The 72,089-nt window shown below is 43.4% G+C and overlaps 1 protein-coding gene across 1 annotated transcript; it reads right to left on the bottom strand.

Moving 5' to 3' along the window:
• Positions 1 to 12,085: 12,085 nt before the first annotated feature.
• On the bottom strand, positions 12,086 to 57,487 carry TARBP1 (TAR (HIV-1) RNA binding protein 1). Its single transcript, XM_039247184.1, has 19 exons — positions 56,539 to 57,487; positions 50,426 to 50,523; positions 48,549 to 48,618; positions 46,075 to 46,223; positions 45,170 to 45,222; positions 43,380 to 43,477; positions 40,123 to 40,258; positions 39,439 to 39,535; positions 38,200 to 38,289; positions 33,230 to 33,371; positions 27,993 to 28,092; positions 26,861 to 27,033; positions 21,088 to 21,185; positions 17,640 to 17,801; positions 15,256 to 15,446; positions 14,566 to 14,827; positions 14,278 to 14,466; positions 12,360 to 12,550; positions 12,086 to 12,128 (listed from the first exon to the last, which is right to left on the bottom strand). Exons 1-19 carry the CDS (start codon positions 57,464 to 57,466, stop codon positions 12,086 to 12,088), a joined length of 3,270 nt encoding a protein of 1,089 aa, XP_039103115.1. The 5' UTR covers positions 57,467 to 57,487.
• Positions 57,488 to 72,089: the final 14,602 nt, after the last annotated feature.

Genomic DNA, 72,089 nt, shown 5'->3' with positions numbered 1-72,089 from the left:
ACCAGGTGGTTTAGAAGAAGAGAGAGAAGAGAGTACAGAAGACAGACTGAAAACAGAAGGTTCCTGAGAAGTCTGGGGATGGGGGGGCCAGAGAACAAGCAGAAGAATGATCGTCAACCAAAGATCCGGGTCCTTTATGCTACAAGGAGGGAAGGCGGAGTCTCGGATGGATACGTACGCAGGTGGGCACGCGCTGCTGTGGAGAAGGTAAAGGTATTCCTATGGGGTGACTTCGGTTTTCTCTACAAGATAAAAGGGGTCATCTGCTTCCAATAAAGGAAGAAAAGGGCGTTGTGGATACCTGCCCTCCTTTGGGTATCTATCCTGAATCCCCTTCTGAGTTTAGGGAACTCTCCCACCTTAGGGAACTCTCCCACCATATGGGTCTTGTGGGAAGCTGAAAATGCCGCATATATTCCTCTTCCCGGCCTCCTGGCCGCTGAAGAGACGGTACCTGAGACCTGGATCGAGGATCCAGAGGCACCTGCCCTGAGCCCGACTCGAGAACTGTTAACTACAGGGGCAAAGCTCACAGAGGCAACGGGTGTACGACAGGTCACGGGGACGGCACGCTGTCTCCGGTGGGGTAAGGCGACAGCCCCCAGTGCACCGGCTCCGTGGCATGGCTGTCGTGCAGCCCTGGGCCATTCCACCTCCTTTATTCTTATTTTCCAAGCCGGATTCTGCAGCTTTCTGGGCATCCTCCTGATTCCCTGCTCCGCCACTGCTGAAGTCCTCGCCTCTTTTTTGAAAGAGATAGAAAGAGAGCACACAAGACAGTGGGGGAGTGGCATGGAGAGAGGGAGAGCGAGAATCCCAAGAAGGCTCCAAGCCCAGCACGGATCCTGATACGGGGCTTAATCTCATGACCCGTGCATGAGATCATGACCCGAACCGAATTCAAGAGCCAGATGCTTAACCAACTGAGCCACCCAGGTGCCCAAAGCCCGTTTCTGATTCAATCAAACAAGGCCTGAAAGATCTTTATGAAAAGAGAGGACTGAACTAAGTGGAAAAATGTCACAGAACCATTGTTATTACAGGAGAGACAGGACTTAGCAGAAGGACACCAGAGCCAACCTGCCCTTCTGGAGACTTTCCAAGGTGGAGCCTCCCCACTGGAGAGCAGACAAAGCCGACGACACTAATTAAGCAGCAGACAGAAGTAATTCAAGGAAAAATGATGGAGTAGTTTTCTTGGTTCCACATACATCAAGAGGGGAAGGAGGAGCCAGATAAGGAATCTCAGAGTAGCAAAAAAGAATGCAGCTTCGGAAATTAAACAGAGTTTGAATTAAAGCTATGTCATCTCTTACTGATGTGAAAGTCAATCTCTCTGAACTTCAGTGTCTTCATAAGTAAATTGTTAAAGAAAAAAAAGCCCTATCGATCTTTCAGGATGACTGTGAGAATGAAGGTGCCCCTGGGTTTATGGACATGTGGGTTTCAAGTAAGGAGACTGGGGAGAAAGAACAAGAGAAAGGAGATCGACATCAGGGAAAGGTACTATCATCATGTCAGGTTTACGCGCGGATCAGAAGTGACCGTGTGAGAGAGCCTGGCCAGGGGCTGGGGGGTGCAGGGAGCCGCACACATGGGTTTACAGAGCAGAGTGCAGAAAGAGAAGCACCTGGGGCTGAATAAGGATTCTTCTTATTCTCCTACTGTTAGAGATTTGAGTTTCTTACAAACAACATGGACGGGGCATTCTTGCAGAGATCTCTTCTCTTCTTTATTAATAAATGTTTGTATTTGTGTACAGCTGACACGTTATGTTCATGTTAGGGATTACAGTTCACAGTGACTCAACACGTTTGCACGTTATGCTTTGCTCACCGCAAGCCTAAGGAGGCTTAAGATAAAACCAGTGTATGGGTTGAGGGAAGGAAAGGGAACAGATCAAACTAACAGAGAAGCATTCCATCAAGCCACCAGGGAAAAGCCACATAGTTCACCGCAGTGGATGTCCGCTGCAGAGAAAGCAGGTGCCAGCCCGGAACGTAAGGAAGACGGAGACAGAGAAAGGCGGTCTGCAGCTGCATATGAAATCCTCAGTATAGGACTCCTGAAAATGTAGTCGACTACAGTGGCTTAAGTAAAGGAAGAGCGGAAGGCAAAGATCGCTGATCCCACAGTATAACTCAGGCACACCTCGGAAACACTGCAGGCTTGGTTCTGGACCAGCCCAGCAAAGTATCACAATAACATGAGTCAAATGACTTGGTTTCCTGGTGCATATAAAGGTGACATTTCCTAGACTCTATGTACACCAGACTACAGCAGAGAATGAGGTGTTTGGTAGCAATTATACCTAAAAATGCAATGTGCATACTTTAAAAAATACTTTAATTAGGAAAAAAATACTTCATTCCTGAAAACTCTGACCATCATCTGGGCGTTGGGTGAACCCTAATCACTAGTCATAGATCACCATGATAAATGTTATAATGAAAAAGTCTGACATACTGTGAGATTACCAAAATGCAGTGACCAAATGCTGTTGGAAAAATGGCACCAGGAGGCATGCGTGATGCAGGGCTACCACAGACCTTGCATTTGTCTGGATGGCAGTGTGTGTGCAATGTAACCAAGCCAATCACAACAAGATGAGGTGTGGCTGTAGTAAAGGGAAGATGGCGCTAAGACAATGGCTGGATAGAAGAAAAGTCAACAGAAGAATGAAGAATAAAGTCCCCCCAAAATACTAATAAGGACATGGGGACAAGATGTGACAAAGACAGTTTCTTCCCCTAAAACAGAAAGGAAGAAACAGGAAAATATACATTGAGGATGGAAGGCATCTCCATTTTCACACAAAGCAGAAGGCAAGGTCACTTATATTAAAAAAGGAAGGTGCTTTGGGGAACCAATGAAAAACACTCAGGACAAGGACTTAGAACAGATGTTTAGAAAGAGTTCATTATTTGCAGGAGGCTGCAATTAAACTCTACCACTTATCTGTTCCTTATAAATGATTTTCAAGACATACAAGAAATGTCAGGCAGAGGGGCATGGAAGGGGGGAGGTGAAGGTAGAGGTCAAGTAAGAATGGAAATCAATCAGTATTTGTTCTCAGCTGGTGAGAGGGCTCCCTCCCAGTCTCTCTACTTGGCTTGTGTGGAATTTCCTTACTAAAAACTCCTTAAAATGTAAAGACTGCATTTAATTCCTCACTGTTCTTATTTCTAAAAACACAGACATTGCTTGGTGAACAGGGATAGAGAAGGCACCCATTTCTCTTACTTCTTAGTAACACATGCCTTTTCCGTCTTTACTTTGTTGGAACAGAAAACTGATAAATCAGGATGGATGCCAGAAATTTCTGTCTCTTAATTCAGATTTTGCAAAACAGAACATAGGAAGTCAATGTATCAGGAACAGGACAACCAGCAGTCAAAAAAAAAAAACAACTATTAAGATGAAACAAATCTCCCAGCATAGCCAAAATCTTTGAATTTCAAAAATTATGAAAAATCTCTTTTTACTTACATAAGAAAAACAATCCCAGAACTTCGGAAGAAACTGAGGATATTTATGAAGAATCAATATAATAATCCATTCTACAAAATACTTTATGGATGCTTGATTATTGATGAAACCAGCCTGGAAAATCTTGTCAATAATTCTATTCAAGAAATTCTGAGAAAAATAAAGTTCATACATTAAATGGGTAGGTTATGGTTAATAACTTTTGTTTTATTGAGATATGATTGACATACAACACACTCTGTAAGTTTAAGGTGTACTCATGTTGATTTGATACATTCATAAATTGCAATATGATTACCACCAGGGTATGACTATGGTGGGAACAATTAAGATATAGTCTTGTAGCAATTTTCAAAAGGGCTATTGGGGCGCGCCTGGGTGGCTCAGTTGGTTAAGCATCCGACTTTGACTCAGGTCATGATCTCACAGCTTGTGAGTTCAAGTCCTGCGTTGGGCTCTGTGCTGACAGCTCAGAGCCTGGAGTCTGCTTTGGAGTCTGTTTCTCCCTCTCTCTGCCCCTCCCCTAGTTCGAGCTCTGTCTCTCTCTCTCCTTCAAAAATAAACATTAAAAAAAAAAAATTAAAAAAAAAAGGCTATTAATTTTAACTTAAATAGTCACCATTAAAGAGAACTAACTTCACATTTTGTTTTGTTTTGTTTTTTAAATTAAGCTCTACAACCTACGTGGGGCTTGAACTCACAACCCTGAGATCAAGAGTTGCATGGTTGGGCACTTGGCTTAGTAGTTTAAGCATCAGACTTCAGCTCAGGTCACAATCTCATAGTTCGTGGGTTTAAGCCCTGCATCAGGCTCTGTGCTGACAGCTCAGAGCCTGGAGCCTGCTTTGGATTCTGTCTCTCTCTCTCTCTCTTTCTCTCCCTCCAAAATCAGTAACTAAACATTTAAAAAGGGTCACATGTTGGGGCACCTGGGTGGCTCAGTCAGTTAAACATCTGACTCTTGATCTTGGCTGAGGTCAGGATCTCACAGTCTGTTGAGTCTGAGCCACACATTGGGCTCTGTTGTGATGTCACAGAGCCTGCTTGGGATTCTGTCTCTTCTCTCTGCCCCTCCCTCACCTCTGCATGCATGTTCTCTCTCAAAATAAGTAAACTTAAAAAATAAATAAAAAATAAAAATAAAAAGAGAGCTGCATGCTTTACAGACTGGAGGCCTGAAACAGCTTAAAATGTTAATGTAAGTAATTATCAGATCTACAACTATCTAAACAGCAAACCTAAAAACTGTTTACTGAATCATAATGATAAGGTACTTTACTGGGTACTTTACAATTTACATGGACATAAAATTGTGTTAAAAAGAGTCTGCTATGTTTTTAAAATTCTCCAAAACATTTAAAAGACTTTAGGAGGGAAGAACAGGAAGAAACTCTGAGGTCAGAAGAAAACTTTTTGCACTCAGAAATGCTTTTTAAAATTGTGTGAGAGATACCTAACTTTCCCACAACGATCTATTTTCTTAACAGGAATATTCGGCAAAGATGATCAGAGAAATCAGACAGATTCCATTCGTTCTTCCTCAGGGAAGAGAAAAGTAACTGGACAAAGACTGTTGTAATAGATTAAGATCTTGGCCTTGGCTTTGTTGGTTTATATAATTGCAGAATTCATGGAAGGGGGGAAAAATCAGCCATGGCAAATGACTGTCTCATACAAAACAACAGCACTCCAAAGGAACTCAGCTGTGGGACATTAGAAGTGAATGTGCCTATACTTTCTAATCAAATGGCACACCAGACATTAAACAGTTAAAATGTTATTGACATTAAGGGAAGAAAAAAAATTAAGTAGTGCCAATATATTAAACTAGTTTCCAATTTACTTCTACAAGACCTAATTGCCTTAGGATTTTTCTACTAAAAGACAACAAAAACCAAAAAAAACAAATGACTTCAATTTTAAGAATTAAAGAATATATTTTAAGATTACTTTCTCAGTATTAAAACAACACATGACAGTTTTTACTGTTTGTTTTTTTTTTTCGTATCAAAACATTGTGCTTCACGGAACCAACAGAATAAAAATCCTACCTGATCAAACCTGGGGAAAAGCACCAATAGCGTCTGCCATATTCGGTTCTTCACTCTGTGCTGTTGAGAATTCACATAGTATCGGGTTCTGGACTTGGACACCAACTCATCCTGGGGCGGGGAAGAATCAGTATCGAGTTACCCACTGAATGTGTGATCTGTGAGAACCAAATCAATGACAACTTCAAATTTAAAAGTGTAGAGAAGCTTATGACCCTCCTGAAGGCGGAAAGGAAGATGCGAAAGACTCTTCTAAATTGGTTTCCCTTCAAAACCATGAATTTAGTTGCTTTTGTTAATTTATCTGCTTTTAAAATTAGAAAAAGCATCCTAAAACTGTAGTTGGCACAAAAAGTATTTGGAAGTATCCGTCTGTGCCTTTGTGGCCACTCTAATGTGGTGACACTGGGTCACGGGGGTGAGGAGAGACTGAGACATTTGACATATCTTATGATGAACCGATATAGGAGCCTCTCAGTTGCTGCCTCTCTGTCCTGGGCAAGTTTGCAGTCATGATATCTGCAAATTGATGGAAACACCATGAAGGGATGAGCACATTAATGGACAGTGCGGTCAATGCCTTCACCTGACACCAGAGAATGGCAGCGGGGAGACTTCTTCAGCTCTTGCTTGTGATGGTCTGTGCCGTCTAAATTCAGCCAACTGCCAGGCTGACTTCTGTTCTGTAACTGCTAGTGCTTAGCTGCTAGGTTATGATTGCAATACAGAGTGTGCTAACATTCTCAAATGTCCTAGCGGTGAAAAAAGTAGGTCATCTACTCTCTCCAATACCAGTCATTGAATGTAGACAATCCTCATCTACTTGGTAAATTCTGTGATCTTCCTTCACTGATCCCAGCCTATGCATTTCGGTAGGTATACAATTTTATGACAATAGCTAAGTTAACATATTTTGATGATGCCTAATGATGAAAATCTCACAGCCTCCTCTCGTGCCATGATTTCTTTGGGGACATTTTCTTTTGAAAGAGGGGTTTCAGGTTGGATGTCCTACTCAGCCCTGATGCAGCTCAGAACGGAACCATCACTAGCGCGATCACACAAGCAGGCTGGGGTATTGCTGGCCCAGTGCACCTGCCACCGGGGCCTCACTGGCCTCACCTGGAAGTACTAAGCTTCCCTCTTCGGCTCAAAATCTGTCCTTTTACTTGTTCCACTCAATGTGCTCTTTTATTCAGAAACAGCTTTCTTTTCTCTGTCAGTCCGTCAACCTCTCTAGTTTCATGCGCTTCCTGACCCAACCTGGGACCTACCTGGGACCTAAGAACAATCTCTACGGTATCTTCAAGGGCACATTTGATTTCCTTCACTATACCCTCAAAACCATGTGTAAATTCCCTACGTTTGAAACAACCCAGTGGTCTAACATAATCTGACCCTACTTTCAAGCTGCCAGGCACTGCTGAAGAAAAGGAAAATCACCTGCCCCAACCGACTTCATCAAAAGTATGTATTCTAGCTTTAGCTGGGCCCTGAGTGCTGCTAGACCAGTGGTCCCCAAGTCTGTGGTGCTTCAGGATCACCTTGAGGGCTCCTTCAAACAGACTGCTGGCCCCACCCCCAGAGCTTTTGATTCAGCAGAAGGGGGACGCGGCCCTGGAGTCTGCATTTCTAACATGCTCCCTGGTGGTGTTGAAGCTGCCATTCCAGAGAATACAGTATAAGAGTTTGATTCCACTCATAAATGGAATCTAAAAAAAACCAAACCCAAACCAAACCGAGCAAACAAGAAACAGAATGAGAACTACAAATACAGAGGACAAACTGGTCGCTGCCAGAGGGAAGGGGGGCCAGCGGGCTCGGTGAAATGGGTGAAGGGGAGAGGGAGACACAGGCTTCCAGTAATGCCATGAGTAAGTCGCGGGAATAAGCAGCAGAGCACGAGGAACAGTCAGGGACGTGGTAACAGCGATACAAAAGGGCAGGTCACAGCTACACTTGCAGTGACAGCATAAGGTACAAGCCTGTCCAGTCACTAAGTTGTACACCTGACGCGAATCTAGCATTGTGTGTCAACTACACTCAAATTAAGAAAGAAAGAATTACTATGCTAAACAATCATCTCACCTTTCTCAAGTCTCTTCCCATCCCCATTTCCACAAACACAATGAAAAATCTTTCCTAGTTTCCCAAAGCCTTTAGCTCAGTCCAGGTTTCTACTCTGGCCATATGATCTTTCACACTTCAACAATCTTCCTTCAACCTTCCCCATTCACCTTTCTGTCTTCAACCTTTATCTTCTCGTATCGGAGGAAGAAAGGTCCTTATTCCCTTTAGAGGTTCATCAAATCAGTTTTTAAAAAGTACAATTCTTGCCTTTATGTGCGTGTCGCTGCCCCTTCACTCTACTTCAAACTGGCCCTACCCAACGGGCTTCTGAAATCTCAGAAATGCCCCCCAGCTTCTCTCCTCGGCGCCCGGCCTGCTCTCAGCTACAGTGCACACCACCGGTAACAGCCCCCAGACACACCCTGTGGTGGAAAAGAAGAGGCTCTGAGTTTGAATTGCTGCTCTGAGGCTAAAGGTTATAATCATGGGCAAATTCATAGAAGTCTATGCCAAATTTTCTACAGACAAGATTTTTCTTTTCTTTTCTTTTTTTTTTTTTAAGAGAGATGTTTAATGTTTATTTTTCAGAGAGAGAGAGAGAGATAAAGTGTGAAGAGGAGGGGCAGTGAGAGAGGGGGACAGAGGATCTGGATGGGCTCTGTGCTGCTAACAACAGCGGGCTGAGCCCGATGAAGGGCTCGAACTCACGAACCATGAGATCATGACCTGAGCTGAAGTCAGATGTTTAATGGACTGAGCCACCCAGGCACCCCCTACAGACAAGAGTTTTCCGTAAGTTAAGAACACTAGCAACACCAGGCCAACACCATCTAATTCTGCTTCTAGTCTCTCTCCTCAGTCCTCTTTTTAATGATCTTTGGTTCTTTTTCCTACCAATATACTTCCAATGCCGGTGTTTTCTAAATTCCCATTTTCAGCCTCTTCCTATAGAGTCTTGTCCTCATTCAAAGTCTCAGCCATCACCAGGTATGGTGGCTTCTATTCCTTTCCTAAATATATTCCTAACTGTCTATTACTGGGTAACTTCACATGGAGGCCCAAAAGCAACTCAAATGTAACACCCCCCACACTAAATTATGTTCTCAGATTTTCTCCTTCACCTGACCAAAATTGGGACAATTTGAACAATAACAACTACAATGGACTGAAACATCAATATGTTTTAGTTAAAAAAATGAAAAACCTCACTGGTCACCTTTAGAAGAAACTAGTGGATACTAGGAAGCTAATTCATTATTTTGAAAACTGAGGAGTAAGAGGAAAAAAACCAAGCACTTATCCTGCCTCTCCTATGGGAAACATAGCTCAGGAGGTCTAAATACTTCATATCTGGATACAGAGGAACTTCAGTCGGTAAATGAAAAAGGAATAAAATAATTAGGGTATCACCATTTTGAGAGAATTAATGGAATGAGACAATTCATCAATGACTCACATCCCTAAAGGGGAGAGAGCCAAATACTCTAGGCTTCCTGATGGACATATACTCTTGCCCCACCTCTACCCCCAAAAGGAAAATCAAACCTAAACCTGATCAAGACTCTAAATCTCAATATCATCTTATATGAAGGGGTCAGAGAAAAATCAAAAACAGTACCACGTAAACAACAAGATCCAGTCTGTGGAAGGCTCTACAATGAAAACAATCCTCTTTCTCCAGAAAGTACATTCAAGTTTAACAAGGATGAGGAGGGGAATCTGTAGATTAAGGCACATTAGAGACACCTCAACCAACCGACGGGATGGACCTTGTTTGGGTCACATTTTCGGCAAAGAAACTGACAAAAACGTAAAGCAGTCAGGTAGATTTAAACACTGACTGGAGATTTGATAATACTAGGGAATTATGAATTCAGGGGTGAAAATGGTATTGTGGGTGTGGCTAAAAAAAAAGAACTCTCATCTTTCTGAGATCCATACATACTGAAATATTTACCACTGAAACTGATGTCTGGGGTTGGCTTCAAAATGAAATGCATTGGGGGGAGTGTCGGGCCAACAAGACTGTCCATCGCTGATGACAGGGCCAGGAACTGGTCACTTTTAAAGCTACTTTTACAAGACATTTGCACGTTTCCAGTAAAAAGTAAGCAGAAAGCTGCCCACACAGGCCTCAGCAGCCTTCACCTCGGTTTTCAAATGCCAACTGTGTCTGTGTCTTCCCTCTAGAAAGGACCCTGCCTCCTGGCTCAGGACACAGGTGTCTCAGGCGTTCCCTCCTTTCACACAGACTCAGTGCTGTTCCCCTACCCCCTCCCCCGGCTCAAAGGACTAGGCACCCCTCCGGACTACAGCTACCCAGCCCACTCTGCTTTGAGTGCTCTGAGCAAAGTTTAGATACTACAGGGAAAATACTCTTCTCTAAAACCAAACAATTGGACAATCACTAATATTTAACTAAAAATACGTTTTTTTCTTGATAAAAAAATATTTAGAATACATACTGTGTCACATAGTTATCCATCAAAAGCAAAGATTTAAAGTAAAATAAGGCATATTTACTTTATCTAATAGCTTGATTGCAAGATCCTCCATAAACAACTTATGAGACATATTTGAGCCATCTAATAAACACAGGAATTTGACAGCACAAATTCTCACATAATGGTCTTCTCTTTTAGTACTAAAAAAACGTAAAATGACAAACTCTGTTAATACATTTTCAAAGCAGAAAAATATGTCACGTACTTATTTCAAAACATCAGAACCTTCTAAATCGAGGAGCTCCGTACTTAATGACAATGCTTTTTGTATTCAGGATAAACGCAAGATGGCAAACGGATATATGAGACAGAGAACCTGTACAGAAAGTCTGGAGGAGCACAGATATACCCAGGCCTCCAGTAAAACAGTGCACACGCGACCCATCCTGTGTCAGGAAGGTCTCTGTGGGCAGAACAGATCACAGCTCAGGAACAGTTCCTTCCAGAGCATCATGGACACCTGTTTGCTCGGGGGCATGAATACACATCAAACAGCTGACGGCTCGTCTTCGCCGTGCACGGTACACGCATGAGCTCCAGGCGCTGGGCAAACACTTGAGCAGTGCGTGCTCTGAGCACCCCATCCGTTCAGTCCCCACATGCGGGAAGGTCGGTTATGTGACACTGTTAATACGTATTTCCAAACTTCATTAGAGCTGTTATAATGTCAAGAAGTGTCACTTTAACAAAACATTTGTCTAGTAGAGATCAAAGTATTTTGGAATCATCGGATAAAAAATTTCACTTTTATTGCTACTTTAAACCAGCCGAGAAAACAAAAACTCAAACAGTTAACAATGAAAAACGTATTAAAGAGAAGCGTGGCAAATGATTTAAAAAACAGTTCTAACTTTCGGAATAACTAACACTCTGTGATACCTATATGTAATTATTGTTTGTGCATTTTTTATGAACATCTAAACATACGTATTTTTGAAAATTATGTGAAAAAATAAAATTTTAAGAAAGCTACTTGACAAGCTCCAAAAAAATTAATTCAGAGGTTAGATAAGAAGAGTCTCATCCCAAAAATCAATACTTAAGGGCCTATTACAGAGGTAATTTTATTTTTTATGTGTAGAATGTTGACTTGTTAAATGGTGAATTGTGACCGACACTGAGAGAGAACTATGTATATGCTGATCACCACGGCCCCCCAACCCGCCACCCTGCACAGGGATAGGGGTTTTATGATCCCCTAGTCATTTTCTTATTTATACTGGACTCTGCACTAAAATTTGTTTTTCCCCAAGAAAATTCTTATTCCATCAAGAATTTGATAACATCAGGGTGCCTGGGTGGCTCAGTTGGTTAAGCATCCAACTTTGGCTCAGGTCATGATCTCATGATTCGTGAGTTTGAGCCCCGTGTCAGGCTCTCTGCTGACAGCTCAGAGCCTGGAGCCTGCTTCAGATCCTGTCTCTCTCTCTCTGCCCCACCCCCGCTCATGCTGTCTCTGTCTCTCTCAAAAATAAACATTAAAAAAAAAAAAAAAAAGAATGTGATAACATTGTAAAATGTCTTTCAGTGCCATGTTACAATTTCTTCTCCCTTTTTCTTCATCTTTAAAACATTTTTTGAAGTTATCAAATTTTAGTAAAAAGTTTTACATCTAAAGAAAATATATTAGCAAGGGAATGTGATTTCTAACTTCCTTTTGAAGGCTCTTTCAGTATCTTATAGATATCACTAGGAAACATTTATTTAACAAACACAAGAGGTCTCTCAGCTGATGTTAAATTTGGAATATTCTATTTACATCAAGACAACGGAAAAGCCACCATACTTACTTTTCAATAACAATGTTGGCTGCACAATCGTGGCCGAGATTTTCTACGTAGGTCTGCACATCCTGAATAAGTCTTCCCATAAGAAATAGTTGACAAAGAACAGGTTTTAGAGAGGAAAATATTGAAATTCAAAGTTCAAAGTTAATTAATGCTTTTAATTAATTTTATTTAATTTAATTAATTAAATTAAATTTTCTACGTAGGTCTGCACATCCTGAATAAGTCTTCCCATAAGAAATAGTTGACAAAGAACAGGTTTTAGAGAGGAAAATATTGAAATTCAAAGTTCAAAGTTAATTAATGCTTTTAATTAATTTTATTTAATTTAATTAATTAAATTAAATTTAATTAATGCTTTATATTCTTCTAATTGAAAGCCTCAAAATAAAGGCATAATTTTCTCAAGTAGGTACTTAACAGAAATCAAGACAGGTTGAAATAACGTTATCTTTTACCTTTGATCACGCCTAAACACGGTTCCAAATATACATGCCTCGAAGACAAGTTCGCTGTAATTTTTAGCACTTGATAAAGACACTTGGTACACATCTGAAGCAGAAAATACCCAAGATTTGCAGCAATAACTTATCAGTGTATTGAAGACTCCAGTTTTTATAGCAGACATTTCAATTATCTTGTACATAATCTGGAATGAAATACAATAGTCATTTTATTCTTTGGCCCATTTTGTTTAAAAAAACTGTTGCTAAAAAAACTTGTTTGAAGGCTTCCACTGACAGTTTCAACATAACCACAGAGTATAAAAACCTAAGAATTCTTTATCGTTAGTCTTTCAAGATGATCAATAATCCCAGAATGCTAATTTTTCATTTCTTAATAATAAGAGTAAATACAATTTCACTGATAGTGACATTCTCCCAGGATTCTCCAAGGGTAAAAAAAAAAACTGCCCAAAGTAATGGAATGAAAGAGAGAAAAATGTCTCACCCTTTACATTTTCAGTTTCCTTTGCATTCTGCCACAGCCCCTTCTCTGGGGCAGCAGAAGCCCGGTCCCCAGGTGTGTGCTGTGGGGCAGGCATGGACAGAGAGGCAGACACGAGGTCTACACGAGTTCCCAAACACGCCATCCTTCCACCACCTTACGTCCGCTGGTGCGTACCAGTGGTGGCAAGCGCAAGTGCCTTCAGGAACCAAAGAGCCCCCCCTTTTTAATTAATTAATTAATTAATTTTTTATTTATTTCTAGGGGGGAGAGAGAGAGAGAGAGACAGTGTGAGCAGGGGAGGGTCAGAGAGAGAGGGAGATACAGACTCTGAAGTAGGCTCCAGGCTCTGAGCTGGCAGTCAGCACAGAGCCCGACGCGGGGCTCGAACCCACGAATTGCGAGATCATGACCTAAGCGAAAGTCGGACACTTAACCGACTAAGCCACCCAGGCGCCCCATAAAGAGCCCTTTTGATACGGTATGTTCAGAGAAACACTTCTCTGTACAAGAAAAGCAACAGCATGAATGTGGTAACAGATTGGCCCCTGCCGTCTGCCTCTGGTCCCCAGGATGGTCAAGGACTGGTTGTGGGGGGAAGAAACGCAAGGGGCGTGCCCTATGTGGACGGGCGGCTCCTAGGAATGGCCAGTGTGGCCACGTCATCCGATTTTCCAGCATTCCAAGAGAAGGGAAATACAGATTTGCATGTAAATTTCCTAATTCTTAAAAGTTGGCAATTTATTAAAAATATTTTAAGCACTATAGGAATCAAAGTGAGTTTCTATGGCACGTGTGGTTCACAGGCTACCCTTCTGCTCATACTCTTACATCTAACAGAGCTTGGTCTTACTTGTGACAGGAGGGTTCAAAATACACACTGCCGGAATGGATACCTAAGAGCAAATCTAGTATGTGATTACTAATAACAACTCTTTCTTTCCTCCTGTGCTGCAGGGCACACAAATTAAGAAGCAAAGAAAAAGTTACTTCCTTTCAATCTAAAATAGTCAAATTCATAGAAACAGAAAGTAGAATGGTGGTTACCAGGGGCCGGGGAGGGAGAGAAGGGCAGCTGTTTAATGGGTACAGAGTTTCAGTTCAAGTTCAACAAGTTCTGGAGACCTGTTACAACAGCCTAAACATACTTTACTGAACTTAAAAAATGATTAAGATGGTACATTTTAGGGGCGCCTGGGTTGGCCACTTGGTTAAGTGTCTGACTTAGGCCACAATCTCACTGTTTGTGGGTTTGAGCCCCGCATCGGGCTGACAGCTCAGAGTCTGGAGCCTGCTTCAGATTCATGTCTTTCTCTCTCTGCCCCTCCCCTACTTGTGCTCTGTCTCTCTCAAAAATAGAAATGTTAAAAATTTTTTAAATGGTACATTTTACATTATGTATTTTTACCCCAGTGTAAAAAAAGTTACCTCTTTTATTTTGAAGTACGCCTGGCCCTTGATTTTTGCAGCAATGGTAAGAACTTTGGTATTAAAAACAAATTGAACAAAAGCTTTTAAATTAGACCAGAATATCAGCTGAGTGTTGCTTAACGCAGATATAACTTTCCAAGCCATGTCAAAAGACTCTACGCAGAGGGATTCAGAGGAGGTCAAAAGCTGATAGGAAAAAAAAGAAATACGGAATTATCACTTAGTTTCAGAAACCGCTCTCTGTTCCTGTAGCCGTTCTTCATTCGCGGTCTCAGCCCCTCTCACCTTGGGAACCAGAATGTTCATGCAGCGGAACACGGGCAAGACCTGGTCCGAAGGCAGGACCGTCAGGGCTTCGAGAGCGGACTGCAGGGTCCGCGCTGGCATGTGGACCGCAGGCAGGATGGGTTCCGGAATTTCGCCCTCTGCGGTTGGTATCAGGGTGTGATACTTTTTCAGCAAGAAAGACAGGCAGACCCACTGATCATGGATATATCGTGCAACGATTTTCCCCCAACCTTGGGAAGATGAGGATTCTTCACGAAGACTGAAATGAAAGATCGCGTCACTACCCCAGGCCTCGGCCAGTCCGGGTTGGCTGCTTCTGCATGCAGGGCACTATCCTCGCGAGGAGAGAAATTCAACAGTCATGGATCAAGCAGCCTGTCTACCTTTGAAAAGCAAGGGAACCACATAAACCTCAGTTTTCTAACTACTCTGAAGGCAGGAATTTTCATTCACCTTAAGGGGATTCACTGAAAACATGCAGTCAAGTCTGTGGGTTTCCAGGAATAGAGACGCATCGTGGGATAACAGGGGCCCGTCCTGACCGCGGCCTCATGTCCAAACTTCCAGCCCCTGTCAGTAAGGCCAGGAGATCCCTCATTATCTCAATGACTAGCAACAAAAATGAACTCACAAAGATGAGCAGAAAGATGTCTTTCCCATAGCAGCTGTCCCCCAGGGTGAACGCACCTGCTCTCCACCTCTGTGTGGGGCTTCCGCAGCGTGTGGTTGAGCGGGAGAGCGAAGACGAAGCTCTCCATAGGCCCGGCCTCCTCCAGAGGGTTGGGCTGCAGTTCCGGAGTCCGATCGCTGGCCTCACACACCAGGGCCAGGGCAGCCATACTCACGGCTCTCTGAACCTGCGTGCCCAGCGTGGGCTCCTGAGGGGGAAACGGAGCAGTCTTACTTCACGGAAGCCAGTCTCCCCCGGTCTGGCTGGGAGCCCCGCCTGAGGACGCCTGGCACCCCCCGGTCCCCCTCCCGGCTCCTGCACGTCGCTGAGGCAACGAGGAGACCCGCCACCATGCATCAGTCAGCTTCGCCGCTTCCTTACAGATGGGCGGCGAGCAAATGTAAGGTGGCAATAAAAATTCAGCAGTTCCGACTAAGGAGACGGCTTGATCTCTTCGGTTTGGGGGTGGGTTCCTGAAAGCAGGCCCATGGCAGAGGAGCCGCACACAGAGCCCGCGAGTGTACGTGGAGCAGGACTTCTCGGTCTTTGCCCTACTCACAGAAGCGTCTGGATGTGTCTCTAGTGAGTTCTACTTTAACTGTCTGGCTGGAGCGTGTGCAGGAAACACGGCCCCAGGCACACACGTAAGTAATTCCTGCGCTCCGCTGTAAGCTGCCTCGGGACGGGGGACACAGCACGGCAGTTAAGAGCTACTCATGAACCACGGGGACGAGGTCTGAATCCCGGCTCTGAACTCAGTGCCGGTTTGGCCGTGGACATGCTGCACCTTAGTTTTCTCACCTGTAACATGGGGATGATAACAGAGTGCACCCCACAGCGTTACGGTGAAGGTTAAATAGAGGATTTCATGGGAAGCACTTGAAACTACACAGGAAGCAGGAGCACAAAGGAAGGAAACCAGGACAGCCCGGCGTCACACTTAGGAAATCCATAGCCTCTACCACAGAGGCCAGGAGCGCAGGCCAGAACCTAACGCACTGAAGCAGCTGCACCGAGTCTGAAAGGGTGCTCCCAAGTACCGCCACCGCGGGAGGACCCCTCATGCCATGCCTTCCCTTCCCAACCCCCCGTAAAATAAATCCAGTGTCTCTATGGATAAATGTTACACAGCAACACTGTCCACGCAAGAGGTAAAGTTCAGTGTTACTTTTAGCCAATATGGCCTTATTACCCTTAACATAATTGAGTTACTAAAACAAGCCGTCTTTAAGAACCGCTGCGATATGGTTCAGGATTTCGGTGTATGTTCTAGGCTCATGAAGTCCTTTCACAGCGCTGATATGTTAATACATACTAGACAGGATGCTGACGTAGTGACCAGGCCTCCTTATCATTTTCTTGTGGGACAGTTCTTAAAAACGATCTTTAATAACTAGATTATTACAGCAAGCATGTACATTCTGTTTTATTTAACAGCCTGGGCTTTCTGCGTGCCAGGCACTGTTCTGAAGTGTTAATGTGTATGAGCTCACTGTACTTCTCATTATCAACCCTGTAACCCTCATTTTGTGGGGGTGGTAAATGAGGCACAGAGAGGTTAGGTAACTTCCTCCAGGTCACACAAGGTTAAAAGCAGGATCCACATCCAGGAAGTCTTAACTCCTGTGCTCATAACCACTATGCCTTTTATGCCATGTTTAAGAAAAGCTTCTAGGTACTAAAACCTAGAGGAAAAGACACATACGCATAAGTTATTCCAAAAATAAGACAGAGATAAACACTACAATGGAGGCATAAAGAACAACAGACAAATGAATGAGACACTGACCCAAGTTGGGCCCTAAAGGATTGCGTGGATTACTGACAAGCACACACTGGAGGGGAAGGCACTGTCAGTGGAAGGAGCAGACAGAAGGAAAGCCTAGATGGGGAAGGATGCGGCGTGTGCTTGTCATCCATGAAGCTCTATGAAATGGCCTAGCGTGACTGCAGCAAAATGGCACTGGTTGGGGGAGGTAAGAGGGAGGCAGTGTAAGACCGGGGCAGAAAACAAAGAGCCAAGGATGGGGGCTGCTGCATGTGTAAGTACACATTATATGTTATATGCCACATATCAGCTATTATGTATGTTATATGTCACATGTTACATTACATATATTTAGACACATTAAAGTGTCCTTTATTGGTATGTGGGCAAAGATTCAGTGCAAATCCACAATCTGTATCTAAATGGTTTTAAGACTGAAGTCACCACGCCTTTGTTATATACCTAAGATTAGGGCAGGAGTCTCCATCTTCATCACATATTATGAACAAAGGATACTATTTTAAAATTAAATTTCAGCCAGTGGTTTTCATGTCAGAATATTGTGCGATAATCAAATATGTATTCTACACATGCCTCATTCAATCGAACTAGACATTTTGAATCGAAGATTACCTGTCCACGGTCCATCTCCTGAAGGTGCCGAATGGATGCATTTTTCAAAGGAGACATGATTCTCCAAATGGGGTTGCCTCTTTTCCACCCAACTCTCAAATGGAGATTTATAAGCTCAGTTAATACCATCAGGTATAAATGGCAACGATCCAGGTCTGAAACCTAAGACAAACAATAAACCACATTAACACGCAGGGCCCGTTATTTTCACACAACTATGAGACTTCAGACAGGAAATCAGTGACCTTATTCAAATGCAGTAACACAAAGTATTAATGACAGATAAAGTCACCTCCTCCAAGAAGCCCTCCATAGTCTCCCCACGCAGAGCTGAGGACTGACTTCCCCGCACTGACACGGCAACTACACTTGACTTGACCGGAGCACATGTCACTGTGTACACCTCTGGCTTGCACCCTGGTCGTGAAACCCTGGAAGGCAGTGACTGTGTCCCACCAACTCATGAATCCCAGGGCCAGCATAAATACTAGCAGTTAGAACAACGAAGCGGCCTTTGTTTCGGGCAGATTACAACGCTCCGTTCTTACTAGGAAGGCCGCAGTCCCCCTTTCCTAAGTCGGTGACTGAGTCTCAGAGAGGACACACAGCTCACCCGGCATCTCGGGACTGGTGTATAGCAGAGGCGGAGCTGAACGCAGGCCTTTGGGACTTGCAGACATGGTTCAGTCCAGCTCCACCACCCACCGGCTTTGTGACCTAACCTCTGTGGATTCCTCATCCGACAGATGTGGAGGGTAAGGTCCATCTGTCACAGGGGTTTTGGAAGAGTGGAGAGAAAGCAGGCAAGTGGACTAGCTCTGGATGGGGGCCCCGATTATTATTAGCATGCTAAGTACTAACAATATCCTCGGAGGTCTTCCAGGACACCAGGAAGCACAGAATTCATCCATTTAATCAGTGGTTACTGAGCAACCGCACGTGAGGCACCCCGCCAAGCGCCAGGACGCCGGGCAGACAGCAAGTAACGGCTGCAGGACCCGGTGGGGGCTGGACACTGGCGGGGAGACTGAGGGCAGGGTGCTGGGGAGGGTTCCCTGAGTGTGAGGCTGGAGAAACTGGCTAGATGGTGGTACATTCACCGGGAAGGGAACTGTGAGGGGCTCGGCTCTGAGTGGCTCAAGTGCGAGAGATGCAACTCGAGCCGTTAAAGAGCACGAGGCTGACAGGGAGGAAGGCTGGGAAGAGCAGCTCACAGTGGAGACGGAGCTGTAGGGTCTCTGGCTTGGCTGAAGCCGGGGGCACAGCTAAGAGCACCTCCCTCAAACAGAGCGTGAGAAAAGGGCCTGGGCCTCCCTTATAGAAGCGCCAACGTTCAAGTCTATCTAGCAGAGAGCGGACGCTCCAACAGAAGTGGGGGCGATGGCAGAGATGCGGCCACACCAGGACGGGAAGGGGTCACCGACGCTAAGGACAGCTGGTGTTCCCACAGGGGAGTGGCTGATGTGTCCGGTGGGGCTGAGGACTCAACAAAACTATGATATGAAAAGCTCCCGTTTGGTTTATGACAACTTTACAGACGGCTGTTCCTGTGTCACGACAGAGGCAGAAACCAGAGAAATGGAGCTGCAGGGCAGGTTTACAGACAAGCTGACAAAGAGAAGAAGGCCGGAGGGGCCGTGGGATTGAGAGGGTCTTTAAGATGTGGGGCTCCTAAAGCTGTCTCAATGCTCATGAAAAAAATCCAGGAGACAAGGAGAGGCTGAAAATGGGGGAGTTGGGGGAGAAGAGAGGAGAGCTGGGTCAGCAGTAAGGTCCTTGAGTAGATTGGAAAGGGCCCACCGCTGTGCTCTGCAGGAACCAGAGAAGGCGGGAGATGGGTTCAGGTGTGGTGGCTGCTGCTGGTCCCCAATGTTGGGGGTGGGAGAGTGTGCTGGGGGGGGGGGTCCTCCCTCGCTCCGATTCTGTGGCCTCGTGGAGGCAGCTTGAAGTAGCCATGGAAACTGATACGACACTAAAGATCAGGCCTTTTTTTCCTGAGAGCTGGTCATTAAATAAGATCACATTAATCCTTCCCCCTTTTTCTTTTAAAAGATTATTTATTCTGAGAGAGAGAGACATAGTGCGAGTGGGGGAGGGGCAGAGAGAGAGCAAGAGACAGAGAAAGAATGAGAGAGAGAGAGAGAGAGAGAGAGAGAGAGAGAGAGAGAATCCCAAGCAGGCTCTGTGCTGACAGCGCAGAGCCCAACTCAGGGCTTGAACTCATGGAACCATGAGATCATGACCTGAGCGGAACCAAGAGTCAGATGCATAACCGACTGAGCCACCCAGGCGCCCCTAATCCTTCCCCTTTAAATTTAGCTTTAAATTCCAAACAGACCAAAACAGTTATGTTCTCTACTGGATACATGGAGGCTCATTATACTTCTTTCGTGTATGTCTGAAAATCTCCCTAACAGGAAGATAATGTAATACTGATGGTAACAAAATGATATTGACACAAAACCAATCCAAAGAGTTGCTTCTTTATGAAACGCCTTCTTGGAAAGTAGGTGTAGCAAGGCCACTATGAAGAAGTGCTTACTACGAACAAAGCTAACCGCCCCCCACACCAACGGACTTCTCCATATATCCTCGCCTTCCTGTCGTAACAGCTCAGGTCTTTCCATCTAAAACTTGCCTTTCTGTATTTTCACACTTGCTCACAAGGCTTTCAAATGTACCTAACTGAGTATTCTAATAAAAGTTAAAAATAAGCATACTTTCACACTTTATTCACAATCTAGTGATTCTAAAGCTTCGACATTTGTCCCTAGAGATTTCAACCAAAAAAAAAAAAATTAAGAATAAGCATTTATGTATGAATTGGTATTTTCAAAATATTCTTGAAGAAAAAGGAAAACTTTATTTTCTTTCTTTTTTTAAATTCTAGTATAGTTAACATTTAGTGTTGTATTCGTTTCAGGTGTTATTTTACTCAGCTGTTCTAGAAGGAACAAAGTCTGTGGAGAATAGAGACAGAGAAGATAAGGACATTTACCTCAGACCGACTGTTATCTACTCTGTGTTTCAGAATCACTTACGGAGCTTTAGAAACATCCATGTACTATATTACCTGGTCCTGCCCCAAACGTCCCAAATCAGAATCTCTGAACACCAGGACCAAAGACATATTGAATATGCTAAATATTTCAGATACGTTATGCCATGCAAAACTCTCTAGCCCCTGGGAAGTAGATGTATTATCTCCATTTTGCAGATGAGGAAACTGAGGCTCAGAAAAGCTATGTAACTTTTCCAAGGCCTCGTTTATGACACAGATGGAATGTAAGGAGGAGACTCCCAAGCTTATGTTTTTTTCTGCTTCCTAAGGGGTCTTCCCTGGAAACTATCATATTAATTTTCTCCTCAATTTAATACAGTGCCTGCCAGTAAGTAATCACTCAAAAATTGATGAAAAGAATGAAAAGTTACTCCCGGAAATACTCACAGTACTTAGTTCATTCATAGTAAGCCGTCGGAGAATAAATTCGGAAATGCTCTCCGTTGTGGACAAGACAAAGTTCTGAAGAAGAGTAAACACCTCATCTGTACTGGGAAAAAAGCATGCAACGTAAGTCCCTTGGTGCAAAATACGCCAGATTTTCTAGTAAAAGTACATCTATGTTAAGCATATGAGCGAATCACTTACCAAAACTGAATTCCAAGAGTACAAGAGTCATTAGTATTATGGGGAATTCTGTAATTCACCTTAAAAGTCATTTAGGAGTTTTAGTTCTGGGTGAGGTGGAAAAGGGACTCACCACCCTCTCTCACAATAAAACCCAGACTGAATACCTGAGTGACTATGTGGAGACTCTAAAAGGCAAAAAGTAGTGGGCGGATTCAGGAAGCAGTAACACCCAATAGCATTGACCTTGGTCTTCCTGCAGACTGGAACAGCATGCAGGAACAGTCAAAGCAGGCAGCAGGATGGGCCCCAACTTTCTCACTGGGAGAACGACAAAGGGAGAACCCCTGAGAAGCAGACAATGAGTCCCTAGGAGATTCCAGAGAGAGAGAGGTGCTCAGGAAAATGGCCCCAGAAAGTGATCTGTTATCTGCTGGGCTCTCCCGCAGCTGCCATGCATGGACCTGCTACTAAGCAGCATCCCAGAGACTTTTGGAACTCAACTAACAGAGATACAGCTGCCCACGTCCCCGACTGGCCACTGGGTAGATCACATGTCAAGGTCAAGACCACACTATGAAGGATTGGAAAACAAAAAGGACAGCAGAACCAACACGCACAGAAGTTGAAACATCAGGAATTGGGGCCGAACCCGAAGCCCACTGAGGTCTACACAAGAATATCAATGTTCTCCACAGGATGTAAGCAAGACCCAGAGTCTCATAACACAATATTCAAAATATCTAGGATCCAATCCAAAATAACAGGGCCCATGAAGCATCAGAAAACTTCTACCTCTCGGAGGAAAAGACAATCTACAAAAGCCAATGAGATGGTGAGACTCTAGAATAATCTGACAAAGACTCCCAAGCAGCTAATGATAAAATGCCTCAACGATCAATCAATACGCTCTCTGGAAACATGTGAAAATAGAAAGTCTCAGCAAAGAAACAGAAGATACACAAAAACCAAGTAGGAATTTTGTAACTGGAAAGTACAAATACTGAAAATTTAAAAACTCACTGGATAGGAACAATAACAGAAAGGAGAGGCAAGAAAGAGGAATTTGTGAACTTGAAAATAGATCAATAAAATAAAATAAATCATATAAGAGTATAACCAAACTGCTGAAAACTAATGACAAAGAAACAACCTTCAAAGCAGAGAAAAACAGTGTTATTACCTAGGCAAAGAACACTTTGAATTACCACAGAATTCTAATGGTAGCCAGAAGCAAATGGAGTATTTTTTTTTTTTTAATGTTTTATTTATTTCTAGGAGAGAGAGAGACAGCGTGAGCAGGGGAGGGTCAGAGAGAGAGAGGGAGTGACAGACTGAAACAGGCTCCAGGCTCTGAGCTGGCAGTCAGCACAGAGCCCGACGCGGGGCTCGAACCCACGAACCGCGAGATCATGACCTAAGCGAAAGTCGGACGCTTAACCGACTAAGCCACCCAGGCGCCCCAAGCAAATGGAGTATTTTTAAATTGCTGAAAGAAAAGACCCATCAAACCAGAATTTTATATCCAGCAAAATATTTCTCAAGAGGCGAAATAAAGACATTCTCAGATGAAGGAAAACTAAGAATTCACTGCCAGAAAAACTGTTCCAAAAGAAATGCTAAAAGCTGTTTTTTTAAACACAAAGTATACGATGCCCCAGGAAAACATGGGGCATCAGGGATGAAAGAAAAGCAAAAGAAACCACAAACATCTAGGTAAATACAATAGGTACTTCTCTTGACATTTTAAAAATCTCTTTGATGGGTGAAAGCAAAAAATTCAAACATTGTCTGGTAGTTTTCAGTAAATGCAGACATAAGACAACCATAATACATGGGGGGAGGGCAAAGGAGTCCATAGGTGGCAAAGTTTCTATATTAATTTCAAGTGGTAGAACATTAATTCTCAACAGACTGTTAGGTATGTACACTGTAATCCCTAGAGCAATCACACACAAACACACACACAATGCTTTAGACATTTAGTAAAAAACACAATGAATAAATTAAAATGGAATATGAAGTAATGTTCAAACTGCCCAAAACAAGCCAAAGAAGGACAGAAATGAAAAACAGGAAATAAACAGAATGCAAAAAATAAAATGACAGACCTAAACCCAAACATATATGTAATCCTATTAAATGTGAATAATCTATGCCAATTAAAAGACAGTGTCAGAATGGATAAAAAATCATGACATATTCTGTCTGTAAGAAATTCACTTCAAATAAATGATCCAAATAGAATAAAGGTAAAAGAGCCAGGGAATAATAATATGCAAATTCTAATCAGAAGAGGAAGTAGGAATGGTTATATTACTACCAGGCAAACTAGATTTGAGAGTAGAGGAAATAACCAGGGATAAAAAGGGACAATACATACTGAGAAAAGAGTCAACTTACCAGGAAAACACTACCCTACACATAAACACATACGCACCTAACAACAGAACTGCAAAATACAGGAAGCTAAACCAACAGAACTAGAAAAGAGACAAATTCAAATTCAGACCTGGAGACTCCAGCACTCTCCTCTCAGTAACAGAGGAAACAGATACATCAAGTATATCAACCTGAAATGCACCACAAAAGTCTTGGATCTGACATTTATAGGACACTCCACCCAACAACAGCAGGATACATATTCTTTCCAGGTGCATATGGAACAGTAGCCAAGACAGACCATATTCTAGATCATAAAACAAACCTTAATGAAGTCGTTAAAACTGAAAGCATACAAAGTATTCTCTCTGACTAGAGTAAAAACAACAGAAAGATAATAAGAAAATCTCCGAACACATTTCTCAGTGATTCACAAATAAAAGAGAGTTTCAAGAAAAGTTAGAAAATACTTTGCACTGAAATACAACACACCGAAAGTTTTGGGAATGTAGTTAAAGCAAAACTTAAAAAAAAGATTATAGCATTAGAGGTCATTTTCAAAAAGATCTAAAATCAATAACCTAAATGTCCATCTTAACTTTGTTAAATAGGTGAAACAAACCAAAAACAAGCACACAGAAGCAAACAAACAAAAAAACAGAAAAGAAATTGGAAAAAAAAAAATCAATAAGGGTGCCTGGGTGGCTCAGCTGGTTAAGTATCCAACTCTTGGATTTCGGCTCAGGTCATGATCTCAGGTTTTTGAGTTGGAGCCCCATGTCAGGCTCTGTGCTGATAGCATGGAGCCTGCTTGGGATTGTCTCCTTCTTTCTCTGCCCCTCTTCCACCTGCTCCCACTTGATACTTAACTGAATGAGCCACCCATGGGCCCCAAATTTAAATAATTTTAAACAAAGGGTGCTTCAGTGCTCAGTCAGTTGAGTCAGATTCTTGATTATGGCTCAGGTCATGATCCCAGGATTGTGGGATCAAGTCCACATCGGGCTCTCCACTGACATCGAGGAGCCTACTTGGGATTCTCTCTCCCTCTCTGCTCTCTTCCATTGCACTACCCTCTCTTTCTCTCTCAAAAATAAGTAAACTTTAAGTAAATAATTTTAAACACAGTAAGTCAAAGTTGCCCCAAACAGCATACTGCCAAGCCTCAATCTCACCTGCCCACAGTAAGTCTACCTAGGTATCTGACTTTACCCTTATTTCTTCACTGCCCCTAGTACTGGTAATTAATTCCCAGACTGTCTCCTCATTTATAAAATGGAAATAACTATTTTCTATTTTCCTCTTCCTTCATAAAAGAAATCTTTCAGGATTAAGATCTATTTACAGTTAATTAAGCTTGATATGGTTTGCCAATCACATGGAAGCCAACAGCTATCAAAATTAGATAGGTATTTCCTGGGCTTCTACTGGGTGACATAAAGAGATGCCTGGGGTATAACAGAACACTGACATTCTGCGGGAAAGAATATGAAGCAGGTACACATTTCGGGATACAAAATTGAAAGAAAGGCACTTCCCGTGATCTTATAAAGCTGAGTGTGCATGTACCCTAGGAACCAGTACACACGCTGGAGGGACTCACACACAGGCCCAGACGACATGCAGACACGTGTTGGTGGCAGCACACACGTGACTGTAATTAACTACCCTCCAACGTCTAGCACTAAGAAAATGCATAAATAGCAGTGTCATCGGATGACAGATGACACAAAAGGGAAAATAATGAAGTCTAACAAAGGACGTGGCTGAAGCTTAGAAACACATGAAGTGGGAAAAGTTACAGAAGCCTTCCAACAGTGAAGCGACATTTCCTGTAGAGCTCAAAAGCAGGGAAACTGGACAGTACATTGCTGAGGAGTATCTATAGACAAAGTCAAACCATTTTTTAAAGCACTTGGAAGTGATAAAGACAAAGATAAAGTCAAAATAAGGAGGCAAAGGAGGGGACTGGGGAGTAACAAGTAAACTCATTCTCAGGTTGGGTAATAAGTTCACGGATGTCTGATTATTGGGCTTCGTAACTTACATATAATGTCACACACTCGTGCGTGTGTCAAATATCACAATTTTCCAAATGGCGCCTTGACCCAGCCCTGCACTTGAAAGCACTAAGCTTAGTAAAAACAGTCGAGACGTGTCAAATGAACCCAAATTTATGCCCTTCCCGAGCTGAAAATCTTGTAAAAAGTTCCTGTGAGATGTGTACAGCATTTGGTTCTGCTGCCGGTATCAAAAATATCAGAATTTGGAAACTGGCTTTAAAAGTTCACAAGTATGCATTAAAATTGAATCCTGTCACTGTTATCCTCAGGCTTAGACTCACACCAATGCTTCTTTCAGATTTTCACACAGCAATTCCTAAAATGCCAAGTGAAACTGGCGAGAACAGATTGGGAATCAAGGCACATCCATAAATATTCTTGTCTCTAGTGTCCGTGGGTTTTCAGATACTGTTTTACATGTATCTTTGTTTAAGGAGAGAAGAACTCGATGCTTCCACTACCACTATACTTTCTGTATGAAGTATTTTCTACTTAAAAGGTACTTTAGAGGGACGCCTAGGTGGCTCAGTCAGTTAAGCATCGGACTTTAGCTCAGGTCATGATCTCATGGTTCCTGGATTCAAGCCCCACGTGGGGCTCTGTGCTGACAGCCCAGAGCCTGGAGCCTGCTTCAGATTCTGTGTCTCCCTCTCTCTCTGCCCCTCCCGTTCATGCTTTCTCTCTTTCAAAAATAAATAAAGATTTAAAAAAAAAGGTACTTAGAGACCAATGCATTTAAAAACAAGTCATTATAAAATGACTGCCATTCTTGTGCTTTAATTTCTGCAACATCTAGCATAGTGGCCGTTAGAAAGGGATCTTGCTGAAACGTGTATGGAATAGGGATCATTTTCACGGTCTGGAAATCAATGAGTGAGCATAAATGGGGAAAAAAAAAAAGACAAGCAAAGAAGATGACCTTGTAACAGCAACAGTAACCAGCACGCGTAAAGGCTCTGTCGTCAGCTCCATGAGCGCAGGGGCCCTGCCTCTTCACTGCTGGATACCGGCATCACCGGGAAATACTCAGTCGATATCTGCTATATGCATGAAGCAACCCTTTTATTTCAAAGGGCCAGGAATGTCCTCTCATTCCAAACACCAACAATATACCAAGCAAGACACCAACAGAAACTATTTGTCCTCACCATCTTGGGAACTGGAACCTTTCAACATGCAAGTGTGCAATAACTTCACCAGCAACTGCAGGCATCTGTCAGTTTTCAGCAAGGGCATGTAGGCATTTGTACCAAACTTCATAAGGGATTCCAGAAGAGGATCTAAGAATATCCTTAATACATTCTGTGTTCTCCGCTTTTCACTAGATATTAAAAGACATGCCCAAATCAAGCATTTCAAAACCATGAAGAAATTCATTTCCATCTACAACTTGTGGAACTGGCTAGCTAATAGATTCAGTTAGACAGAATTAGTCTAATGGATGACTCAGACACCTAGTACCTGTTAGGACTGACCTTTCCCTCTGGCCTCTTCGCTGACCTCTCCAGTCTGTGCTTTCTCAGAGTACGATGTTGCACTCGCAAAGAAAGCACAGGGAAGAATGTACTGCACTCAACTTTCGGCACAAGTATGAAGGAAATGCTATACCAATTTATCTGTAAATTAAAATGCTGAGACCCTGCTACAATAATTTAAAAACAAAACAAACATATGCTAGTCAAGGAAATGAGACGTTAACAAAAAAAATACAAAAAATTAAGAAACTATTAAAAAAAAACCCATCGTAACCAACTTTAGTATTAAAGCTTTGTCTAGAAAAGAGATTTGATGTTAATCGAATTAACTGCATGTCATGCAAATGCACTAGCAAATGGAAACTGCTTTTTGCTACAATCATAATCTGCTGAGAACTGATGTGCGCACATTTTCAAAGTCTGAATGAAATAGCTTTATCTTTATTACATTAACAAAAATTACACTTTTTACAAAGGGGTCAAACCCAGTAAATTTCTTTACCCAATCTTATGCAAGAATCTTATAGCCTGGTCTTCTAATATTCTTATATAAAACCAGTAATTACTGTATATAATGTTTTTGGCCTTCTCAAACAACTGAACTTATGAACCTCAAAAGACTAATAAAAGCCCTATTCATATTCATTTACTGTTAATTTAAGGTATTTCTTTAGCGTACTGACAATGCTCTAGTTTCTTCCTTTAATACCCTGTGATTAACTCCATACCAATAATCATGGAAAAGCCTGAACAGGTACCATAGATCTGATTAGCATTTTTTTTTTTAAAGCTTGGAAACACTTACCTATATTGAGACTTCATTCCTTCCACATCTGCAGCCAGCAATACCATCATTGCAACAAGCTTGGCTTCAAACCAGTCAGGCATAAAGCAGTTTTCTCCTGCTTGAATAACAAGAGTCAAAGTTTGCAAAACATTAACAAAATCCATCAAAGATGAGGTTTCAAAATAAAACAGCCAAATAATTAAGCCTGATCAATATCAAATTATAAGAGCGGAGATGAAATGCAGGACACCACCTTACAGTATAGCTCATTGTTACGTGCATTTAAATACAAACAAAACAGGGGCGCCCGGGTGGCTCAGTCAGCTAAATGTCCCACTTCAGCTCAGGTCATGATCTCAGTTTTTGAGTTTGAGCCCTGCATCTGGCTCTGTGCTGACAGCTTAGGACCTGCAGCCTGCTTCAGATTCGGTGTCTCCCTCTCTCTCTGCCCTTCCTCTGCTCTCTCTCTCTCAAAAATAAACAAACCTTATGCCACAGGCAGATACAGGAGCTGACCTAGGTGCTGAAGACACAATGGCTCCTCTGCTAATGGAATTTATGTTGCAGCAGACAAGAAAAACATTCATCAAAGAACATACAAAGCAATGTAAAACACCAACTGCAGTGAGTGGTATAAAATGGCATGAGGGAAGTGCACGCTAGGAGGCTATGCCCTCATCTGTCTGAGGAGTAAAGAGAAAGTCCCCTGAAGAATGAATGGGCTGAGCATAAAGGCTGGGAAAAAGGGATGCAAGGGCTTCCCAAGGAAGGAGGAGCACATCAGGAGTCCTCTGGAGGACAGAGCCTGCTGCGCCCCAGGAGATGGAAGGGCGCCCACGCAGCAGGGACACACAAGCGGTAGGGGCGCCAAAGATGAGGTTGCAGAAACAGCCAGGGAAGAGACCGGAAGACTGAGCAGGCCATGCAAAGAATTCCTGCCTTGACCCTAAAGGCAAGGGGAAGCCACTGGAGGTTAAAGTGAAGGCATATAAAGAAAGAGAGGAACCATCTGTAGATTCAAATTAGTAGTTAAACAGATTTCTCCAGGCACAATGTGGGAGAGATTGTAGGGGAAGCAAGAGGAGATTCAGGGGACAGGTTAAGAGACAATTCTAGTATTTCAGTTGAGAGAAGAAAATTCCCTAAAATGTAACCAGGAGGAGGATGAAATAGGTATGGACACAAAGGCTCTGTATGGAGCCTCAGACCTGCGTCTGAACCCCAGTCCTGTGCTCATCAGCTGTGGGACTTTGGAATAACTGCTTGTCCTCTCAGAAAGCTTAGGTCTATGCTGAAACTAACGTAACATTGTATGTCAACTACGCTAATAAATAAATAGGTAGGCAGGTAGATAGATAAGTAAATAAAAAGTTTAGGTCATCTTCCCACCTTTGAAAGCCAGTTAAGTTAAAATAAGGCACGAAGAGAAGACTACTTCTTTATTTGTGATATATTAGTATAGTGAGATCACACTTTTCACCTCATTTCTCAAGAAAATTTTTGGGAACAGATCTAGTTTTCCAGCCCAGGAGTTTAAATACTTAAACCATTTTCTTAAACACTCTAATATATTTTGGGGATAATTTATTTTGATACAAATTTATTGGAGTAGTACAGAAGATGAACAACAGTAAAAACATACTTGCATGTAGAACTCAGTTAAAAAAGGGATTTAAAAAAAATATCCTTACAACAGAAGGATCAACTCTGGCATATATTTTTAAAAATCTTATAAAGGGCACTTAGTTGCCATCAATAAAAAATCCACTCATATTTATTAAAAAAATTCCAATGTTGGTGCTATCTAGAAAGATTCTGTAAGTCGCATTTGTAAGTACAAAGAGGAGTTATTCAAACTTCTTCTCTGGAACATTTTTCCTCCCGTTAATGCTTTACATCCCACATTTACACTGAAAATTCATTTATAAACACAGGCCAAAATGAAATCAAATACCAATACATTCTTCAGGTCCCTTTTTTTTTTTTTAGTTCCTTCTATTTTCCAGAGCAATCATGTAATCAGATACCCTTGACCTCACAGGAGATGGGAGTGGGGTGAGGCTTCTAGTGGCCCTTAGTGTCTTCTCCACTTACACAGCGTGTGAGCAGGAAGCCTTTGGATGTAAATACTCTATGTTTCCATATCAATAGCACATGCTGGGTCCTCAAAGTGGCTGACTTGACGTTCTCACTTCCTCCAGCAAAACCAAGAACAGAGTTCTAGAAGCACAGATCCTGTCTGAAATCTTAAGCAAGTTTTCACCTTGGATACTGAAGGGGAAGGCTGTAAATCAGAAGTGTAGTGGATTTTTAATCATTTCTGTTGTCAAGGAATGCCCAGTATGAGGCCAGCAATAACTGGGTGCCTTACTCCTCCAGAAGAAGGCACACCCTTGCAGGGATTTTTGCTGCACACTGCTTCCTGAGTACTTTGCCACCCACCATACTAAACAAATCCATGCTTCAGGGTAGTGGGTCTCAAACTTCTAAATACCCAGAGACTTTGTTAATACAGAGGGTGAGCCCCTACCCAGGGTTTGATTCAATAGGTTTGGGATAGAGCTGGAGAATTTGTATTTCCAAACAGTTTCCAGATGAGGTTGGCGTTGCTGGTCTGAAAACCATACTCTGCAAACTGGCAGAGAATTCCTATTTATGCTCCATTTTCTCTCACTGGAGCTAGAAACGTGGAGGCAACAGTGATCTTAAGGAAACCAAAGAATGGCTCGCTGTTATCAATCACCTTAATGCAACTTAGCCCTGAATCTCCAGTCACATCTTGCCACCATGAATTTTAAAAACGGGGGGCAATTCTAGAAAATGCAAACTATTCCAGTGTCTTGGGAGCACATCACGGCTTGTCGCGCTGGGAGGAAAAAGAGGTAGAAACGGGAGGTACGGATTATAAAGAGGTGTGAAGACACTTTTGGGCGTGGCAGTTTGTTCGCTACACCTTGCTAGGCCCGTGCTTTCACAGATATGTGGGTCGAAACCCATCATCCTGTACAGCTTAAATGTGTGCAGTTTAGCATAAGTCAATGATACCTCAAAGTTGTTTTTATAACTTTCTGTACAGCTGCAACATACTACTTTGGGGCTATTCCATAGCTCTATGTTTCTTAGTTAAGTTTTAAGTAGGTACATCATTTAATCTCAAAATCTTCATAGGAAATACCTTTCTCAGGGACCGACCACTTGATTTCAGTATCAATTTCTTCACATGTATTTCACATTCTGGTTAATCTTGGTACGTCCAAGTTCTGCTAAGTCATTAGTGCTATTTCCAAACTGTTGTACTTTCTGTAATTTCTGAAAGTTCTTTAACATTTTTGTTGGTTTATAGGTGATGCTGGTTTTGTGTGGTTTCTGTCGCTGTTTGTCCTATCGTCTTAGGTACTGTGTGTACAACACGGCGTGTGCGTGTGTACCTCATATCCATCCTTCCCTCTTACCACTCCTTGAGCTCCATGCCATAAGCAGACATGATAGATCCATAGATACGTAAATACACAGATGGACAGATGCCTACCTACTTTCAGCTCCCTGGACACAAGCTCATCCAAGCCTTGTGGGAGGATCCTTCCCTCTTTTCACCTTAATTTCTATTCACTCATCAGACATCACCCACCTGGTTATATCCTTCTACCTCTGCTCGTCTACCTGTTCTAAATAGACAACTGCTTACACAGACTCCCCATCCCCAGTGCTTACGGTTCTCAAGGCACCGGGCTAAGGTTATCTGCTTACCAACTTCCTTGTTAGAGGATGCTCCCTCTGAAGGTAAGGGATACAACTTTTATCTCTGCAACTCCAATGCCTGGCACTTAGAAAACACGGGATATATGCTTGCTGAATCAACAGTATAAAATCTATCTGTACTAACTATACACTCAAAGCCAAAGACTTTAGATGTAGAATCTGATTGAAAATAGTGTTTTGTCCAATGAGTCTTTATGTAAAAATGAATTTGAATATTATATGTATCTTACGTTCAGAAACTCAAGCTAAATATTGTTCGCTTTGGAATTTATTCACTTGGTCTGAGAAATGCCCAGTAACTGCCAATTAAACTTTATAAAGGCACTTAGGCAAGGGCATTAAAAACCAAACAAAAATATTAAAATAAATGCAAATGGCTCCTTTGCACTTGAAATCAAGTTTTAAGATTTTTAAAAACTTAAAATAGCGTATTATATTAAATAGTATATTTTAAGTTCTAGATATATTAAAGAAGAAATTCTAAAAATATCATTTCATCTGGTTTTGAATATTTAATTGGATCTGACACTGTTATATACTCTGATTTATATAACAAGTTCTCCAGACATTTCAGAGTTTAACATATGCTTACTGTAGAAGGAACTAACATTTTCTTACTTTTATAGGCCTAAGAAAAGAATCCTCCAAGTAACAGAACAGAAAATTTACTAGATATAGAGAGAATAAAACACAAAAGAGAAATGTTCTAAGAAGGAAAAAGAGATTAACTCATATTTCAGAAGGATAATTGTCTGATCATTTAACCCTATTCCATGATCAGAGAAATCAGTACACGAACACAACTTGGTCTGAAACAACACTAGGAAATTTAAGACACGTTAAATTCAAGGATGCAATTTACCGAAATTATCCCTAACGACTTTAATGAAGCAGCAGCATTAGAAATGTAAGAAGAATCCTAATTAAAGAATCTGCTAATAGTTCTTCCTTCATGTAGTCTTACACATTTCTCCAAAGAAGGTGGGAGTTGACATTGGCTAAGTATCTGGTACAAAGAAGAAACAAAACCATCCTTTCAAACATAATTTTTCTCTAAAGCTACTTTTCATAATCAGTTCATATTACATGTGATGCTTTGAAAACAAACACATAAAAGCTACACAGATTTATCTACAACTATTTCCACTTACAGAGGCTCTAAACACATATGCATTATGTAGCCTGTAAATATTCAGTAATTATAGAATAAGTTTGTCTTATTCTTACTCTGGCAACTAATTTCTTAAAACACACAAAAATAGTTTAACATCTCAAGTCCTAGAACAGATAAAGTACACATCAAGTACAGATAAAGTACAGATAAAGTAGGAAACATATTTTACGTTCCATTATTCACATTTGGCTAAAAATAGGAGTTTGAGGTCAGTAAAGCGGCACACATTTTGTGAAGCATGTATCTTGGTCTGAAAAACAAGTTAAAACTTCTTTGTAAACAATTTGGTAATCCCAATCCACAGAAATGATTTCAGACTTACTTTCCAAAGCAGGTGACTTAATATACTCTTGAACCAGGCTCTTCACGTAAGCATTCAGAGACCAGGTCTCAGGTGGGCCAACGGAACTATAAGCTAAGGGTTTCCTAAAACAGTTTTCATTAGCACGCAACCAATCACAGAGCTAGGAAAAAGAAAATAGTTATTACTGTATTTCAAAAACCTAACAAAGGGTTTCTAATTTGCCTAAGCCAATTTTCTTTCTTCCACAATACACTGAATTTAAATAACTGAACACAACAAAGTAATAAAACATTTAGTCATGATGAAGTTCTGCAGATAGTGAAGGCAGAAAAAAAATGTGTGTGTGTGTGTGTATATACACATATATATATGTAGGTATCTGTGTATATACACGTATGGGCATTTCAACCTCCCTCAAAGAATGTGTAAAGTTCATTCACAGGCAAGAATTTTTAAGGAACGGTGGCATCTGGGTGGCTCAGTGGGTTAACTGTCCAACTCTTGATCTTGCTCAGGTCATGATCTCACGGCTCATAAGATCAAGCCTCACATAGGGCTCTGCACTGACAGTGCGGAGCCTGCTTGGGATGCTCTCTCCCTCTCCCTCTCTCCCACCTCCTGTGCTCACAGGCACACACGCATGCCCACATTCTCTCTCTCAAAATAAACAAACTTAAGAACATTTTTTAAAGTACCTAATATATAGTACACATCTTCATAAGGTCTTCTAAAGAACATCTCTGTGAAAAAGGACACATTATGTAAAACAAATTACAACCGTAAATTAAAATTCATTCTAACTTCATATACAAAAACAAGGGTATGTTTGAGAGAATGTAGAAATGTAGAAGTTATAATAATTAAAGTTCCCACCTTCCTCACAAGGCTACTTTCTATCACATGTACCTTTTGAAATATATTAACTAAAAAGAGAAATACTAGTCCTTCCCCATTGTATCTTTTGGAAGACGTGCAAAATTATAAGTCACAGAAATCAACTCTGATCATGCATCGAGAATGGTTTTTAAATCTAATTATGTTCTCGGTTTTCCTTTTATAGCACATCTCTTACTGTATACATCCAACATATGGATTTAAATATGAGGTCAATCAGTATCAAATAAGTTTTTCTAAAAAATAAGAATTTTCTTCGAAGTATTTTCCATGCCAGGAAAAGCCATGGGAAAACCTTAAGTGCATATTTCGTAGTGAAAGAAGCTAACCTGAAAAGGCTTCATAGTCCAGGATTCCAGTTATAGGACATTCTGGAAAAGTCAAAACTATGGATGCAGAGAAAACATCAGCGGTTGCCCAGGCTTTGGGGGGAGCAAAAGAAGAAAGGGACAAGGAGGCAGTGGAACTAACTGGCATGATATGGAAATGGTGAATACATGTCATTACTCATTTGTCAGTCCATGAACTATACAAAGAGTGAACGTCAATGTAAACTATGGGCATAAGTTAATAATCATGTGTCAATACTGGCTCATCAATTATAACAAGTGTATCCCATTAATACAGGATGGTAATAACAGAGAGGGAGGAGGGGAGTGGTGAGGTGGTGTAGGGGCCTCTCTGCACCTTCTGTTCAATTTTTCTGTGAATCTCAAACTGCCCTAGGATTTAAGAAATTACTTAGATTGAGCTATAAGAAAATGCCATTTCCACACATTAAAAGTGACTGAATATCAACGATCTTATGTGACTCAACGTAGAGAGTTTTACTGTAACGAGGACACCACCACATACGCGCTATAGCCAAAACTGTATGCTCTGGTACATATATACATATTTGCTTCAATTTGTAGACAGAAAGAATTAAAATTTGGGTTCAGCTATAAGCCACCAGACTGTAAGCCGCATGAGGACAGTGGCCACGTTTATCCAGCTGACCGTGAATTCCAAAAACTTAGCACAGAGCCTGGTATGTGCAGCGTGCACAAAATAGTCTTCAGTAAACGAAGACATTAAGGGATAAGCAAACAAACCAAAAGAAAGTTAAAAAGAAGGAAAAAGATGAAGACATATTAATGAATAAGAGAATGGAGAAAGTTAAGTGGAACAAATTAAGAAATCTAAGTCGGGGTGGGGGGGGTGCTCCTAGCTGACAATTATAACGACGAACTGGCTGGTCAAAAGGGAAAGGACAAAAACCAAAAACGGTTGAGTGTGTTACACTTAGTGTGGATCAAGCATAGTTGGAAACGTTTTCACACGCATTTTCTCACCAGAACCTCACTGTTCATACTGTATCCCAAGATAAATTCTAGATGGATTCACCACAACTTACAAACTGTACACATCAATGCAATGAACAGGCTTCGTGGGAATACTTGAGCAAAGTTGTATATTTGAATAAACAAAAAGCAATGAACAAACACAGTTACTGGACATCTGGAGAATTTCAAACACCAAACATCCGAAATCAAGAAATTATCACAAACAGGGGTGCCTGGGTGGCTTAGTCGGTTAAGCGTCCGACTTTTGCTTAGGTCATGATCTCGCTGTTCGTGGGTTCGAGCCCCGCGTCGGGCTCTGTGCTGACTGCCAGCTCAGAGCCTGGAGCCTGTTTCAGTCTGTGACTCCCTCTCTCTCTCTGACCCTCCCCTGCTCATGCTGTCTCTCTCTCTCTCCTAGAAATAAATAAAAACATTAAAAAAAAAAATTAAAAAAAAAAAAGAAATTATCACAAACATTTTTAGGTATGATAAGAGCCTATTTCAGCCCCCCCCCCTTTTTTTTTATGCCTTATTCATTTTTGAGAGACAGAAACAGAGTGTGAGTTGGGTAGGGACAGAGGGACAGAGGGAGAGGGAAACAGAATCTGAAGCAGGCTCCAGGCTCTGAGCTAGCGGTCAGCACAGAGCCCAACGAGGGGCTTGAACCCACGAACTGGGAGATCATGACCCAAGCCAAAGTTAGACGCTTAACCAACTGGGCCAACCAGCACCCCTATTTTGGCCCTTTTAAAGTCTTTATCTTTTAGCAGCACATACTTCTAGATGAAATGATAGGATATGACACAAAAGCCCAACAAAAGGAACTGATTAAATAAATTCTAAAATATTTGATCACCTGAAATTTTTAAAAAAATTTTCTTAATGTTTTATTTATTTCTGAGAGAGAGAGAGAGAGAGAGAGAGATAGCATGAACAGGGGAGGGTCAGAGAGAGAGGGAGACACAGAATCCGAAACAGGCTCCAGGCTCTGAGGTAGCGGTCAGCACAGAGCCCGATGTGGGGCTTGAACCCATGTACCATGAAATCATGACCTGAGCCAAAGTCGGACACTTAACTGACTGAGCCACCCAGGTGCCCCTAATCGCCTGAAATTTTAAACATCACATGATGGAAGATTATTTAGCAACATGTTAAAATGCTCAGATGTATGTGAAAATGAAAGATAAAATTCAGAAAAGTATCACTGTAACTTTGTTTAGAAAAATCACACATATTAGTATTTACTTTATCTTATTTTTATTTTTAAGTAGGCTCCATGCCCAGCGTGGAGCCCAACCTGAGGGCTTGAACTCACAACACCGAAATCAAGACTTGAACTGAAATCGAATCATATGCTTACCTGACCGAACCACCCATGCGCCCCACTATGTCATTTTAAGTATATGTGTGTATAGTGAGAAAGCAAGACTGAGAACACATACACTGAAAAAAGTCAATAATTAAGGCAAAAATTATGGATTTAATTTGGTCGTAGGCATTACAGGTAGTTTTTATTTTCCTTATATGCTTTTGTATTCTTCAGATTCCAACTAATCAGATGCACTGTGATCAAGAAAAATATGATGAAATTCTACTGTTTAAAGGCCCCAATTTTCTCCTCCTCCCTCATTCCCTCTGTTACCCTACTCTATGGCCTCATGACTTCACACTGAAGTTATTTTAACATGGTTCAAGCCGATTTCTCTTGTTTCCACGCGTACACATGCAGACTTGCCTTCCGAGAGAAATAATCACATCCCTGCCCTCAGTGATGTCTTACGCACTGGAGTAACAGAATTGTTTCTTGAAAAAGCTCCCTGACCTCAAAAACTATGTAACCTGCAGAGGACAGATTAGAATTCCACCAGCCATACCATGGAGGAGAGCTGATGTGAGAGCTGTGGATGGAGTCCCACCAGGAGGAGGAAGCAGAGCAGTGAAGACCCCATGGACAAGAGCGGCACCCCAGGGCCACAGTGGCATCCCAAGGCCGTCCGAGGCCGTCGCGGTGAGGCAGCACTAGTGGAGGGTCTTCTCAAGATCAAGGGTGGCAGAAAAGGGAAGGCATGTAGGATTTCATGATAGGTTCGATGCATAAAGTCAGGAAGAACCAGGAATTACCAAAATGTCCGACTTGGGCAGATGGGTAGATGGAAGTGCCATTAATGGACCAAAAAAAAAAAAAAAAACCCACCAAAGGAGGAGGTCTGTGTTACCGTTTCTGAGTCTAACACGTTATCGTGACTCTTAACACATCTCGTCCAGAATCGAGATCTGCCCACGAGCACTACCTTCTCCTCTCAGTAAGTCTGTCTCTATCCCTAACATTCTCCTGTCTCCCCATAAGGATCTTAGCAGCACTACTAGTTAGGTCCACTCAGAGCTAATATACATTGTTTTAAAAGCTCTGTTGGTAGGGGTGCCTGGGTGGCTCGGTCGGTTAATCGTTCAACTTCAGCTCAGGTCATGATCCCGCAGTCCATGAGTTCCAATGCCACACCCACGTCGGGCTCTGTGCCGCCAGCTCGGAGCCTGGAGCCTGCTTCCGATTCTACGTCTCCCTCTCTCTCTACCCTGCCCTGCTGCCTGTCTCTCTCTCCCTCTCAAAAATAAATAAACATTAAAAAGAATTTAAAAAGAAAAATAAAACCTCTGTTAGTAGATCACAAAGCCATCGCTATATTTTACATAAGTGACTAAGGTAGTGAATCAGAAAAAACTTTTTGTCACATTTCAAAGACCTTATTATTAAATTATTTTCAATCTCACCTCTGTCCACAATGAGGTTCCTCGTCCTAAGGACTCCTCTGGTCTCAGACACATGAGAAAAGTTGAAACATCAGAAAGTGACACCTTCTCCTGTAAGATGGCAGGGGCCGGGGGAGAAGGTGTCAGGGCAGTTAATAAAAAAAAATAGTCACTAAAAAATTTTTAATCAAATAAAATGAAATCACTGTGAATGCAAGTTGGCATACTATTTAAAGTAGAATATTAGTAAATTAAAAGAAAGCCATTTTTAGAAGAAAATATTCAACTTTAGAAATGAAAATACTGACAAGCATCACATTTTTATATAAAATGAAAGATTATTTTATACGTCTGTTTTCCTTAAAATCAAGGCTACTCCCTTAAAGACAAGACGGTCACGGTCTAAAAGCAAAACAGAAACATCCTCTAACAAATTACTTGAGTCGAAAAGTGATGCTGCCTTTTTCAAACCCTTGCTTTATGAAGTGACGCCCTGCCGTATGAAAACCACCTAAGTCTTTTCATCCTCTTAAGGCTGAACATCTAAGATACCTTGTTCTAGGCCAGGAGTCAGCAAAACTACGCACGGCTGTTTTGTAAATAAAGTTTTAGTGGCACAGAGTCACTTTATTTATAACCGGTCTATGGCTGCTTTTAAGTTGTTGTAACAGAAACACACAAGCCTTAAAAAATGGGACTTTTTCTGGCCCTTCCCAGAAAAAGTTGGCTCGCCCTTTTTTCGGCGATCATGGTGGTGTGGCTCTGTAAAAACAAAGATACTCTATATTCCTGGAAGATCGATTTACAGGAAGATGTGCAGAACAGGTAGAGAGAAAACCCCTCCCCCAGTGGAGTCCCCAGAGACAGGTTTAATCCCTCTACCAACGAGCCGAAACAACATGTGAAAGGTTGTCCCCCACGGAAGAGACTCAGGCCCCAGGTTTCTCCAGGGCGCTGATCACACAGCCATCTCTGCGGAGCACCTACGGAAACCCCAGACTCCGAGAAGGAGAGCAGGTGTTGAGCACAAACCACTGCGTGTGCAGACACCTGAGCCAGTATATCACTCTAACCAGTGAGGGAAGGGGGAACCTCCTGAAATCCAAGTTCCCAGCCCCCAGCAAGGGCCGGGCCGACCTTATGAGCAGAGCTTTCTAATGACAAACATCGCAGGCCTGCTATGTTGACCCTCTCTGGCACACCTACTCACAGAGACAGGCTTGTAAATTGAAGTGTCCTGAATAAAGAAGAGAAACTTACCACATCTACCAAATTCATGGCTGTCTGAAGAAGATAGCACTGGGCCGCCCCTCTCAACAGAATCTGATGGGTGATCATAGTGCACTGAAGAACATCCCTGACATCAAGAAACACACACACACATTTCCATCTTTCCAAAGACCATTCCGGTAACTTGTACATACTGACAAGCTGAGTCACAGTACCTACGATCCCCACTGCAGAAAGTCACGGTCAGCACAACTTCGAAGCTACCATTTTCCATTAAGGTCTCTATTAGAGCTCGATTTAATATGAAACATCCCTCTTTCAAAGACTGTAAACGAAGACACTTTAAAACTAAGAATTTTACATTTTCTGAGATACTCTGCAATCAATATTACAGTTTGATATTCTAGTTCTAGTTTCCTACATATCAATGAAATTGAAGAAAACCTTACTGGCCTTGCTTCAGAATCAAACTCCAATAACGGGTGTCCTGACACATACTTACATCAGGAATTCATAAAACAAAATAAGTTCGATGTTATACACAGATTTTTTTTTTTTTTTTACTAAATATAAAATTTAAGAGTTCAAAACTCCCAAGACCAACACCACTCACGAGAGATTAAAGCAGAGGGGAGAACCAAATGTACTGATGGAAAGTTATGGCAGATAACCATATGTGAACATACAAACATATGCGAGCACAGAGTAAAGTACCTGAGAGCCAGAAGCCCTTCCAGACCCAGGGCTTTACACCTCGGGACATGTGCCAAAGCCTTTGACAGGAACAAAATGGGAATGGCACACCAATGTCTGCTTGACATCTTCTGAATAAACTTTAATAGGAAACTGCCTGGAAGAAAAAGTTTTAACATATCACTGTTCCAATAGGCACCCAGAAAGCTTCTCAACATCAGGAGTCAGGTATGAAAATGCATCAAAAACCAGGATGAGACAGAACTTCACACCCACTAGCAGGGTTATCCTCAGAAGGATAAACAATAACAAGTGCTGACTTGGATACGGAGAAATTGGAACCCCGCCCCACACCGCTGGTGGGAATGCAAAATGGTGCAGCCACTGTGTAAAACAGTTTTAGGTAGCTCCTCCCCAAGTTAAACCAAGAATTACCAGAGGAGCCAACAATTCCTCTCGTAGGCATATACTCAAGAGAACTGAAGGCATACATGTTCATACTAAAATTTGTAGGTGAACATTCACAGGAGAATCATTCATAATATTCAAAAGTGGAACCGGGACACCTTGTGGCTTAGTTGGTTAAGCATCTGACTCTTGATCTTGGCTCAGGTTGTGATCTCATGGTTCATGAGTTCAAGACCTGCATCAAGCTCTGCGCTGACAGCACGGAGCCTGCTTGGGATTCTATTCCTCCCTCTCTCCCAGCTCCTGCCCTGCTTGTGTTCACCCACTCTCTCAAAAATAAATAAGTTAACTTAAAAGAGTAGAACCAATCCAGATGTCTACCAGCTGATAAAAAGATAAATGTGAGAGATCTATACAGTAAGGTACTGTTCAGTCACAAAAAAGAATGAAACATTGAAACATGTATCATTACTGAATGACCCAATCATGGATTAATCTAAAAACATTATGCCAAATAAAAGAAACCAGACATAACATAAAAGGCCACATACTGCATGATTCCATTTATATGAAACGTCTAGAATCGGCAAGCCTGTAGAGAAAGGAGATTAGTAGCTGACAGGAACTGGGGGGATGGGAGAATGGAAAGTGACTGATGATGGGCATAGAGCTTCTTTCTGGGGGTGATGAAAATATTCCAGAATTAGAGGTAATGGTTGTACAACTTTGTGAATGTTAAAAACTGAACACTTGAAAAGGAGGAGTTTTATGGTATGTGAATTTTGGCTCAACAAACGTATTGGGAAAAAAAAAAAAATCAATGAAATATCAACTGTATTCCTAGAAGTATTCTACTATATCGTAAAGATTCTGATAATATGCAGCTATAGGGGAAAAAAAAAAAGCTCAAGGCAAAAGATCAATTTTTTACCGTTACAAGCCATTCTTCTGTTGGAGATGTTAAAGAAAAACAAGGTAAGAATGGGTCTAATCAGGGCACCTGGGTGGCTCAGTCGGTTGAGCATCCAACTTTGTTCGGCTCAGGTCATGATCTCACAGTTCATGAGTTTGAGCCCCATGTCAGGATCTGTGCTGACAGCCTGGAGCCTGCTTCAGGTTCTGTGTCTCCCTCCGTCTCTGCCCTTCCCCTGCTCATAGTCTGTCTCTCAAAAATAATAAATGTTAGAAAAAATTTAAAAAAAAAAAGAGACATTTCACATCTTTAAAAAAAAAAAAAAGAATGGATCTAATAACTACTTATTTTTCTATTTTGAGATACAAACATAAGGTGTGCTGTCCTGCCTTCTCTGCTAATACGTGATTTCTTAAGGACCCTCAAGTCATGCAGTTAGTGTAAATGTTTCCTTTGCTCAGCCCTATAAAATGACTTTTAAGAAATCCTTGGAAGCTCCTGAAAAGAACTTGTGTTTCATGTTTTACTTACAAAATAATATTTTATGTTAGTTATTTATAAAATATCATGTATTTAGATCTTCCAAAGTAATTGGCACAAAACTTGCCGCATTTAAGATACTCACCGGAAACTGCTGACTGAAAAACGACCAAGTAAAACCTGAGTAAACACTTTACTTGCCCTCTCCTGTCAGACTATTTAAGTTCCCACTTTTCCCTAACTCCTCACGATGTCATTTCACATTCGCTCCACACGCCTACAGTCCACTGTGTGCTGGCCCGGGCCACAGGCAGCAGGCACTGAGATCCTGGGGGTGCTGGCCCCCATCCACCCACGCCCCCCCACCCCCACGCTCCACGCTGCTGACGGGATGTGCCAACATGGGCAGCACTGTAATATCCATACGGCTTCCACTTCTGATTTTGGGCAAACTAAAGAGCGCCTAAGAGCTACCTTCTCCAGGAACTGATTTTTTACAAAAGTAATCAAAATAATCCATTATATAGATCTGAAGTTGAGATCTACAGATCATCTTTTCCCTTCCCCCCCCCTTTTAAACAGATCACCATTTTGCTCTATTTGTAGGTGAAATACAAAAGGCAATGTGCATGTATTTCAGACCCAGGATCACTTTTTATTAGCCACTTTAGGAGTGAAAAAAGGACCCAGGAAGTAGAGTTAAGTCTTTCGGCTCAGTAAACAAAAAAACATTGGTTTTGTTCTCTGCTTACCAATTTAACTCCTCAGAAAGGAAGATAAGTCCCCAGTGTGAAGTGGAGATTTCTAAGATATAAGGTCTTACATAAAGCAACTGTATTTTTCTTTGAACTTTTAAGTTCGTATCTATAGAGGGACAGTTTTGCCACAAAGAATATTCTGTTTACAACTTTTTCCTAAACCCAAGCTTCTCTTTCTTCAACCAATTTTACTAATTTTTGGAAAGTGAATAAAGAAAACTAGACAGTCAACTGCAGCACACATTCTAAAATTATATCTATGTTGGGGCACCTGGGTGGCTCAGTCAGTTGAATGTCCGACTTTGGGTCAGGTAGTCATCTCACGGTTTGTGGGTTTTGGCCCCACGTCAGGCTCTGTGCTGACAGCTCAGAGACTGGAGCCTGCTTCGGATTGTTTCCCCCTCTTTCTGCCCCTCCCCTGCTCGTGCTCGGTCTCTCTCTCAAATATAAACAAACTTTAAAAAAAATTTTTTTAATTACTTCCAGGTTACTCATGCCAATACTAGTAATTATGTGTTATATATAAAGGCAAAAGTATGTACTCAATTACAATAAACACCCCTATAAGTCTGACAAAACAGGTAAATTCCGGAAAAAGGCAATTATTTTGATAATATTGATTATAATAGTTATAGGATAGTGCTTATCACCAATATACTAAAACTTTTTTTTAAAGTTTTAAAGCTAATAAATTAAAAAAACTCTTTGCCAACACATACTTTTTATTTCTTCTGGAAGAAGAGAAATATAAGTGACTAAAAACTTCTGTAATTTCAGTCCCAATGGAGAACCACTTCCTATCAGCTGGCCTGGGGACCTGTAGACAAATGAGGGGAAAAAAACCAAATATTTAAAATTTATAAATAAGTAAACTAGAACTAAATTAACCATTGCTCAAAAGTCTTTCAACAACAAACATCTTTTTCTGAACCTGCAGTTTATTTTTCAGTGAAATTTTAAAGATCCTTCTGATTACAATAACATCAGGGTCTTCTAGGAAAATGGACATGAGTTAGTAACGTTAACATACTAAGTAGCTGTGGATTTCCTTTTTGTGATCCATTCCCTGACACGTGTATATGAATCTTGGTAAATTCATTGTTTTAAAAAGTCTAAAAATGATCAATTTCAATCAGACTTTACTGTTTCCAACACATGATCCAATAATTTTAAATCTTTAAGGATTAAATAAATAATGTTCCCAGAAAAACATATACAACTAATTAATTACTTCTGCAAGAGCACGGAATCGTCCACGTCTACTCAAGTTGTGAGAGTTTTTTTCTGCTATGTGCTTCCGCCGGGGACATTATCTGTTAATTGAACACATTAGAGTGGGCTAAAACTGAAGGCATTGCATAATAAATGTGTCTGTCGGCTCCTTCAGAGGCACCAAGTAGGTTTTACTGCTCTCCAGCTGTCTAATTGCTTCACAGAACTATTCGATAGTAATGAGTTATCTGAAAATTGGCAAATCCAGCATTGCTATGGCTATGGTCTTTCAATATTTATTAAATAGGATTAAACATTCACATAACAGCACAAACTAACTTAAACATTTTAAAGAGACTGGCAGTGGGGTTTGTTGTTTTGTTTTTTTTTTCTGTTTAGAGGTACACCAAACAGAAGACCTGCAAGTACAAATTTACTTCATCGATGTTGGAAAGATGATGGAAGTTCAAAAGGAAGGGGAAATTCTGAAGGTATGATTCGAGTACAGATAATGCTGAGGAAAATGAGGCTATGGCACAATAAAGATAAACTTCTGTCTAACTTTTCAAAGGGGGCGGGGGCAGGAAGTGATATACTCTGGACAATGGCAGCCGCTGTCAGATTTGGAAACCGCAAGGTCAGTGAGCCCCATGGTATTGGACTGAAATGGGATGTGCTGCTGCGAACCCCTGGTTTTTCACATGGATGGAGAGGCAAATGGACAGACAGACGGACAGGCCGACCCTGATTAGGACACAGATGGGTAACTCCGCTCAGTAGACAGAGCTGGGAAAACAGTGTGCACACACAGGGAGAGAGAGAACGATCAAGCAAATGTGCTGATGCATTAACACCTGGGGAGTGAGGGTAAAAGGTAAACGGAGATTCTCTGTATTAGTCTCACAACTTTTCCAGAAGTCAAAATAAAAAGTTAAAAAAAAAAACAAAACTGTAGAGTGTTGGTTAGCCAAAGTCACTACAATTTCAGAAAGGGCAGAAATCAGAGCAAGGGGAAGAAAGTAAATAAACTTTGTGACATATACTTTCCATAAGCTCAAGAGTAGAAGGGTTCAAGGTAAGAAATTAAGAGAAATGGAAGGAACACTTGATACAACTAATAGAAGAGCAAGAACCACAGAGAGGGACTTTATGAGAAGAAAAAGGTTAATGTCCCTTCAGTAACATGCATGATATACTAAATGCATTAAACAGCCTGGTCTTATTTCACAAACATGTTAAATTTATATATCAGGTACAGATTCCTACGTTGCTGCTCGTTAACATAATGCCTGTTTACCTGCTGTATAGAGAGCTCTCTGAAAGTGCATCCATTAATGGTCCAATAATAAACTAAAAAAAAAAAAAGGTAACCAATGTTAAGATATAGTTGCAACTTTGAAAAATCGGTTTTGCCCTAACTGCATATCCCAACAGGAATGCAGATGAGCTTGTCTAAGCAAAGCTGATCTCTTACCCTGTAGGCTAATTCAGTGCTAACCCTGGAGGGTCCCTCAATTCCATCGCCACAACAAAGTAAATACAGAACTTTCCCACATGATAAAAATTTTTAGGGAGAGCATGCATATAGGGCCAGGAAGGAAGAAACAAGCCCCAAGAAGAAATATACAGTGGAAAATAAGCAGAGTTACAGAGGGAAAAACAAAAAAGATACCGAAGAGAAAATGTAAGCTCCTATGCCTGGGAAATAAAATGGGGTGGGGGGGATTGTATTTTCAAAAATATTACCTGACATAGGGTCAAAAAAGCAAGAGTCTAGGAAGTGCAGGAAGGACAGGAGAATGTGGAAAATGATACATATCGAAACATGATAGCATGTCATCTATTAGGAAAGTTTACTAGGGTGTCCCTAAATAGGGGGTAAATCACGGTGCCAAGTGATCAGGTGACTCATCAGCACTGGAAGATTTAAATCACGGCTATAATTCTCAGTCTCCGCTTGGTGTGATTTCTGATCAAGGGAAGTATAGACGGTAATAAATACAGCTCAAAAGGCAATCTCCGCATGATACAATGGCTAACGACAATTCAGGGATTCCGAACTGTGGAAGCAGCATCATTACGCAAATCTATAGTGTTCCTTGCTCTGAGAGAGCCCCAACATAGAGATTTTTTGAAGATCACGTACGACGCAACAAATCTCTCTTGACAAAGGGAGCAAGGCAGGGAAGAGGCTGTCATTACCTCAGAAAATTCTGGTGAAAATGGAAGAACCTTTGTCTCATACAGCTCCAAAAAATGGATAACACCTTCTTTGGTCAGGATTTTATTTTCGCTTTCAAACATCCTTTTATAAATACACATGTGCCAGGATGGGTGAAAGAGCCAATTTCCTGTGGAAATAAACACCTGATGCTGTTGGCCGCTGATTGTCACGTGATGCTGTTCCACACAGACTATAGATTCATAAATAAACACATTTACACACAGACACACTAGCTTCATTCTAACACTACAACACCGAGTTCTTAAATCATGTCCAAGGGCGCTCGCGGAGTGACCAAAATGACTTCAGTGTTCAGCGTCCCATAGTGAGATAGCTTCATTTAGAGAGACTGCAGGAGACTTTACCACTGCTCCGGTGCACAGGGTTGGAACTTTAGATTTGGGGTCCTTTCGAACAATCCCCGTCACCCTACTTCAGCAAACTACCTACTACTGAAACTGTTACTCCTCCCTGGAACGGCTTCTCATACTTGGAATAAAATCTTAACGGGGCACGTGGGTGACTCAGTCGGCTCTTGATTTTGACTCAGGTCATGATCTCTCGGTTGGTGCAATCGAGACCCGCAGCAGGCTCTGCACTGAGCATGAAGCCTGTTTAAGATTCTCTCTCTCTCTGCCACTCTGCTCTTTGTTCCTATCTCAGGGCCTCTGAACACAGTGTCGCCTCAACTCTGAACTCAGATGTCCTTTCTCAGGCCTTCCGTGCCCCACTCACTATACACTCCCATTTCAGTTCCTCATTTGGTACCTTCACAAAACTAATCGTAAGACTTTTTTTCCATGGAAAAGTGACAAAAGTAAATGAAAAATAGTATATCTCTCTCACCGCCTTTTTTCCTAGCACTTAGCATATACTGGACACTAAGTGAATTTCTGTTAAGTATATAAATGAGTGAGGGGGGAAAAACACACAAAAGAGGAATAGGTACCTTAGAGATCTTTTTCTAACTCTTTTTGAAATAGTCTTTAATTCTTCTAGGAAAAAAATTCACCATTTTCAACTCATGGCATTCTAGAAATAAATTGGTCCATTATTTGTAATTTACGCCAAGATGCTTGTTCAATGCCTTGACAATGTAATTTTTCAAAATCTGTCACTGCTATTTGATATGGCTTGCCAAGAGCTGTGGGCAAAACATGGTAATAAGAGAATCATTTTAATAGTAAATGCCTAAGTGAAGTCACAACAGGATTCAATTAAATTCTAGCCCCAGGTGACTACAGATTCTTTCGCTCTGTGAAAAATCCCAGTGTCTCCAAAAACAACTACAGCGCTTGGCTGAATAGAAGCTCAACTCCTAAGGGGTCAAACTATTAAAGTTGTAATTATCTAGAGTAGGCACTAAAACCCATTTACCTAGGTTAATTCTCACGGATAAACACGATAATGTAGCAGTTTATCATTCATACGCATACTGAATACTGTCAGCGTGCATCTAGCGGTTTTGTTCATTCAAACTTCCTATCACAATAATTTTAGGAAGCTCCACTTCCTTCTATTTCTCCTAAAAGGTTCTCAAAACACAGTACCAAGGAAGGGCTTAAAAAACCAGATTTCAAATTCTGTCTTAGAATCTTCCGAAGAAGATTCAAGAGACAGAATAACAACTGAACCTCTCCGAAAAGTAACTAACAAACAATGAAACAGATCTAGAGAATACGAACAGAGAGCAGTGAAAATATATAATACCCAAGGAGCTATTATTAAAAATGTACACCACACCAACATCAAAACAGCTCTCATCTTTTAAGGATATATGCTGAAATAATTACAGACCACATGATACGCTGCCTCGGGGTGGCTGCCTCGGGGTGGCTTCGTAGTCCCTGGTGGGGAGGCAGGAGGAGGAGAGGCTGAGAGAGGATATAAGGCACAGGTTGGCCATGTGCTGATCACTATCCGAAGCTGGGCAAGGAGGTTCATTTTACATTATTCTCGGGGCACTGGAGTGGCTCAGCTGGTTAAGCGTCCGACTTCGGCTCAGGTCTGATCTCACCATTCGTGAGTTCAAGCCCCGCTTTGGGCTCTGTGCTGACAGCTCAGAGTCTGGAACCTGCTTTGGATTCTGTCTCCCTCTCTCTGCCCCTCCCCCACTCACACTCTGTGTGTGTGTTTCTCTCTCAAAAATAAACGAACATTAAAAAATTAAAAAATAAAACAAAAAAATAAAATTATGTTCTCAAAGGCTATTAATGGATATAGGTAAATGCATGTGGACGTACTGCTAAGTGAGACAAAACGTTATGGTCAATCAATCCAGAAGGCATGTATCTGGAACGTTAACAGCCATTCTGGTGGCGGCAGATTCACATTATCTTCCTTACACTTTTACAAGTTTTCCAAACTCTCTGAAATGAGAGATACGTATCCAAACAAGGAGGAAACAAGAAACGACAAAGGTCACAAAAATCAAAACAAAAGCAACCATTACCGTTTTCCTCGGCCACGGCGTATTCAAACAGACTGTTGAGCTTCGGTAAAACTGGCTTTATAACATGGATCTGGAAGCAAAAACAAAACACTGTAGGAAATAAAAATTCACCTTTGAAAACTTGAGGTGAACTTTAAAAAATAAATGAAACTTCTTTCCATCCATTTTATACAACAGTAGCACTTCTGGTTTTTTCTCCCCATAGAAAAACTATGCAGATTCTATGCAGAATTCTGCCAGATTCTCCCAGTTGTTAAATCATATAAATTCCAGTGCATGAGACTGGGTGCAGCAAAGCTAATGAATACAGCCTAGGATAGAGTAACAGTAACTTCATAGTTGTACAGTGAGAATCAGAAATCGTGTCATGTAATCCTCACATGCGCTGAGATACAGGCAGAGCTGGCGATACCAACAGAATACAAAGAGGGAAAAAATATTCTCTCTAGTCATTCAAGTTGTTCAAGGCCACACATTTAAAAGGACAGCCAGTTCAGAGTTCAGTGTTCAACTACTTACACTACTGTAGGTAAATGCAGGTAAATCAGTTTTTAAAGAAATTATAGGGGTCTTATGTATCTACCAATTAGGAAAACCATAAAGTTTATTTGAATTTAGAAATTTTTTTTAATGTTTATTTATTTTTGAGAGATTGAGAGAGCGAGAGCATGTGAGTGCATACACGTAAACAGGAGAGGAGCAGAGAGAGAGGGGGACAGAGGAATTGAAGTGAGCTCCACACTGACAGAAGCGAGCCTGATGCGCGGCTTGGACTCACGCACTGGGGGATCATGACCTGAGTTGAATGAAGCTGGACTCTCAACCAACTGAGCCACCCCAGATGCCCCAAATTTAGAAACTGAGTGCTGCCCGGGTGGCTCAGTTGGTTGAGCATCCAACTCTTGATCTCATCTCAGGTCATGATCCCATAGCTCAGGATCAGGCCCCATGGGGCTCCATGCTGACAGTGCAGAGCCTGGTTGGGATTCTCTCTCTCTCTCTCTCTCTCTCTCTCTCTGCCCCTCCCACACACATGCACACTCTCTCCTCTTTCAGAGAGATTCTTCGCACCTTAAAAATTTCATGATTCTACAAAAACAAATTCAAAAGGAACTGAAAATAATTTTTCAAGTTTCCACTTGCATGACTAGGTACAAACAGATGTAAGAACTAAAGCAAGAAGGAAGGAAGGAAGGAAGAGAGGGAGGGAGGGAGGCAGGCAGGGAAGGAGGAAAGACGGGAAGGAGGGAGGCAGGCCAGCCTACAACATTAAAGGACAATTATTTACTTAACAACAATTCACCTCAGAATCACCTTAAGTAGCATTTTCCTAAGTATGTATTTCTTTGGAGATTTTTCAGAACACCGAGAAACTAAAAACTAACACTTTAGAAGTAAATGTCAAGGGAAGAACAAATAAGGCTAAACGTCTCTGAGTCACAATTTTTTTTTTTTAAATGTTTTATTTATTTCTAGGAGAGAGAGAGAGAGACAGCGTGAACAGGGGATGGTCAGAGAGAGGGAGTCACAGACTGAAACAGGCCCCAGGCTCTGAGCTGGCAGTCAGCACAGAGCCCGACGCGGGGCTCGAACCCACGAACCGTGAGATCATGACCTAAGCGAAAGTTGGACGCTTAACCGACTAAGCCACCCAGGCGCCCCACTGAGTCACAATTTAAGTCAATTAAAAAAAAAAAGGCTTTAATTTCCTGAGTTAACATTTAGTTCTAAGTTGCATTTGTGCTGGAGAACAAAGGACACTTGTATCCCATTATGCTTTATCCAAATTGGTCTTTTTGCATTGCTTTTACAAAAAGCATTTGAAAGAAACGAAAACTGCGTCTACCTCGGATTTGTTAAAATATGAAAACACTTACCTGATTTCCTTCTAGAGTCTCCATGATTAGAATATAGTTTTCCCAAAACTTGAGAAGTTCATCTTTTTTCTTCTCGGACCACCAAAACAGACTTGGGCCTGATGTGGTTTAAAAAGGAAAATTAGTTCCTCCTTTTGTCTATGTCTTAAGTTTCTTAATGACGGTCATTTTTAAAATCACGCCACGGTTACCAAATGCTGTATTCTCGAATAATGCAGGGTACCCTGTATTGAAGCCCAGGTAGGAGGCTCAGGCTAACAGGAATCTCAAAAGGAGTTTTTTTTTTCTTTTCTTTTAATTAAGATTACTGTTTGGGAGTTCTGGGTAAGAGTCATAAGCTCTCCTTTCTCTCCCTTAGAACCTCACTGTAACAGTGGAAGATTCTTCAAAGGCAAAAGCCCAGAAGCATGGAGACAAGAGGGGAGCAAACAAGAGCAGTGAAGCTTGGTTTGAAAAACCCGAGAAAAACCAAGCAGACTCAAAAAAAGTGAATAGTAAGTGCGCAAGGGGAAAGCCACGAAAAAAACTGATTTATACTTTAAAAATGTCCCCAGACCTAAGGAACTGGCAGCAAACGTTAACTCTGTAAGTAGAAGCAAAAATCAAGGGTAAACTAAAGAGGATTCGTTCAGTATCTTCGATCAACGGAGCCTTGGTGCCCCTTCCTATGGTCTGAGCAGGAAAAAGCCTGGAACTGATTCTCTGGAGAAGGTAAAACTGTGGGTCTCTGGACGGAGAGGCACTGGACTCTGCTGAGGTCAGGAGTGAGGGCCATATGCTGGGAATTAAGTGACCAAGGAGGCACCCTGGGTGCGGAGATCCCCTTCTGCCTGCCCCTTGCAGCACACCAGCCCCTCGGGTCCCAGAACGCCCACCAGGACTTGGCTATGCGGCAGCAGACTGAAGAGTCTCCATGGACTCTGGCCAGCCCGAGAGGGAAGACTGGTCATGGGAGATTACCCAGTACTGTGGCTTGGTCAGGTCACCTTGCACTGAAGTCCATGCAGGCTCTGCTCATGTGCTTAGAGACTTAAACCTGAGTTGGGGTTCCTTACTCTTAAATAGCAACAGGTATCTAAGGATCACCAGATGTCTGGGGGAACATGCACATTAACGATCAAGACCAAGACAGACAGAGGAGATTTGGAGAAAACACAACTAGGGGGAAAAGATAAATCTCATGCTGTCATAAGAACAGGATACGATTAATAAGGGTACATTATAAGAACAAGAAAGATCACATGGGAATAAAAATTTGCTGGTAAACAACAAGAAACGCAGAGAAAGGACTGGAAATAATGCTGAGGAGTCACCTAGGAAATAGAACAAAGAGATAAAATCATAGAAAACAGGAGAGAAGATGCTTTGATAACTGGTCCAGGAGTTTCAATATCCAACATGAGAACGTAAATAAGGAAGTAAGGGAGCTCCTGGGAGGCTCAGTCGGTTAAGCGCCCGACTTCAGCTCAGGTCATGATCTCACGGTTTGTGGGTTGAAGCCCCGTATCTGGCTCTGTGCTGGAGCCTGTTTCAGATTCTGTGTCTCCCTCTCTCTTTGACCCTCCCCTGTTCACGCTGTCTCTCTCTCAGAAATAAAACATTTTTTAAAAAAAAGTTTATTAAAAAACAGAAGGAAAGAAGGAAATAAAGTAATTCGGGAAAAGTTCTCAGAACCACAGAACACGATTTCCAGATTGACTAGGTCAGCCAAGTGCCCAACACAGGGATGAAAACTGACCCGTGCCACAAGTGTGACATTTCACAATGATGGGGGCACAGTCCCCACTTCTAAGGAGCAGAAACACAGCACTTATAAGTAAACACGATTCAGGATGGTATCAGGCTACTCAAGAGCAACAGCGAAAGCTCTAGCTTCTAAGACAGTAGATTGATGCCTTCAAAATCGTGACTGGAAACGTTTTCCAGCCTACAACTCTACCGCCAGTGAAACCATAAATCAAACGTGATGGGAAAACAAAGGCATTTAGACACGCTTGGTCTCAGCTTCCGCTCGGGATATAGAAGGCCAAAGAACATTCCTGCCCTACTAAACAAAGCGAAAAAGCTGGACAATACACAAAATCCTAGACTCCTAAAACCTACGGCTGCCAAGCAACCAAGGGATCTGAACTTGGAAGGGCAGCAAGCCTCTCCAACAACAGACAGGGCACCCAGATCCATCTACCCCTGGCCAAGTGCAGGAAGAGGTGGTCACCAAAAAGCAGTTTAAACAAACAACAATGACAATGACGACGAGGGGCACCTCAGTCAGTTAAGCATCCAACTCTTGAGTTCAGCTCAGGTCGTGATCTTGCAGCTCATGGGATCGGGCCCCTCATCCGGCTCTGCGCTGACAGCGCGGAGACTGCTTGGGATTCTCTCTCTCTCTCTCTCTCTCTCTCTCTCTCTCTCTCTCTCCCCTCTCTCTGAATCTCTCAAAATAAAGAAATAATAAAACTTTAAAAATAGAGAAACAATAAAAACAATGAACGTTTGATGAGGTTTTCAAGGCCAGGTGTGGGCGAGTTTAACAGCCCAGAACCTTGAGAACCCCAAAGGGAATCCGCGACGACTCACCAGCTCAATTCCTCAGGCCTCCTCCACGTGTTCTGAGAAAGACTGTGGGAAAGGGAAGAGACTCGAGCACAAGCGTGCAGGGCCCACCTAGGTTTGAAGGGGCAGCAAGACTCACTGGAGAAGCCCAGCCCAGCCCTACGGGAGAACAAGATGGTGGTCAACTGCTCGATCTTGTCTGCACTCCGGACCCTCCTCATACCACAGCCACAGCTGTTTGCCCTGGGGGAAAGCCTCCCACACCCCCATGCCTGTCCCAAGTCCTGATACCAGGGAAAAGTTGGCTGCCCTGGGGATGGGCAGAAAACCTGCACCGATGGGAGGAAACCCTCTCATGTCCAGAGTCCTGCACTGATGTAAAGCAGGTCTGCTGCCACCACCGCTGAGAGGGAAAGGCGAGAAACCAGGAGCCAAGACCCACCACAGACACAAGGAGAATGAAGCCCGACAGGACAGGGTAAGGAAACTCTAAACCCTCCACTAGGTGGGAGGCAGGGGTGGGCTAGCTTCGGCAGTCAAACAAAAGGAGGAGACAGAGGTTATTTGCCACTGCAGTGGGGGCAGAGACAGCGAAGAAAGCAGGAACCCTGAGGTTCAGGCACACGGGACCTAAGAAGAGGCTTGAAGCAGAAGCAAGAAGTCCCAGCCCCCCTTCACCCTCATCTCAAACCTTGCAACAAACACCAGTGCTCGACCCCTTCCTGAGGGCAGCACCCCAAATGTAGTGTCAGCATCCAGGGCTTCAGAAAAACAACACTGACAAAACCCCAGGCTTCACACTAAACATAAGGCAGCAACAATCCACAACCACAGCTGACAACCAGATCCAAATCCTGCTTCACTATAAACAAGTATGAGTCAGCCCCCAACGCTAGCGGCCTAACAGATGAAGGGCGCCCACCTCAATGTATAAATGTTTACTTCAGTCTCTACTGAAGAGAATGACCCCACTGCCAAGAGATCGAACAAAAACCAAAACCAAACTCAGAAGTACCCCCTGTGGGGGTGCCTGGGTGGCTCAGTCGGTTGAGCGTCCGACTTTGGCTCAGGTCATGATCTCACAGTTCATGGGTTCAAGCCTTGCGTCAGGCTCTGTGCTTACATCCAGCTCGGAGCCTGGAGCCTGTTTCAGATTCTGTGTCTCCCTCTCTCTCTGACCCTCCCCTGCTCACGCTGTCGCTATCTCTCTCTCAGAAATAAATGAAAAAATTAAAAAATTAAAAAAAAAAAGAAGTAGCTCCTGTCTACATACAGAACTATGATGAGTATGTTAAAGATGTTAAAGGATGTAGTGGAGAAGGCAGAGAGCACATATGAACAGATGGGGATTCTCAGTGGACCGAAGCGTCAGATGGAAATAAGAGAAATAAAACGTATCAGACACAGTGGATCCTTTGACGGATTTATCAGACGTGCTCTTAAAAATTTTGATCTCTGGAAAATGCTCTACACCAAAACAAGTGAGTAAAGCAAAAAAGGGGAAGATAAGAACTCCAGGAGAGAAGAGTTCCAAAACAGGACTCAGGCGAAGGCAGATCGAAGAAGAGCAGCTGTGCACCAGTCGAAACTTCTACGGGTATCTAACAGAAATGATCAAGAAATCTAAGGGGTGCCTGGAGGGCTCAGTCAGTAAAGCATGATCTCACAGTTCATGGGTTCGAGCCCCATATCGGGCTCTGTGCTGACAGCTCAGAGTCTGGAGCCTGCTTCGGTTTCTGTATCTCCCTCTCTCTTTCTCTGCCTCTCCTCCACTCACACTCTGTGTCTCTCAAAATGAATAAACATTTAGGGGTGCCTGGGTGGCTCAGTTAGTTGAGCATCCAGTTTCAGCTCAGGTCATGATCTCACGGTTCGTGGGTTCAAGCCCTGTGTCAGGCTCTGTGCTGACAGCTCAGAGCCTGGAGCCTGCTTCAGATTCTATGTCTCCCTCTCTCTCTGACCCTCCCCTGCTCACTCGGTGTCTCTCTCTCTCTCTCTCTCTCAGAAATAAATTTAAAAAATGAATAAACATTTTAAAAACTTGTTAAAGAAATCTAAGAGAAAAATCAGAGAAATTTTGTACAAGAAAAATTTAGACAACTAGCTGAAAATCTGAGGCTGAATTAGTGATAGAACCAAACAAATTTTTAAATTGCATAATTCCAGGGGAAACTTGCAAGAAGGAAAAAAAAATAATCGTAGCTTACTACACAGATCACCTGTGAACAGTATTTTTGGTCATCCTTTTGTGAATGTAGAATTCACATTTAACCAAGGGGTAACTATGACAGTGGATTTTGATTTTATCCAGATTACTGGAAGACACAGAGGTAAGTACCAAAATAATCCACTAAAAGAGGGACAAGCAGTTGCTTTCTGAAATGGGTGCTACAAGTGGGAGGGCACAGAAAAACCACTGCTTATCTTTAAAACTGCAGAATGACTCTTTAAAATAAATGACTTTGATTTTGGTAGTTTTAAAGTCTTCTCCAGGGGCCTCAGGGTGGCTCAGTTGGTTGAGCATCTGACTTCAGCTCAGGTTATGATCTCACCATTCATGAGTTTGAGTCCCACATCGAGCTCATTGTCAGCTAGTAGCCGACTTCGGATCCTGCTTCAGATCCTGTCTCCCTCCCTTGCTTGCACTCTCTCAAAACTCAAAATATTTTCTTAAAAAGTCTTCTCCAGTGAAAACTCTCATTAGATGATCACCTATTCACAGACTCTCAAAATATTTCCTATCTAATGCTTTAGACAAACGTGAAAATCAACTCACGACTTCAACCAAACAGAAATCCTTTACCAGTAATAGGCAGCTATAGCTAAAAAAGCAGAAATTTTGTATCCACTGCGACTATTTTGAACCTATTTTCGGTCTTGGAGAGCTCAAAAAGATGACTGAAGGGCATGTTCACACATTTCAGCGAACAAACCAACTAACAGTAAGTACCAAATTGAAAGGAGTCCTGATTATTTCAACTCCTCTGGTAGGAAGCACAGGCTCAAATGATTTTTAAAAAATTACTTAAGATCAGCAGCAAAAATACCCTCAAAAGGTCGACTTAAGGACTATATATATACATATATATTTGACAAATTTCAGGAACTCCCAGAAAGAACTGCCAAGAGAAATTTCCAAAGAATGTGACAATTTCCAGAACAGAACGCTAACACTCAAACCTCAATGCATGGCTCAGGACAGGTAAAGAATTGCTCTTTCAATCTGATGGAAGCTAACCCTTCCTATTAGGATGGACCCAGCACGAGACCCGGCAAATTTGGTCTGTAAAATCCTGCACGGGCTCAGTCACGTTCCCCATTCTTGCACGGACGCAGGGTCCCGCCCGGCTCGGGGTCAGAAAGGTTAGGAAATGCTGCCTGTTCTCAGGTGCAGCGATTTGTGACACTTGGAGAACAGCCTCGAGGTGAGGTTCCCAAGGTCCCCTGGCTTTAAGGTCGAGGGAAGGCGCTTGGGGGGAGGGGGGGGCGGAGAGCTGGTTTTCGGAAGGGGGGGGCTCCCCAGCGGAAAGGGGTTGGGCCGGGGGCAAAGAGGCAAGTACCGTTTCCTTCCTGGGGGCCGCAGGTGCAGCGGGCCCCCAGCTCAGCCGACACCTCCACCGCCCTCTGCAGCAGGTAGCGCGCCCGCTTGCGCGTCAGGGCGTCGGGGGCCTGGGCCAGCCCCGCCTGCACGGTCCTCCAGAAGCGCCAGCAGCGCCGCGCGTCCGGGCCCTCTTCGCGCGTGCGCGGGCCGCGGTCGGCGCCGGGCTCCGGCAGCAGCCTCTCGGCCAGGGCGCTCAGCACCCGCAGCTGCGGCCCCACGCGGCCCGGGCCCGGGGGCGCCGCGGCCGCGCCCAGCCCGTCCCACACGGCGCGCAGCGCCGCCCCGCCGCACTGGCCCAGCGCCGGCAGCAGCCGCCCGGCCGCCAGCGCCGCCGCGTCCTCCGCGGGCCTGGCCTCGCCGCCGTCCCCGTCGGCCGCCAGCGCCAGGGCGAGGGCCGCCCGCGCCACCCGCTCGAGCAGCGGCCCGTCCTCGCGGGGCCGCAGGCAGGGCCCGACGGCCGCCAGCACCTCCACGGCCGCCTCGGCGCCCGGCCCCCCGGCGAGCAGGTCGCGCAGCGCCTCCTCGGCCAGGGCGGCCGCCAGCTGCGGGCCCCCGGCGAGGCGGGCGCACGAACGCAAGGCGGCGCCCGCCGCCCTCAGCACGCGCCGGCGGTGGCGGGCCGGCGGGCCGGGGTCCGAGGCGCCCGCGGGGCGCCCGCGCAGGCCCCGCAGCAGCGGCACCAGGTACCCTGCGGCCACCTCGCGCGCCGCCTCCGGGAGCGCGCCCGCGCCCCGGCCGCCGCGCGCCTCCTCGTCTTCGAGTCGCTGCAGCAGAAAGCACAGCGTCTCCACGCGCTCCGCGGATGCCTCCTCGCGGCACAGCGCCCCAAGCAGGACCCGGGGGTCCCGGCTCTGCGACAGCAGCGTTTCGGCGAGCACCCACTCCATCTGCCCTCCGCGCGCGCCGCCGACACCCGGCGCCTAAATGAGGGGCCGGCGTGCGCGAGTGCGTGCGCGTGCGCGTGCGCGGCGGGCCCGGCGCACGCCTGCCCGGAGCGAGCCCTCAGCCCGCCCAGGCCCGGCCCTGCGCGCTCCGGGGCTCCTTCCTGCAGCCCGGCCTGCAACCCGATCCCCCTCGCCCCTCCCGTACTATTTTGTAGTAGGAAAAAAAAAAGCCCTGGTTAAACGCTGTTGGAGTCGGTGCATCAACTCCATCAATTCCTAATTGGAGATTGGCCTGCCCCAGGACCCTAAACCAAGCAGGCCTACCTGTGACCGTGGGCCTTAAGTAGGCCAAGGTGTACTTCACAGTCTCCTAAAAGCTTATTTTCAAAAAGGCCCAGGTCGGCACCACCCACAGTGGATCTGAAATGGGTTCCGGACACCCACAAAACAAACAAACAAAAACGAAAACTGAGAATGATTCAGAGACCCTGAAAAGTTCTATAGTTATTTGTAAGCAACAGGGCAGAAAACTATCCAACCCCAGCGTTTAAGGTAAATCCCCAAGCTGACTGTAGCATGAAGAGGTTTCCACATGGTGCTTGTGCTCCGACGAGCAATCTCAAAAATTGCCCATCTGTGTATTTTCTGTGTATCGTGCGACGTCCGAAAACAAAAGACCTCACCTTAGGTCTTCTGTAACTTACTGGTCTGGCTCCTGGCTTCATCCCAGCCAAACTGAATCCGTCACGTGGGTTTTCTTTGCCTTCTAACCCTAAAGCTCTCTCCCGTAGTCAACGGAGAAGACACAATTCCATCTTCAAATAGCTCGAGTCGTATTAAACATAATTGATGAGGTATAAAGTTATTTAAAGTGTTTTGTATATAATTTTAAATTATTTTTATATTTTTGATTTTCTATCATATAAAGGGACTGGACATCCAAGATGCAAGGTTTTTTTCTGTATTTCAGACTCATTCAGTTTTCCGTTAATAGAATGCATCAATGGTTCTGTTGTAAATCCACTAAGAATGTGTCAGTAAATATCAATTGCCTTCAACATAATATCTGCCAGTAAATATCAGTTTCCCTCAACATACAGTTTTCTTATGCTTATCAAACAGAAATGAGCAAAACTCTTGAGCAGACACTTACCAAATGAAGACAAGCAAATGTAGACCTCTGAAAAGGTGCTCAATATTGGCTGCTAAAGAAATTAAAATGAAGCCATCAAAGAGATACCACTTCACATCCATCAGGATGGCTAAAATTTTAAAGATTGGAAAGAGCCATGCATGTGGAACTGGAACTCCCTTGCATTACTGGTGGGCGTGTAAATGGTACAATCGCTTTGGAAAGCTGTTTCTAATGAAGTTAAAATGTACCTCCTTTATGACTAGGCAATTGCACCCCTAGATATTTGCCTAAAATAAATGAAAACATACTCCACGAAAAATGCTTGTGCATGAATGTTTTTGCCAACATTAGTCATTATAACCCAAACCTTATTACAACCTAAATGTCCATCAATGGAGGAATAGATGAACAAACTGTGTGACTTACTCATATAATAATGCTATTCGGCAATAGAGAATAAATTACTAATCCGTGCAACAGCATGCATAAATCTCAAAAACCTCATGTTGAACAAAAGAAGCCAGAGAATAAAGTTTACATACAGCATGATTCCAGGTATATGAAATTTCAAGAATAGACAAAAATAAAATTTTGGGTAGAAATGAGAATGATAGTCACCTGTAGGGACTAGAGATTAAAACAGGATACAAGGGAATTTTCTAAGGTGGTGGAAGTATTTTATCTTGATTAGTTGGTTACATGAGGTTTCACACTTGTTAAAACTCCTTGAATTGGATGTCCAAGATCTATGCATTTCACTGCATGTAAGCTTTACGTCAGGGTTTTGTTTGTTTTTAAGTTTATTTAGTTATTTAGAGAGGGGGGGAGGGAGGGAGGGAGCACATGTGAGAGCAGGGAAGACACAGAGAGAGCGAGAGGGAGAGAAAGAGAATCCCAAGCAGGCTGGGCACTGTCAGGGAGGAGCCCAATGTGAAGTTTGAACTCACAAACCGTGAGATAATGACCTAAGCTGAGATCAAGAATCAGTTGCTTACCCGATTGAGTCACCCAGGTGCTCCTACCTCAGTTTTTAAAAATGACTTATTGGGGCACCTGGGTGGCTCAATCAGTTAAGCAACTGACTCTTGGTCTCCGCTCAGGTCATGATCTCACAGTTTGAGGTCCATGAGATGCAGCCCCCAGTCTGGCTCAGCACTAATGGCAAGGAGCTTGCTCAGGATTCTGTCTCTCCTTTCTCTCTGCCCCTTTCCCACTTGAGCACTCACTCTTTCTCTCAAAATAAATAAACTTTAAAAGCAATCTTTAAAAAAATGACTTATTAAAAACATACTCCTAAGTTGGCCTATGTATTCATTTCCTATTACCTACAGAAGAAAGCCCAATTTTGGAGCACATCGATGGCTTCTCCGGCATCCAGTGAAAGCCAACTGGCCTCATAATCGAATTTTCCCTACTCTTCCAATGGGAGATAATTTTTTAACCAAAGAATCTTATCAGTATGTAACTCCTCTGTTCCCACAAGTTTGCACTCCTTATTTTCTCTGCCCGAATATCTCCCCCAGTCACCACTTCCCTGGCTCGCCACAGTGGGCAGGCGTCTCCCAACCACAAAAACTACTTTTTCTCTCCTTGTACTTCACTTTTCCCTATAACACTGTCTTCCTCTGGCTCTCATTACCTAGCTCCCTCCTCTTATTTTCTTTCCTCGGCTTTCCCAGCTGTTTCTTCTCCACCTCTTTGGAGGAAGATTCCTTTTTCTCTTCCTGACCTGTTTCCAGAGTTGCATCTTCAGGCCTCTGTTCATCTCACTTTATAAATTTTCCCTGAATAACTTCATTGAAACTATAGATCGGGCTACCCTTTACATACTAACGACGTGGGAGGAAATCAAGATCTCCAACCTAGGTCTCTCTCCCGAGCTCCAAGCCTGCACGTCCACTGCCTACCAGACTGTCCTTTGGCTTTACCACCAGGTCATCAGTCTCAATTTCCAGGTTTATAAACTTAAGCTCATTAGCCTCATCCCTCAGCATCCTTACTTCCTCCCAGGTAGCTCCCATTTAGGGGAATGACCCTATTCACTCAGGTGCCCGAGTCAAAAATCCTGGGACCCCGGAGGCTTCTCCCTCCCTTCCTTGATTGCCACATAGGATCGCTCCTTGAATCTGTCTGTGAATTGTTCTAAATCTCTAGTGTCCCCTCCTCTCTGTCCCCAACGAATACTTTAGTTTTCAACTGATGTCATTTTTTACTAAAATAACAGCGACAATTTCCTGCCCAAGTCATCCTCCACTCCAGTACACACTCCATGTTGCTACCAGGATGATCTTCCTAAAATCAAGCTGCCGGGTGCCTATAGCCCTCAGGATAATGTTTTGATTTCTTGGCATGACATTCAAGATGTCATGTGAGGTGGCCCCTGCCCACCTCCCAAACACCCCATACTCACCTGGATTTTGAAATCCCTAAAATGCTCTGACTTTGTCTTTTTAAAAGCCCTTCCATCATCTGGAAAGTCCTTCCCTCTACTCCACCTGAGTAGACAGCCCCCCCCTTTATTTTTAATGTTTATTTAATTTTGAGAGAGAGAGAGAGCGCACAAGCAGGGGAGGAACAGAGAGAGAGGGAGACACAGAATATGAAGCAGGCTCCAGGCTCTGTGCACTGTCAGCACAGAGCTCAGTGTGGGGTTCAAACTCACAAACCACAAGATCATGACCTGAGCTGAAGTCAGACACTCAACCGACTAAGCCACCCAAGCACACTCAAGATACAGTTCCTTTTGAGATACAGCTCAATGTCATCTCTCTGGAAAGTAATTTTTTTTAATGTTTTTATTTATTTCTAGGAGAGAGAGAGACAGCATGAGCAGGGGAGGGTCAGAGAGAGATGGAGTCACAGACTGAAACAGGCCCCAGGCTCTGAGCTGGCAGTCAGCACAGAGCCCGACGCTGGGCTCGAACCCATGAACCGCGAGATCATGACCTAAGCGAAAGTCGGACGCTTAACCGACTGAGCCACCTAGGCGCCCCTGGAAAGTAATTTTTTTATACATCACTCCCACCAACAGCGCCCACCCCACCTAATTTAGGTGATAACCCTCTTCCAAAGTCCCCAAACACCCTGGCACATCCACAGCATTTGTCATGCTGTGATATAACTGCAGGCTTGCTTTTCTGCCCACCTCCCACCATGAGCAATTGGTGGGGAGGAGGAATGTTATGTCTTTAATCACACTCATCTGGGTTCTTCCACCTCTAGCTGTATCACACTCAAGAAATGATTAGTGAGTGACTAGCCATCTCTAATTCATGGGGACCCAAATTACAAGGCATCTCCAGAAAGCCATTCCCAATGCCCATTTCTGTAGTCTCCAAATGGTCCATGGTAGTAATAGTAATGGCTAAAAGTTGTCCACTATACTTACTATAAAGAAGACACTAACATTTTTATATATGCATGGCATTTAACCCTCAAAACAACTCATAAACGAAGTGCTACTATTTTCCTCATTTTATAGAAAAGTAAACCAAGCATGGGCAAGGTTAAATAACTTGCCCCAAGGTCACACAACAAAAAAGCAGCAGAGCAGACTCGAAGCCATGCCCTTGTGCTACATTACCTCTAAAACATCTGCCACATCACCTCTAAAAGATCAAGAAAGAAAAGTATATGATCAGTATGTGAGGTTAACTGCCTCATAATCTCTGCACTTCCCATGTCTAGCCACTTGGGAAATTATTGTCATATGAATAGATGAATATGTATGTTTCCACCACAGTTTATGAGCACCTTAAGAATTAGGATTTTGCTTCAATTCATTTTGTATCCTACACACCAAACACAGTACCAGAAATATGGTAGCTCTGCAGTAAGTGTTTGAACCTGGATACACAAGAATTCAGGGGTGCCTGGGTGGCTCAGTCGGTTAAGTGACTGACTCTTGATCTTGGCTCCGGTCATGATCTTGCAGATTGTGAGATTGAGCCCCGCGTCAGGCTCTGTGCTGTCAGCACCAAGCCTGCTTGGGATTCTGTCTCTCTCTCCTGCTCTCACTCCCTCTCCTCCACTTGTGCGCTCTCTCTCTCTCTCTCTCTCTCTCTCTCTCTCGAAAAATTAAGAAGTAGACATTAAAAAGACATTAAAAAGAAGAATCCAGTATTTTGTAGTGACAGTATGATAAATTCATCAGGCAGAAAATTAGCAGTGATACAGTTCCTCTTGAAACACGAGCCTTTGAAAACTGAAATCCTTGTCCCCTTGATCAACATGTAATAATGTGCTGCTTTGATAGAGGAGGCTTCCCAGCTACCCCTCCTCATCCTTGCCAAGGTGAATGGTTACAATTGCCAGTGATAGAATGGGGCTCAGAGAAGTTTGCTGCCCCCGATCCTTGCAATTTTCCTGCCTCACCCAGAAATGAGCATGAGTTTATGACTAGCGGTTATTTTAACAGCAAAAACAGGGGCCAGGAGAGAGAAGGGTTGGTGTCCCCAGCCTTCTGTGTAGCTACTTTAGCTCAAGTATTCATGTATTCAGCATTCTCTCCCGCATCCCTTACACCCAAAGCCTGCCACATACGGTATCTTCCAACCACAGACGTGTACGCTTCTGAGAAAGAAACGTTGCCTGTGCCATCTGGTGGGTGCAAGTCTCTGAAGTGGCCTCTAAGGGGCGATTCCCTGGGCTGAGCCCCCCTGCTCCACCTCTGGCTCTCACAGTTGAACGATCACCATGTTGGGGCTCTCACCATGCAAGTTGCAACATACAAACAATTCAAATTTGGGGTCGTTTATTGTCTGCGCCATATGTTTTAAATCTTCCCATGTATGCTGGATTCCCTTCCAAGCTGAAATAGTGCACTTAGAAATGTGATTGTTTGATAAGGGAAGGGGAGCAAAAATAATATAAAAACAGGGAGGGGGCAAAACATGAGACTCATAAATATAGAGAGCAAACGGAGGGTTGCCAGAGGGGTTGTGGGAGGGGGAATGGGCTAAATGGGCAAGGGCATTAAGGGGGACACTTGCTGGGATGAGCACTGGGTGTTATACGTAGGGGAAGAATCACTGGATTCTACTCCTGAAATCATTATTGCGCTATATGCTAACCAACTTGGACATAAATTTAAAACTAAGTTTAAAAAAAGTGCAAAATATCAAGGAAAGTAATAAAATCTAATATCCTTGTCTTCAAATTTAAGAAAAAGAAAGAAAGAAATACGATTGGTGGGCATTGCCTCTGACTTTTAATCCCGACTCTTCTCACGTTTCTTTTTTTTTTTAATTTTTTTTAATGTTTTATTTATTTCTAGGAGAGAGAGAGAGACAGTGTGAGCAGGGGAGGGTCAGAGAGAGAAGGAGTCACAGACTGAAACAGGCTCCAGGCTCTGAGCTGGCAGTCAGCACAGAGCCCGACGCGGGGCTCGAACCCACGAACCGCGAGATCATGACCTAAGCGAAAGTTGGACTCTTAACCGACTAAGCCACCCAGGCGCCCCTCTTCTCACGTTTCCAATTCAAAATGAATACCATTTTCTTCTTAGTAAGGGTAATGGAGAGTGGTGAGTGGGGAGGAGGAAGGGTAAGTTAGGGAAAGCCATCTGGGTGAACGTTTTCTCAAAAGGGTCTTATAGGAATGTTTGTGTGAGCTCCCTGTTTGCTGCAGCTCAGGCACCTTGCTGGTACTCACCTGGGCCTTTCATGATGCTGTGGTTAATACATATCCATAGAAAACAGTGCATGGTGAACATCCATCCAGAGATAGGTATACAGGGCTCGAAACCCACTGAAAACGTCCTTTTTAAATGCCTGCATCATGTTTGCATGCTCAGGGGCGCTGGGCTGAATGCACAGATGTATCACCAAAACGGATCTGGTTAAGGGCGCCTGGGTGGCTCGGTTGGTTACGCGTTCGACTTCGGCTCAGGTCATGACCTTGCGGCCAGTGAGTTCGTCGGGCTATGTGCTGACAGCTCCGAGCCTGGAGCCTGCTTCAGATTCTGTGTCTCCCTTTCCTTCTCTCTGCCCCTTCCCCACTAGCAGTCTGTCTCTCTGGCTCAAAAATAAATAAACAAAACAAAAAAAAAAGGATCTGGTTAGAAGCTGACATTTCTCGGGATAGGAGACAGTGCTGTCGTCCATGCTCCATCCTCTCTGTTCACAGCGGCAAAGTGGAAGAAATGTAGAGAAAGAAAGAATTACAATTACTAGCAAGATTTCAGCTGGAGTCTTCCGCTGTTTACCTCTGAGGGTCTAAGGAGAGAGAGCTGCCTGAGAGGTTCTATCTGAGACTTTCGCCTTGTGATGGCTCCTGTGCCCCCCAAGAAAATCTCCGTGGAGAAAACTGCTGCGACGGTATCAGGCACAGGTTCATGTTAAGGGTGACATTCAGAAGACACATTCCCTGTGGGGATCTGTGGCAGACACCATTAGCTGTTAATCCAGTATCTCACCTCCCTCCTCCATTGCTCACAGAATCCTGATTTTGTTCCAGATGGAGGTATGTTAAACCCCGGGGGCAACGGCTCTTACTTAGACAGCCAGCAGGACAATCGTGTTCCCTCCCCTCCCCCCACGTTAGGGCATTGGGGAGGGGGCGCTGGCTGTGTGTCCCGTCCTTGACAAAGAGACTTGAACTCTGCTAGGGATATGGCTGGGACAGCTTTTGCTTTCTGATAAAAGGAGAGAGACTGATACCTGCCCCAGGCCACCTCTCCTTACCTGAACAGTGTCCCCCCCCCCCCCCCCCACCAACCGGCAGCAGCCATCACAAGCATAAGATGGCAAACTCTGCATTGAAGGGAAGAACCAAGTCTCCTTGGAGCCGCTTGGCCAGTGCTAGAAAGTATCTATTTCAGGACTTACTGTTGTTACAAAAGAAAAAGAAGCCCCTTGTTTGCTTGAGCATTGACTATTTCATACTTATCATCAAGTACTCCTCCCGGATACAGAACTCCTGCAGCTGCACATCAGTTAGAATTATTAGCTTACTGAGTCCTGAGCTGCTCACTCTTTCCGGGCTGAGGAGTCTCATCCTGACCAGTGGCCACCATCATTTCTGCCTCGAACCTCCCATTCACCGTCACGAAGCCCTGTGACGCACGGCCCGATACAAAAGGAGGCAACACACTCGATCCTAGCTGGTCATCCGTTCCTCTTTGCTCTGTTTCTCAGCGTGTACTCAAGTGGTTGATGAGGGGAAGTTTGGGAGGGACGGTCATTAGCCTCCGATGAATACGACCCTTTGGGTTCTGCCTTTCTAGGCCGTAAGGTCGTCACGTGTGTTGGCCTAACCCAGGGTCCGTTGGTTTTCACCTGGGTGCCCAGGAGAATCACCAGGAATCTTTCATCCCCAGAGCAGCCCTGCTCATACAGAGTGCCTGACCTCACTACGGACCAATTAAACCAGAAACTGAGAGCGTGGTATATAAGCATCCACATATATATATGGATATATATGTGTATATCCATACACACACACACACACACACACACACACATATATTTTTGAGAGCTCTACAAGCTGATTGAAAACTGTTGGCTTCCCTCATGCGCTTCTCACCCTCATGGTAGATATTCACAGCAAATTACGGAAGGAAGGGAGGAAAAGAAAAGTTAAATATTTGGGGACAAGTCATCCTTTCGACGCTCAGCCAATCAGCCTATTAGAGACAGATACTGTCCCGCCTCCGCCCCGGACTGCCTTGCTCGTTGGAAGATGCTTAGGAAGAGAAGTGCGAAGAAGAACCGGAGCAAGTTGAGCAAGTCTCTGGCCCAACCAAGGGGGAGGGGAGGGGGCGTGTCCATGCTGGGATGGGGGGGAGCACACACGTCTATTCTCAGTGTTGTCCCCTGAGACCAAAATGACACGATGCTATGGGTCCGTGAAATTTTCCATCAGCTCATCTTTCAAACACAATCTGAGAGCTTTTAAAACAGAAAACAAACAAAACACCAATCGTCCTTGCTCCTACCACGAGGTCCTTTCCTCTCCTTTTCTGGTTTTCTGCAAACAGTAGGGGGTTCTGTGTCACTGTGCTTCCACGTTCCGGTGAGCGCAGGATGACCCACCGAGGCTGCTCTAATCCCTGGGCCCGGATCCTTAGGAGTCTGGCAGGGAACGAGCCCAAGATTGAGCCCGCTCATCCCGTCTCTGAAGCAAAGTCAGAATTCTCGAGCTTTGCTGTGGCTGTCAGCCTCTCTCCCTCTGCTGGCTCTGCCCGGGGGAGCGGATGCTGGTGTATAGTTACACACGGAGTCCTGTTAAATGATGAATTGTGATTCCAGGTTAAGCAGCCAGTCACTGCAGGGAGAATTTGAGCCGAGGGAATTCTTGCCAACAGCCAATGTGAGAGCGCTGGAGGGGCCTTTGGTGGCTGCATTTGCAATCAAGAAGGAGGTGAAATCCATTACCGACTCTCTTTATTTTGCTAGCCCACGGATAAGCCATTGTAAGGCTTAACATGCAAGACATACCAGGCCCATCAAACTCCCGCCAATAATAGCCGATCCCCCAAGTAGCTTTTCTTAAAATGCTGGGGATTTCCTTTCCCTGATAAGTATGGATTTGCATTTTTGTGCCTGGGCTCAGAGCCAGAGGGCATTACGTGGAAATTGCTGATTCCTCATTGGGGGTGTGACAGCCTTTTAAGGTGAGCTCTTGAGAGAGTTTTTAAGATTGCACGCAAAGATGTTGTTTGGTTTATTCTTCTTCCTGTGTAGTTAAGGCAGACATGGTTTACATCCCCACGAGGCAGGTGCGGTAGGTGACACTCCCCTCTGCAAGCCTTGGTTCTAGATCTTGTGCAGTGTGGCCCCTGTATTTTTCCTTGTGGAAATATGTCCTCCCCAGGGTGTTTCTTTGTCAGTGTGCACACACAACACGTGATGGCCAACTTCGTGTGTCCGTTTGGAGAGTGGTTTTGGTTGAGATTAATATTATGTGGATGAACCTTGAGTAAATCAGATTGTGGGTGAGCCTCGTCTAATCAGTTGACGGCCTGAATAGAGCAAGAAAAACGGCCTCCCTGAGTACGAGGAAACAGGGCATCAGATGGCCCTCAGAATACTCTGTGTCACCGGCTCTCTTGGGTCTCGAACCTCCTCACCGACACTGCAGAGCTGGAGTTCCCAGCTACCATAATCATGCAAATAAACTGACAATAAATCTCTCTCTCTCTCTCTCCCGATAGATAGATAGATGATAGATAGATAGATCGATCGATCGATCATACATATATCCTATGTTTCTGTTTCTCTGGAGAACCCTAATACACAAGAATTCCCAAACACGTAACTACTTCTGAAAACATTGTTTACTAAACACAATGCTAAAAAAGAAAAAATTTGCTGAATGTTAGTTCATTTTAAAGACTCTTGTGTTTTTTTTTTAAATTTTTTATGTTTTATTTATTTTTGAGAGAGAAAGAGACAGCGTGAGCAGGGGTGGGACAGAGAGAGAGAGGGGGAGACACAGAATCTGAAAACAGGCTCCGAGCTGTCAGCACAAGAGCCTGAAGCAGGGCTTGAACTCACAAATTGTGAGATCATGACCTGAGCTGAAGTCGGACGCTCAACCGACTGAGCCACCCAGGCACCCTGAGACTGTTGTGTTTTTCAGTTGATAATCTCTTGTCTTTCTAATGATAGGTAGTTTTAATTGTTAAGTTCAGCATTGTTCTCATTGGCTAATAAATACTAGTATTGCTGAGTCTGTAAGAAACAGGTGCTGCTTAACAATTTTAACTTTTCTCAATCAACCAATCGAGAGAAATTCATTCAGCATCCATCCACCAAATACTCCCTAAACGGTTTCTAAAAGCTAGCACCTGGGGGCACCTGGGGGTCTCAGTCGGTTGAGCGTCCAACTCCTGGTTTTGGCTCAGGTTTTGACCCATGGTTTCAGGGGTTCGAGCCCAGGGTCGGGCTCTGACAGCGTGGAGCTGCTAGGGATTATTGGTCTGCCTCACTCTGCCCTCCCCCACTTGTGCTGTCTCCGTGTCTCTCAAAGTAAATAAATAAACTTAAAAAACCACACAGTGCGGTTTATCTCTCAGGTTTATCTTCCTCTCCCTTTCTCTGTGCCTAAAGGAAGGGAGGTTTTGTAATGCAAGACACTGGCGGAAGGAGACAGCCATGATGTAAGAATGTAAAGGAGATGTGTTAATAAGAAAGTGATCTTTTCCGTGTGAAAGGTTGAATTTTTTTTAAGATACACCACTCAGGGATCTGACTTTGGAGGCCCTCTTCCTGCTTCCTTCTCCATCCTCAAAACTAAAGACCACCCTGGGGCGCCTGGGTGGCTCAGTCAGTTAAGAGTTTGACTTTGGCTCAGGTCATGATTTCACAGTCTGTGGGTTCAAGCCGCACATCATATCGGGCTCTGTGCTGACAGCTCAGAGTCTGCTTCAGAGTCTTTGTATCCCTTTCCTGCTCATGCACGCTCACTCTCTCTCAAAAAATAAACAAAAATCAAAAGATTTTTTTAAAACAGTTATTTATTTTTTAGTGTTTATTATTTATTTCTGAGAGAGAGAGACACACACACACACACAGCACGAGCGGGGGAGGGGCAGAGAGAGAAGGAGACACAGAATCCGAAGCAGGCTCCAGGCTCTGAGTTGTCAGCATAGAGCCCGACGCAGGGCTTGAACTCATGAACCATGAGATCATGACCTGAGCTGAAGTTGGACGCTTAACTGACTGAGCCACGCAGGCGCCACGCAAAAGATTTTTTGAATAAATAAAAAATTGAAGATCACCCTACCCTTCACACAGACACACAGACACACACACACACACACACACACACACACACACAGCATTCCACCCCTTATCCAGCGGCAGATGGTGAGAACAGAAAAAGACTGAATGTCCTAACTTCAGGAGGGATCATCCAAGAGGAAAAAGACTTTGGGAGCAGGTGGTGTGGGGCAGAAAAGAGGAGTGAGCAAAGGTGTTAAAAAGGACAAAGAAACAATGAAAGACAAAGTTAAGTTGTTGTCAAATGTACCACCCCATCACCAATATCCAGTTCCTTTTTGCAAAGAGGAGCAGGATGCTGGGGGTGACTGTAGAGGAGGTGAAATAGTCTTTGATCTTGTTTGCATTCAGTTTGAAAATCTAGGTATCAGTAACCTAGCATTGAATCTTGTATTTGGGCGATTTCTTTTATAAGTAGAGCTGATGTTGTGAAAACTATTAATATCCGTGTGAATAAGCAGGACCATGAGTTGAACGCCTGACCACAGTTCTCGGCGAATATTGATTCCTCTCGGTCAAGAATGATGGCAGAACTCATTATTGCTGCCACGTTGACCTTTTTTCCATTAGGAGATGACCGATGGCTCCACATGAAGTGAATTTATTCTGCCTGGGGTCTTAACATGTGTCATAGCCCTGACGGTGGGGCTGGCAGAAAGAGTCCACATTATGAAAGGACAATGTGACATCAGGCTCATTCATCAGGCCAATTTCTGAGTGCCTGCAATATGCCAGATACCCTGTTGGGGGCAGTCAAGAGTCTCTGTCCTCCTGATGCTTACCGTCTGAATGATTTCGTGAAAAATTAATAACTGTACAGTACATACTCTGTAAAACAAGCAAAGAACATGCAGAGAGCCCACAACCAGAGGCTCCAACCGGTCTGCATGACAGGACTGGCTTCCCTGATAAAGGGTGTGTGTTAGCCGATAGGGAAAGAATGAAGGGAGTTAGTCAGATAAGAGCTGGTGGACACTTCCCCCCGGGGGAAACTACATGGATACCCTGGAACAGGAGAAAGCAGGAGAAAAGACAAAAAAAAAAAAAAAAAAAAGATGTGTGTGTGAGATGAGCTGAGAATTTCAGACTCGATTCTGGGCGGGAAGCCACTGCATGGTTTTTGGGGGGGTCGGGGCAGGGAGGAGGGAATGGCGGATGATGCGATTTGCAGGTTTCAAAACTGTGATCGTATTGAGGACCACAGAGGTGGGGCAGAAATCACTCACGAGCTCCGTAATTCAACATTTAACATTCAAGGACTATGTCTTTTTTTTTCTGTGAATTGCGGCAAAATACACACACATGAAATTTACCATCTCACCCATTTGTTTCAGTGTGCATTTCACCGGCATTAAGCACATTCCGTTGCTGTACAACCATTACTAGTCTTTTCATCTTGCAAAACGGAAACTCTTTACCCATTAAAAAAATAACTCCCCTTCCCTCCCCAGCCCCTGGCAGCCACCATTTTCCTTTCTATCTCTATGAATTTGATGCTACTTGGAACCTCCTATCAGTGAAATTATACAGTATTTGTCCTTCAGTGACTGGCTTATTTCTCTCAGTATAATATCCTCAAGGTTTATCCAGGTGGTAGCCTGTGTCAGAATTTCCTTCCTTTTATGGGGGGCCTGGGTGGCTCAGTCGGTTAAGCATGCGACTCTTGGTTTTGGTTCAGATTATGATCTCATGGTTCATGAGTGTGAGCCCTATATCCGGCTCTGCACTGACAGTGCAGACCCTGCTTAGGATTCTCTCTCCCCTCCTCTCTCTGCCCCTCTTGCATTTTCTCTCTCTCTCAGAATACATAAACTTACAAAAAAAAAAAAAAAAGAATTTCCTTCCTTTTTAGGGCCGAATAATATTCCATTGTGTAGAGAGACCACAGTTATGTATCCACTCATCCGTCAGTGGATACTTGGATGGCTTCCACCCTTTGGCTACTGTCAATAATGCTGCCATGAACACAAAAATGCAAATATCTCTTTAAGTCCCTGCTTTTGAAAAGGGACTATATATACTCAAATAATTTTTTTTTAGTATATTCTCTCAAGTCTATTTCTTAAACTTCCTTTCCGGGAATGACACTAGACCAAACTCTACCGGGGTTTAGACAAATGAGTATCTCACAGTCTCTGCCATCCCCATGGAGACAGGAAACTTTAAAAACAGAACAATCTCCACTGAACTGGGCTACCGAAAGATAAGTAAGGTACACTGCAGCGAGCCACACGGGGGACAGAGAACCCAAATGAGAGGCTACGGTGACAACTCAGATAAGAAAAATCAGCGTCTTGGGCGCATGGGTGGCTCAGTCGGTTAAGCTTCCGACGTCGGCTCAGATCATGATCTGGTAGTTCATTGGTTTGAGCCCCACGTCGGATTCTGTGCTGACAGCTCAGAGCCTGGAGCCTGCTTCAGAATCTGTGTCTCCCTCTTTCTCTGCCCCTGCCCCAGTCATGCTCTGTCTCCATCCCTCCAAAATGAATAAACGTTTAAATAAGAAAAAGAAAAGAAAAAGCAGTGTCTTAAAAATTGTGACATCAGCGTGAATGGAAAGAAAGGCCGTTTTCTTGAGTTAGTGTAAGTCATGGCCAAAGGCCATGTGCTCTTGGCTGATTTCAGGATGGTGGGTATCTGAGCCCACATTGGGCCTCTCCCTTCAGACCATCAGCTTCTGTCAAAGGTAGAGGGTCCCCTCCTCTAGGGCCTCCTTCGATCTCTGGCCATTCCAGCCCCTGCTTCCTTGGGACCAGATGAAAGGCAG

The sequence above is a fragment of the Hyaena hyaena genome, unplaced genomic scaffold, assembly GCF_003009895.1.
Source record: "Hyaena hyaena isolate Hyena2069 unplaced genomic scaffold, ASM300989v1 scaffold_288, whole genome shotgun sequence".
NCBI lineage: Eukaryota > Metazoa > Chordata > Mammalia > Carnivora > Hyaenidae > Hyaena > Hyaena hyaena.
This window is presented reverse-complemented; position numbering and strand designations above follow the sequence as displayed.

Excerpts from the sequence above, each read along its gene's own strand:
- TARBP1 (XM_039247184.1), bottom strand. The coding sequence starts at position 57,466 with ATGGAGTGGGTGCTCGCCGAAACGCTGCTGTCGCAGAGCCGGGACCCC. Across the intron at positions 46,224-48,548 it reads CGCCGTGGCCGAGGAAAACG|GAAATTGGCTCTTTCACCCA; the intron begins GTAATGGTTGCT and ends TTATTTCCACAG. Across the intron at positions 15,447-17,639 it reads AGGAGATGGACCGTGGACAG|GAGCCCACGCTGGGCACGCA; the intron begins GTAATCTTCGAT and ends TTTCCCCCTCAG.